The 72,089-nt window shown below is 33.1% G+C and overlaps 1 protein-coding gene and 2 pseudogenes across 1 annotated transcript; 2 read left to right on the top strand and 1 right to left on the bottom strand.

Annotated features, from left to right (window-relative positions):
• The first annotated feature begins 16,118 nt into the window (after nt 1-16,118).
• On the top strand, nt 16,119-23,229 carry LOC134719251 (myb-related transcription factor, partner of profilin-like). The gene is made up of 5 exons (XM_063582255.1): nt 16,119-16,357; nt 17,666-17,733; nt 19,130-19,276; nt 20,552-20,668; nt 21,527-23,229. The coding sequence occupies exons 1-5, from the start codon at nt 16,119-16,121 to the stop codon at nt 21,733-21,735; spliced, it is 780 nt and encodes a 259-aa protein (XP_063438325.1). The 3' UTR covers nt 21,736-23,229.
• A 94-nt stretch (nt 23,230-23,323) lies between these two features.
• On the bottom strand, nt 23,324-33,762 carry LOC134719250 (putative nuclease HARBI1; annotated as a pseudogene).
• A 12,245-nt stretch (nt 33,763-46,007) lies between these two features.
• LOC134718831 (uncharacterized) lies at nt 46,008-51,573 on the top strand (annotated as a pseudogene).
• Nucleotides 51,574-72,089: the final 20,516 nt, after the last annotated feature.

Raw genomic sequence — 72,089 nt, 5'->3', positions numbered from 1 at the left:
AAACATTACATACAATTTCATCTGCTGAAAGGTTAGTCAATCTTATAGGTGCTGCTTTTAGAGCATGCGACGGTGAAATGATTAGTCGAATAGAGCAAGATAATTTGCTCAATAATGCAGTGTATCACGCAGCATGTCTGACCACAAACTTGGCATATAGACCAAAATTTATTCTTATTCTTGACAAAAAGTCTCTTGTTTTACCATTACTTTTGACAAGGTATCAGTATTTTTTACCTGATAAAATAAGTAAGACATACTGTAATTGCTCTAAACATAAGGCTAAACTTGAGAGGTACTACGGGGATGCCATTGCCTTTTTTGCTAAACAAGTACAATATAAATCTAGCATTGTATTTGCTAGCGATATGTCCATTGGAGACGCTGTTAAGACAGCGAATAACATCTAAGCATGATAAATAAAAATGATTGGGATAAAAGCCGACTTAAGTACATGTAGCTCCACTAAAACCAACGATAATCGGTATGCATGTACTTTATGAAGCAGCCTCCATTTTATGACAAAAAATGATTTTTTTTATATATATCTAGGGTATATTATCGTGCAAATAACCAAGTACAAATGCATATCGTTGGAAATATCAGAAGCAGTGTTGTCAACCTGTTTGATAAGTATTGTTACTTGTCTCTTGACAAAGTCTTTGAAACATTTTCTTCAGTATCAATGAATATTTCGCATGACATTCGGAGAAAATGTGCTACTCTCGCAGAGTGTCGGTGTCAAATTGTAATAACATAATTACTCCATTTAATTTAATCTTATTATGCCGGTCGTCCATGCTCTGGGTGGGCAAGTTTTTTTTGGAATCCGTTTAAAGTCTGTATTCAACCTCTTTTTTTTATAGGACAAAACCAATCCGTTTCGATAATCTTGTAGCCTTAGGTCACCTTACGGCCTTCAACAATGAGCAAAGCCCAAAATGACCATACCGCAGTCAGCTATAAAAGGCCCCGATAAGACAGTGTAAAACAATTCAAACGAAAAGCTTTCGGCATGTGAATTCGTATGTAAGCATAACGTACTACGTACAATATGGCAAAGCAAAGTTTGGTTGTCGGCAAATCTAGCCATCCGAAGTAATGGCTCCCCATGCGCCTTTGTTGGAAAACTGCACAACATGACAAGTTAGAGCCAGTTTTCTTTGAAGGACAAATGGCATCGGACTTTCTTCAATATCTAATTAGTTTATGTAAGGGGGGACACATGTTAGGCAGCACGTGTTTGCAAGCTGGGAGCAGAGTCTTCCTTGCACTAATTTATGTTTTTTGTCAAAATGTAGGTAGTTGTAATGAAATACCATGAAAATAGTTCTTGTAATATTTGGTAACTTTATTTTAATTTGCTATAATGGTTTCGTCGTTTCATTTGGTATGAAAATAAACTCATCATAGATACCATAACGGTCATGTCTCAATTTTAGGAATTTGTTCTACAACACGCTTGCACTAATTGAGTAATATATCAAACTCCATTAACTACATTAAAAAATGTGTAAGGGTTCCGCGGAACCCAGTGTCTCGCCTACTTTTGCTGTAAATCGCAGGCTCAACACAAATGAGGAAAACAATCACAGAGTAAATGTAATGTTTCCCCACAGAAAAACTATGTTTCCCCACAGAAAAACTTTGTTTCCCCACAGAAAAACTAAGTCCATTTAAAAGTAAAATACGGAAAAAATGGATTTATTTTTTAATTTACTTCTGGATACTATTTTATGATCATAAACAAGCTTCTGTCCAAGTTTGGTACAAACCAAGGATAGTTTAAGAAAGTTATTAAAATTCTAAAAACTTTCACCACAGAGTGAATGTAATGTTTCCCCGCAGAAAAATCTAAGTCCATTTAAAAGTAAAATACGGAAAAAATGGAATTTTATTTTTACAAAATTTACTTCTGGATACTTTCTTATGATCATAAACAAGCTTCTGTCCACGTTTGGTAGAAATCCAGTATATTTTAAGAAAGTTATTAAAATTACAAAAACTTTAAACCACAGAGTGAATATTCGTGAACGCCGCCGACGACACCGACGACGACGGAAAGTAGGATCGCTTAGTCTCGCTTTTTCGACTAAAGTCGAAGGCTCGACAATAAAAAGGTATCTTGTATTGAGATAGTTTGAATTCATTTAAAGGCGAAGTGTACGTAATTAAACTACACAATGGATTTTTTTAAATTTCACATACGAATTCTGCTTGTAAAATTACACCAGAAAAAATTGATATACGATTTAAAAATGAAAGACGAATCCATCGGTGCAAAGAAAGTCCTTAGCAACCGTATTAGTTTTTACGCTACTCTCTGTTGAAGTTTAGTTTTTTGGCGAGAACATTAATATTATCTGGCGACGTCATTGTCTGCAGTAACGTCGCCACAAGTTCTACGTCGAAACTCTATTATACCTTACAATGTCGTAGCAATGGCGTGCGTGTGTATTACCCATCTTCCTATGTATCACAAATGATCTAAGGCTATAAATTGATAAGGAAATAAAGTAACTAATTTTAAAGAATATTTCTGTCGCAAAATAAAATGCAAGTTTGTAAATTAATTGAGCGCAAATGAAAGAAATTTACCGTAGACTTTAATTTCATCTTTTCTATATTAGAGTGATTTCCGAACCTTTTTCAATGCTGGCATGGATTGTTTAATTCTTTTATGAATCAAATATCGAGTTTGAATTTGTCTCGGTTAACACAGTGTCAATACGTGACACTTTAATAAAATAATTTATTATTATTATAAAATTTATTATAGTTGTCAGAATGAATTGATCGGCTTTAATACTAAGATCGGGTATACACCTCGTTTTCAATCTTACTTCTGCATGCTTGTATTTAAAAAAGTAGACCTTTTTCTGCATATTTTCATGTCCGTCATTTCTGTATGTTGTTAATCTGAGGATTTGCACACAATATAGTCTACATCATAAACCTATTTCATTAGTCATGTTTACACACATGCTCAAGACGCATCTCTGACAACACAAATTTTATTTTACCAAATTTCCAATCTCGATCACATTCCCTTTTCTTTAACTAAATCTTTCGTGTGTCCTTTCTTGGAGTAAGGGAGATAACTTGCGTAACTAACGTCGAACGTTATTGATCCCGTATTCCGCTAGACGCGTGCAATTACGTACACTTCGCCTTAAGAAAACTCAGTGACACGTCGAATCCTTGAAAACTGAAACGAATTTTTTCATGGCTGCATATTTGGTTTGATTTATTAGCTATGCATGCAATTCAGATACTCTTTGAAAACTTTTTAACTATTAAAGTATTCAAGAAATGCTATTTGTCGATGTCAATTATCAATGTTAATATGTTCCTGTTTTCCATTAGGCATTAAAATCTAACGTTTTTCTACATTATACTACTCGTATAATTTATTGAATAGATGATTAATTTTGAAAAATATCAATGATATTGTTTCTCTAGATGAAAGTAGATTTTTTTAGTGATGACCTTTGACCTTGATTTTCGATATTATTGTACCAGATTTGATATTGACGACACATATTTTCAAAAAGTACAGAATTTCAGCTTTCAAATGAGCTATTAAAATCCCATGAGGTACTTAGGTAATTTAAATTTCTAAAATTGTCCTCTCCGCCGCTCCACTATTGGTACTGGTGTTTGTACCAACTAGTGACATACCTCATTACTTGCTTGAGCAATGTTTGCTCTTCAATCGCTCGATCAATCAGGCATTTCAGTTGAATGATTTCCTGTTTAATCGTGTTTGGTATCTCTGATACAACCTCTAAATCTACCATGCAGTTATAGATGTCACTTTCCACGTCCTTGACAGTATCAAAATTAATCGCCTCTGGCAAACCATCAGATGAATCCCCAATCAGGTTGTAAGCTGCAATGGATTTGTGAATTTTCTTTGAAATACACTTTAACTGTTTGGAAAGTTTGATGAAAACAGCCTGTCCTTCTGAAATATGAATAAAATGTACAATATTACTGGTGTTTTATATATGAGATAAGTATATAGTGCTAACACGTCTTTTATAGAGGAATTTGATGTCAACAAGAAATAATGTTAAAATTTTAAAAAATGCCATTGTCAGTATATGCATTAATTTTAGATGGAAGTTGAAGACCAATGGATTTTAAAAGAATCAATCACACAATAAATACCTGGTAACATTATTGTTGATACTAAATTCAAGGACGTTATGATGTGTTTTAATTCTTTGTATTGAGAAAAATGTTATATCAATTTTCATAAATTGTCGTTTTCCAAAAAAAAAATGTTAGCTCAAAGGCAAGTATGAAATAAAAAGTGCTATAATACAGGAAAAGTCTGCAAAATAAAAATTTCTGGTAGATCTGATCTGTAGATTTACAGAAAAATAAAACTTAAATTCCATACATGGACATTATTTGTAAAACAAAGCATAGTAATTCAGTAAACATGAAGTTGTTAGAGATAAATGAAAAAGCATCACAGGGTTGAGCATGCTCACATAAAAGAAGTTTTGAATTCCCTTCCCTTCGTTCTAAGGCTGATCAAATTTTGCTTACATGAATATTTGCGCAATAACACAATTGACAAAGAATCAAACGATCAACAGCCAACAGAAGGCAACATGTTAAAAATTTTAATACGCCAGAAGTGCATTTTGTCCACACCAGACCTACTAGTGACGCCCAGATACAAAAGTTTGAAAGCCGAAACAAGTACAACGTTGAACAGCATCGAGGACCAAAAGATCAATAAAAATATGCTAAAAACGGCAAGGGTTAAATGTGCAATTAAATATTTGCCGCTGGACGTTAAGCAGCTACCATTACTCATAATTAGCTATTGCAGGTCGTTTTCTTCCAAATTGTGTTATTGGTAAAATGTTTTTGACCATGTTACAGTTTTAGGTAACGAATAGAAAGATGGACCCCAATACCTTGCAATTTTTCTTTTTCTACGTTGAGCAGATTCCGCTGGGCTGTGCAGTTTTTGGAAGTTACTTAGTGCCAGACTGAATAACCTCCACAATTCTTCTGTCTTTCCATGTTATACTGTCAGTACTCTCTGTTGTGTCTATCACCATTTTTTACAATTTCGTCATGCAAAATTGTATTTGATTTATTTTTGTACATATCAAGTATTTCCTTTAATCTCATTGCTTTTCGAGGGATTTTTTAGAAACGACATGGTCAATTTTTTAGCAGGTACTTTTTTTTAAATTAGCGCAACCGAAATTAATGACGTCAGTGAATATTCCGCGAAATAAAACTTCTTTTTAAAGCAACGTCGCGGAATGTTAAAGTTCTTATTAGAAACATCGCGAAATTAGGACGTTTTGGTTACCAACGTCGCGACAACAACACGAACAGTATAGAAAAAGTTATTATCTGCCCCTGCTACTGTATCGTATTGCCTTAAATGATCTTTTGTACAATCAACAAGATGTTTCATTTTCTTAACTCCTAGATCTAGTAAATTCTAAATTCTTGTAAGATAGTCCACAATAGCTATGTTTTGCATCCACCTCTAAAGAACATCTGCCATCTAGAAATGAGAAAAATACAAATTTACAAATATTTTAAAGCTAAATTTTATTAAAACTTAACACACTGAACTGTCAATGATATAAACTTATCCTTATTTTTTAATGACAAAAAAAACCTCATTTTTTTAGAGACTTTGGTGAAAAGGTTTGCAAAGTTATTTCTTATTTCATTTCAACTGGAACTAGGAAGGTCCGTCGGCCGTATCATATAAGTAGCTAGAAGACAATTACGATTGCAAAACCAGATGGTCGCTTCCGAGTTTCAGGTTGGCAGAACAGGATCAACACTGCAGCAAAGCACGCAGGTGGTCCCTTCTGTGTCCTTATTCCAGACCTTCTGACTGCAGTGTCCGTGCCGACGACCTTGAGCGTGACATTCATAGGAAGTAAACAATTCTTGAAGAGAAGATCCAGACGGCATGGGACCAATACATGGAAAATTATTTTTTTTTCACATGATTTATATACAGCTGAAAGGAATTTCAAAAGTTACAAGTACAATAACAGAAATACTTTTCCTGGGAAGCTCAAATTCATGAAATGAAAGTATAATTGGTATCATTTACAGTTTTATTATTTTGAAAGTTTGAAAAATATTAAATCAAATTTTATGATAATATAAATCGACGCAAGGAAAGATGAAATATATAATAAAAGATCCACCAGGTGTCGTGCCAGGTCTATCCGACGCGTCTTGTATATTGCTGGATGGTGTGTAACAAAAATGTAGGTTTCACCATATGTGTCATGTGAAAACCAGTCTTTACAAGAAAGATAAACTCCAGTATTGCGAAGTTTTTTTGTCCTGGTATCTATGGTGAGTTTATTTGAAGGTAACAAACATGGATCATATGACTAAAAGAAATACTGATGGGGAAATTAGTTTTTAATACAAGTACACGTTATCAGACCAAAAGAAAACATAATTTTTCTCAAGGGTGAAAAAATATATATGACTCTATGTTTGAATTCATCTAAAAAGGGGGGGGGAAAGGAAATTTGTTCACCATGATAAGGTTTTCATTGATTGATTGATTGTTGGTTGCTTAACGTCCAGTGGCAAATATTTCATGCATATTCAGGACGAGAACAAGTTAACAATAAATACAATAGGTAGGTTGTTGTAATTGAGGCCATCTAGGATGATGGTCGGGGAAATTTGGACTGCCACTGGAAAATGAGGGTATATTGGATAGGGACAGAAATTTTGCCTTGCAACAGGCCACCTAAGGACCCCTCAAAGAGTTGTCGCAAGGGTTCTTAACGTGCAAAGACCGTGGCACTCTCCTTACACGAGGCATCGGATTTAACGTCCCCCTTCTGACCGGACGTGACTGCGAACTTGATACATCCCGCACAGCCAAACGGACGCCCCACTTCGGCAAGCGTTTTACTGCCGGTCGGGAGAAGACCAAGTGACCATATTTCTATTCCCCACTCACCCTTGGGGGGTTTTCATTCGCTTGGTTCAATATTTTTTCCTTTAAATTTTTTTTTATTAATATAAGCATACTCCCCATGGGCGACTAAATGTCTAACAAAACGACAGGTTACTAACACACTAATATCGTGAACTTGTGGGCAAACTTTGACGTTCTTCTATGATGTATTCTTCATCAATTTAATTTCTAGTGGATCTGTCCAAAATATCTGCAAAAGGACATTCTATATTTATAAACTTAAACAATAAAAAAAAGTAATTTCAAGCAAGTCAATAACAGATAAGCATTAACACCTACTGTAAACAAATGTTTTATAATTATACAAAAAAATAATAAAGTAACTCCTACAAATGGACTGTTTTTAACTTTTTTCATAGTGTGTTGTTTGTCAGGACAAGGAAGCAAACTGTGTGCTTCTTGATTGCCTCCATTTAGGTGTGTGCAGCTTATTCTAAAAAAGACTCTCAAACTGTCCAGTATGAAGAGGGATTATCAAAAAAAAATATGTTAAAAGATTTATCTTTTTTAACAAAAATGTATTATTATATTTGCCTTTTTAGACAATGGTATAAATTGTGTTTAAGAAAAGAGTTTTTTTTTAATTTTGCACTTGGAAAGGTCTATTTTGGTATTGTAAATTTGTACTTGGTACCGCTAAATATGCTTCTAACTTTGCTAGAATGCTATCTTACCACTAAATTTTTATACATATTTGTTACATTATTGTTATTTTACCGTCAATTTTTTTTTATGTTTACCCCTCATTTAGGGGCATTAATTTTCTTAGTTAAATAAGATTTTCTCTACAGTCATATCTGTTTATACTTTTTTAGCTCACCTGGCCGGAAGTTTCAAGTGAGCTTTTCTCATCACTTGGCGTCCGTCGTCTGCCGTCGTTTACTTTTACAAAAATCTTCTCCTCTGAAACAACTGGGCCAAATTTAACCAAACTTGGCCACAATCATCATTGGGGTATCTAGTTTGGAAAATGTGTCTGACGACCCGGCCAACCATCAATGATGGCCGCCATGACTAAAAATAGAACATAGGGGTAAAATGCAGTTTTTGGCTTATAACTCAAAAACCAAAGCATTAAGAGCAAATCTGACATGTTGTAAAATTGTTATTCAAGTCAAGATCTATCTGCCCTGAAATTTTCAGATGAATCGGACAACCCGTTGTTAGGTTGTTGCCCCTGAATTGGTAATTTTAAGGAAATTTGGCTGTTTTTGGATAATATTTTGAATATTATTATAGAAAGAGATAAACTGTAAACAGCAATAATGTTCAGCAAAGAAAAATTTACAAATAAGTCAACATGACCGAAATGGTCAGTTGACCCCTTTAGGAGTTATTGCCCTTTATAGTCAATTTTTTAACCATTTTTCGTAGATCTTAGTAATCTTTCTGAAACTACTGGACTAAATTTAACCAAACTTGGCCACAATCATCATTGGGGTATCTAGTTTGAAAAATATGTCCGATGACCTGGCCAACCATCAAAGATGGCAGCCATGGCTAAAAATAAAACATAGGGGTAAAGTGCATTTTTGGCTTATAACTCAAAAACCAAAGCATGTAGAGCAAATCTGACAAGGGGTTAATTGTTATTCAGGTCAAGATCTATTTGCTGTAAATATTTCAGATGAATCAGACAACCCGTTGTTAGGTTGCTGCCCATGAATTGGTAATTTTAAGGAAATTTTGCTGTTTTCTGGTTAATATCTTGAATATTATTATAGATAGAGATAAACTGTTAACAGCCATATTGTTCAGCGGAGTAAGATTTACACATAAGTCTATATGACCGAAATTGTCAATTGACCTCCTAAGGAGTTATTGCCCTTTATAGTCAAATTTTAACAATTTTCATAAAATTTGTAAATTTTCACCATCATTTTCCACTGAAACTAACTGGACCAAGTTCATTACAGATACAGATAATTGTAAGCAGAAATAATGTTTAGTAAAGTAAGATCAACAAACACATCACTATCACCAAAACACAATTTTTTCATGAATCCATCTGTGTCCTTTGTTTAATATTCACATAGACCAAGGTGAGCGACACAGGCTCTTTAGAGCCTGTAGTTATAGATAGATATAAACTGTAAACAGCAATAATGTTCAGCAAAGTAAGATTTACAAATAGGCCAACATGACCGAAATGGTCAGTTGACCCATTTAGGAGTAATTGCCCTTTATAGTCAATTTTTACAGTAGTCAGCACTTCGGTGTTGATATGAATATCAATTATATGGTCATTTTTATAAATTTTCTGTTTACAAAACTTTGAATTTTTGGAAAAACTAAGGATTTTCTTACCCCAGGAGTAGATTACCTTAGCCGTATTTGGCACAACTTTTTGGAATTTTGGATCCTCAATGCTCTTCAACTTTGTATTTATTTGGCTTTTTAACTATTTCGATCTGAGCGTCACTGATGAGTCTTATGTAGACGAAACGCGCGTCTGGCGTATAAAATTATAATCCTGGTACTTTTGATAACTATTTAACCATTTTTCCTAAATCTTAGTAATCTTTTTTACAAAAAAAATCTGCTATGAAACTACAAGGCTAAAATAATCCAAACTTGGCCACTATTATCTTTTGGGTATGTAGTTTAAAAAATGTGTCCGGTGACCCAGCCATTCAACCAAAATGGCTGCCATTGCTAAATATACATAAGGGGTAAAATGCAGTTGTGGCTTAAAACATGAAAATCAAAGCATTGAGAGAAAATCTGACATGAGGTTAAAATTGTTAATCTGGTCAAGATTTATCTGCTCTGAAATTTTCAGATAAATCGGACAACCTGTTGTTGGGTTGCTGACCCTAAATTGTTAGTTTTAAGGAAATTTTGCTGTTTTTGGTTATTATCTTGAATATTATTATAGATAGAGATAAACTGTAAACAGCAATAATGTTCAGCAAAGTAAGATTTACAAATAGTAATCTTGAAACACTAACTGCTTTATTTAAATATTGCAACAATTCAAATAAATTTTACCACTAATGGAATATTCAGTTGCTACCTTTATTGATAATTTGTCCATTTTCTATTGAAAATTTATCTTTTTGGATAATTTTATATGATGTTACCTTAAATCGGTCATTTGATCGTGATAATTTTCGCAGATGTATTGACAATTGTATTAGAAGTAATCTTTAACCAACCTCTGCTTTACTTAAATATTGCAACAATTCAAATAAATTTTACCACTTTTGGAATATTCAGTTGCTACCTTTATTGATAATTTGTCCACATTCTATAATTGAACATTTATCTTTTTGGATAATTTTATATGATGTACCTTAAATCGGTCATTTGATCATGATAATTTTCTCATATGTATTGACAATTGTATTAGAAGTAATCTTAAATCACTAACTGCTTTATTTAAATATTGCAACAATTCGAATAAATTTTACCACTTTTGGAATATTCAGTTGCTACCTTAATTGATAATTTGTCCACATTCTATTGAAAATTTATCTTTTTGGATAATTTTATATGATGTTACCTTAAACCGGTCATTTGATTGTGATAATTTTCTCAGATGTATTGACAATTGTATTAGAAATAAACTTAAACAACCACTGCTATACTTAAAAATTGAAACATTTTCAGTAAATTTGACCTCTTTTTGGATATTCACTCAGATGTTACCTATATTACTAATTTTCCCAAATTTACCAAAAAGTTTTTGATACTTTTTGGATAATTTTATATGATGTTACCTTAAATCGGTCATTTGACCATGATAATGTTCCAATTGTATTAGAAATAATCTTTAACCAACCTCTGCTTTATTTAAATATTGTAACAATTTGAATAAATTTTACCACTTTTGAAATATTTAGTTGTTACCTTTATTGTCTTCATTCTATTATATGATGTTACCTTAAATCGGGCATTTGATCATGATAATTTTCTCATATGTATTGACAATTGTATTAGAAGTTAAAACAACCAACCACTGCTATTTTTAAAAATTGAAACATTTTCAGTTAATTTGTCCTCTCTTTGGAGATTCATTTAGATGTTACCTATATAAATAGTTTTCCCGAATTTACTGAAAATTTTGACTACTTTTTGGATAATTTTATAAGCTGTTACCTAAAATCGGTCATTTGATCATGATAATTTTTTCGTATGTTTTGACAATTGAATTAGAAGTAAACTTGAACCAACCACTGCTTTTTTTAAAAATTGAAACATTTTCTGTCAATTTGACCTCTATTTGGATATTCATTCAGATGTTACCTATATTAATAATTTTCCGATATTTACTGACAATTTTGACTATTTTTTGGATAATTTTATATGATGTTACCTTAAGGTAAAGGAACAGTAAATGGACTATGTCGCAGATTTTGCTACAAAAATTGCATACAACCTTGGCTGAAAATCGAAAAAATAATTCATTTATCTCTTTTATTTGCTGACAAGTTGCAGATTGATTTTTCTTAATATGGGTGAACATTTGTAACGAAAGCACATAAAATCGGCGAAAAACCTTCTAAAATTTGTCTTTAAATCGCCAAATCTCTAATTCTACTCCATAGATTTTTCCTAAGAAACTATATATTGTTGACACATACATTTCTGTTTTAATGATACAAAATAATCATAGGGTCACCGACTTCGTTTGTTATCTCATAATCAATTTGTTACCTTATTGGTCGTAAAAAACGTCACAAATCAACGTTTTACCGCCTGCAACGCGATAACGTTACGATTATTTCGACGTTTTGTTTGATTTTTTAATCAAAAATGCAACTTTGAATGATGTATACTGTAAAAACAAAGTCGGTGACCCTATCTCTATTTTGCATCATTATAACGGAAATTAATGTATCAACAACACATAGTTTTTTAAGAAAAATCTATGGAGTAGACTTTGAGATTTGTCGATTTTAAGACAAATTTTAGAAGGGTTTTCGCGTATTTTATGTGCTTTCTATACAAATGTTCACCCATTTTGTAAGAATTCAATCAGTAATATTTCAAATGATAATTGAGATAAATGCATTATTATTTCGATTTTCAGTTGAAGTTCATTGAGCCAGAGCTGTATGCCAAATTTTACTGAAATCGAAGACATAGCCCATTTACTGTAACTTGACCTTAAATCGGTCATTTGATCATGATAAATTTGACCTCTTTTTGAATATTCATTCAGAATAATTTTCCACGATATACTGACAATTTTGACTACTTTTTGGATAATTTTACATGATGTACCCTTAAATCGGTCATTTGATATTGATAATTTTCTCATGTTTTGACAATTGTATTAGAAGTAAACTTGAACCTACCACTGCTATATTTGAAAAAATTGAAACATTTTCAGTAAATTTGACCTTTTTTAGCTCACCTGGCCCAAAGGGCCAAGTGAGCTTTTCTCATCACTTGGCGTCCGGCGTCCGTCGTCGTCCGTCGTCGTTAACTTTTACAAAAATCTTCTCCTCTGAAACTGCTGGCCCAAATTAATCCAAACTTGGCCATAATCATCATTGGGTTATCTAGTTTAAAAATTGTGTCCGGTGACCCCGCCAACCAACCAAGATGGCCGCCACGGCTAAAAATAGAACATAGGGGTAAAATGCAGTTTTTGGCTTATAACTCAAAAACCAAAGCATTTAGAGCAAATCTGACGTGGGGTAAAAATGTTCATCAGGTCAAGATCTAACTGCCCTGAAATTTTCAGATGAATCGGACAACCTGTTGTTGGGTTGCTGCCCCTGAATTGGTAATTTTAGGGAAATTTTGCTGTTTTTTGTTATTATCTTGAATATTATTATAGATAGAGATAAACTGTAAACAGCAATAATGTTCAGCAAAGTAAAATCTACAAATAAGTCAACATAACAAAAATGGTCAGTTGACCACTTTAGGAGTTATTGTCCTTTATAGTCAATTTTTAACCATTTTTCGTAAATCTTGGTTATCTTTTACAAAAAACTTCTCCTCTGAAACTACCAGGCCAAATTTAAACAAACTTGGCCGCAATCATCATTGGGGTATCTAGTTTAAAAATTGTGTGGCGTGACCCGGCCAACCAACAACGATGGCCGCCATGGCTAAAAATAGAACATAGGGGTTAAATGCAGTTTTTTGCTTATAACTCAAAAACCAAAGCATTTAGAGCAAATCTAACAGGGAGTAAAATTGTTAATCAGGTCAAGATCTATTTGCCATGAAATTTTCAGATGGATTGGACAAACTGCTGTTAGGTTGCTGCCCCTGAATTAGTCATTTTAAGGAAATTTTGCCGTTTTTTGTTATTATCTTGAATATTATTATAGATAGAGATAACCTGTAAAGGGAAACAATGTACAGCAAAGTAACACCTAAAAATAAGTCAACATGACCTAAATGGTCAATTGACCCCATAAGGAGTTATTGCCCTTTATAATCAATTTTTAACAATTTTCATAAAATTTGTAAATTTTAACTAACATTTTCCACTGAAGCTCTTAGGCCAAGTTCAATATAGATAGAATGATTGTAAGCAGCAATAATGTTCAGTAAAGTAAGATATACAAACACATCACCATCACCAAAACACAATTTTGTCATGAATTCAAATGCGTCCTTTGTTTAATATTCACATAGACCAAGGTGAGCGACACAGGCTCTTTGGAGCCTCTGGTTTGGATATTCATTTAGATGTTACCTATATTACTAATTTTCCTAAATTTACTGAAAGTTTTGACTACTTTTTGGTTAATTTTATATGATGTGACACCTTAAATCGGTCATTTGATCATGATAATATTCTCATATGTTTTGATAATTATATTAGAAGTAAACTTGAACCTACCACTGCTACATTTAAAAATTGAAACATTTTCAGTAAATTTCACCTCTTTTTGGATATTCATTTAGATGTTACCTATATTACTTAATTCCCCAAATTTACTGAAAGTTTTGACTATTTTTTGGTTAATTTTATATGATGTTACCTTAACTCGGTCATTTTATCATGATAATTTTCTCATATGTTTTGACAATTGTATTAGAAGTAAAAACAACCAACCTACCACTGCTATATTTAAAAATTGAAAATTTTTCAGTAAATAATTTTCTCATATGTATTGACAATTGTATAAGAAGTAAAAACAACCAACCACTGCTATTTATAAAAATTGAAACATATCTGGAAATTAGTATGGCGTTCATTATCACTGAACTAGTATATATTTGTTTAGGGGCCAGCTGAAGGACGCCTCCGGGTGCGGGAATTTCTCGCTACATTGAAGACCTGTATGTGACCTTCTGCTGTCGTTTTATTATTTGGTCGGGTTGTTGTCTCTTTGACACCTTCCCCATTTCCATTCTCAATTTTATTAGTATTAAAAAAAACATATCTTGTAAATAGTAAATTTATAAATATAACCATTTAAATGACAATTCATGTCGGCACATAAAGTGGGGACTACTGGGCTAGTGATACCCTCGGGGAAATAAATCTCCAACAGCAGTGGCATCGACCCAGTGGTTGTAAATAAACTCATCATAGATACCAGGACTAAAATTTGTATATACGCCGGACGCGCGTTTCGTCTACAAAAACTCATCAGTGACGCTCAAATCCAAAAAAGTTAAAAAGGCCAAATAAAGTACGAAGTTGAAGAGCATTGAGGACCAAAATTTCTAAAAGTTATGCCGAATACAGCTAAGGCAATATATGGTGTTGTAACGTTCTGGTGTTTTCTTGTCAGGATATACACCCGTAATTACTTTTGTGGGCTTCTGGTGAAGGAATTTTTAATAAAACTCATTAATGGAAATTGTATTATTTCTATTTAAACAATACAATAAATACAGTGGTTCATGATACAAAATACGTTAATAATATAATAAGCAGTACGACAAGGTGCATTACTTGCACCAAGTTTAATACAAACAATTGCTCGATGCAAGAAGATATACTTGGTGTACGGCATTAAAACACTCAGAGTACTCGGTGCAGCAAATCTACTTAGTGCACTGCATTCAACTTGAATTATCAGCATACTCGGTGCATGCAAATCTACTTGGTGCACTGCATCTAAAAACTATCACCATACAACTTTTCTTGGTGCAGGAAATCTACTTGGTGCACTGCATTTGAAAGAGACTGCTAACTGCATGGAGGTTGTTGGAGAGAAGATCAACGTAGGAACATGCGTTCCGTATTTTATACTACGTGTGACGTAATACTCAAGCAGTGATTTTCCTGGTGTTTAGGGGAAGGGTCCTGGGGCCCATGCAATTGGGAAAAAAATTATGGTTTGGGGAAAATATGATTGGTCTTTACGACGGCGGGCACAGGGGGTTTGGGGGTATGCCCCCCCACCCCCAAGAACATTTTGAAAAATTAGGTGCATGAATTGCCTACAAAATAAGCTATCTTTTTAAGGAAAAGGATTAAAAATAAAAGTTGAATGTGTCTGAGGACACATTTGCATGCACTCAAGCTTTGTAACTTTACTCTTGAAAGGTAAAATTAAACCTATCCCTTCTGATTGTATTTATAGTGATGAGAATCTATAGAAATTCTAAAAAGACACGTTTGAAATCTGAAGCACAATTCATTCATAAACAAGAACACGTAATGTTATATTTGGCGCATTATACTGAAACTAAGTAAAACACATACAAAATGAACAATTACACATAAATTTAAATAAGTCGGTATATAATTTTAGGTCATAGTAAGCTATTGCTAATGTAAAATACGAATCAAAACACATTAGCGGACATCTGCGTGTATCAAGTGTTGAACGGAGAACACGGCTATGGTTTTTTTCTGGACTTTTTTTTCCGCTACATGTCGAAAACATTTTGTTTCTTTCAATTTTAGCATTACATAGAGTGGCAGCTGAGGGTGAAACAAACATTTTTTCCCCTCAGAATCAAAAACATGTTATTTTTTCTCCAAAACCTGGCCTTACGGTCATAAAACTGTACTCGACTCCAAAATAGTTCTCATACTCAGTGCTCGAATATATTCTCCATTGAGATCGTTCTCGAGAATCGCGGTCATAACTTTTTCGAGTACGTTCTCAGCCCGAGAAAGTTTTTCTTAATCACAAGGGGCCTTAATCCGATCTTCTTACTTCCGGTGACTTTGTTTACAATGGAGACCACTGCAGACGACCAGGGGACGGCAGCAGTGGTTGACGGTGTGCCTATTGATCAGGCGGAAATAAATAAGCAAAGGACGCTGTGGGGAACAGAGGAACAGGCCCTTCTCATCTCCCTCGTCCTGGAGGATGAGAAAACTTTGTTTGGTGCAGCAAAGGGGGACGGGGGAGATGGCAATATTAATGCTATCAAAAGAAGGGCCTGGCAAGCAATTGCTGATCAATTGAATGCGTAAGTGATAATTTTTAAAGTTTTTTAACTCCTGAAAAAACATTGACGTAAGGCAGCAACTATTTGATTTTCTGGGAAGGGTATGGGAATTTTTTTCTGGACAAACATTTATTTTTGCCTTCGGCGAAAAACGATCTATTTTTTTCAAGACAAGTAGAAAACATTTTTTGCTTTCAATTTTAGAACAAAATATAGAGGCAGCTGACGGTGAAACAAACAGTATTTTTTCTCAAGTTAAAAAACAAATTATTTTTTTATCCAAAAAATGGAAACAAACTTTAAAAAAAAACATAGCCCCCCCCCCCCCAGAAAATCAAATGGTTGCTGTCTTAAATATTAGCATAAAAGCATTATTGGGACAAATTCCATAATGAATTTAGATCAGATAACCAAATATGAATAAAATTATTTCAGAGAACTTAAAAAAATATTTACAAGGACCTCATTTTTCTATTTTACTTTACAAATGTGCATGTTTTAACTGTATCAGGACAGTATTTGTAAATATTGGAAATCTTGAGACAAATGAAGCCTTGTTTTTTTTCTAGAACTCAAAGCAAACAAAAATTTCAGCTTTTGCAAAGGAATCAAGTGATTAAGCTGCACAGCAGCATGCTCAATAAGTATGCTCACATTTTTATTGAACATTTCTATTAATTTGAATTAAATGCTCAACTGATTAACTCATGTTATTGTCAAACTAGCCTTGATTCCCCTCATTGTCAGATCGTATTACCTTGGAGATTATTTTACCCTTTTTCTCAGATATCATGGATATAGTTTGAAATTTTGCTTTGTTGACACATGTTACATGTATTAGTTTGTGTTAAGGTTTCTTTAAAAAGGTAATTTCTTATTTATGACTATTCAATGATATTTCATATGTGGTTGTATTTAATTAACATTTGCATTTCTCATTTCCATGGAGAATGTTTAGCCATGTACCTGCTACACACTGCTGCTACATGGCACATTGAACTTCAAAATTTGCCAAACTTACATGTTTAAGTATTGATATTTTATGTCAACACCACTGATGATCATGAACAGCCTTTATATTGAAATTACCAAAAAAAAAAGACATATCTCTTTGATAACAGTTTATTATTTACTTTTTCAAAAGTGCATGCTTATTTCATATATATGAATACAGAAACCAGTGTGGTATCAAAATCATGACAACTTGTATTTTTACTGTGAATGTATATCTTAAAAATATGAATAGATCAATAGTTTATACATTTTATCTGTATGTTGTAATGGAAACACTGCCATGTTAAAAAATGTGTTCGAAAAACAATAGAATAGCTACCATGGTACATGGAAAAGAACTTGGCAGGAATGTAAAAAAAAGTGGAACAACTCCAAACAGAGAGGTAGATATCTTATATTTATAATATTAAGGTTTTTAATATATATAGTTCTGTAACCACATGCAAAATAAAGAGAAATAGTTATACACAATGAATTCAATAATTTGAAACTGTAAGATAATTCTAAAATAATTACCCTTGTCAAAGAAAAGTAAGAAAATGTATAGTCTTTACCACTGTGACCAGTGAGTACAACCCATATTATAACACATCTTTTAAGCTATAAAATACACAAAAAGGGCAAATGGAAAACAATTAAAAATTATGAAACACAATAAAGTATGTCTACAAAATAAACAACACAGCCATCAAGACTAAGTGCATGTTGTAAATAAAAAAAATGTTATTGAAGGATTTGTATAGTGAGAATATACCATCAATATACAATACAATACATGTACAATACAATACATGTACAATACAATACAATACAATACAATACAATACAATACAATACAATTAAAACAATACAATACAATACAATATCTTATTAAAGTGTCACCTCTCTTAATGAAGCCAGTCATCAAGACTTTTATTTAAAGTGAATGTTACATTAGACAAACAAACAAACAAATATTTGATTTGCCCATCACGGCACCCAAAATGAGCAGAATAATTACAATATTATTTTCAAACATAATGTAAAGTAAATTAAAAATAGGTTAAACAAAGTACATAATATGATTGATTTTGATTTAATTAATTGATTTAAATATTAAAGCAAATGAGGAATGCAATTTGTAATAATCAAATTATATATAATATAATGTGACCAATTTTCTGTTACTCTTGTCCCTTTATTGCCAATTATTGGACAGCACACCTCATAGTATACTAATAATTTAGCTTTAGATATCATATTTCAGAAAGAGTTCGCAGTTTTTCCAATATTTAATCATGTTTGTTAAAATATCTGTCATTAGAGGATAACGACCTAATTCGCCAAATATGGCTAAATTTGTTGCATGCTTATTCACTCCTTTTAGATGCACTTTTTTCATTTTTTAGATCTTGTACAATCTATAGAAATAAATCAGTTATGTGTCATTATTTAACTTTTTTGAATAAAAACCCCCATATTCCTGAACCATATAATAATACAGGTCTCACTGTGGGATCAAAAATGTGAAACAATTAAACAAACAAATTGAATAGGAAAATTCATTACATCTCAAAACAATTAGATTCATACCAGCAAAATATGCATTAAAGTGGGTATATTTTAGAATTGGAGATAACTTTACATTTGAGTCAACTACATGTATACATGCATGTACCTGAATTATAAGTATAAATATAACCAAGTTGGACAATATCAAACATATCTATTGTTTTTAATGTTCAAAATATTGTTCATTCATCTACTTAAAGCACCTGAAAAGATTTGTATATATTTCAGCTAAACAGAAAATAGACAACTTAAGACATCCTAGAACTGGAGGTGGTCCAGCCCAGCCCCAAATCACACCCACAGAGGAGTTGATTCTCCAGGGAATAGGAGGGAGACCATCCATGACTGGAGTTGGCAGTTTCTTAGATACAGATGGTAAATCTAGATTCTGTTATTCTATTATTTATTCTCAGTTTCATTATGATAAAGATAACAGTATTGTATTTTAAGTTCCAACTGCATCAACTGGTGATTTCAAGGTTACATTTACCTGCAAACGCATCACAAACCATCAAACCGTGAATTGATGCTGTCGGAGCTTAGAATACAAAACTATAACACTTATCTCCTAAATGTCAATTCAATATATTTCTAGGATAAACAATTATTGGCATTATTAGATATGTATCTCCACTTCATGATTTTTTTAAAAGACTGCATGAATGAAACCAATGGCTACACGTGCAAGGTGCTTGCAAAGCAAAGAAATAAAAAAAAAATGTATGAACAAAAATGGGGAAATTACTATTTCTAAGAGAAAAAAGGACTGCTTACATATATATATAACTGAAAATAATGGGTTGCTTACATATAAATGTAATGTTTTTAAATAATTACACAAAGGATAAATATGAGAGAGAAAAAAAATACATGAAAAATTAAATTTATTTTAAAATTTATACCACAGAACTTAAATCTTGGCTGTATGTCTGTTAATATATGATTAAACACCTTCTTAAAATTTGTAAATTGTACATTTATATCATTTAATATGGTGCATGAATATTTTTGTTGGCTTATGCTCAATGTATACCCAACGAAATTTGCTAATCTGATAAAAGTAAACTGCAAAAATTATTATTATCATTCACACAAATGTTTTTGTGTATTATAATATATTATTTTACTGTTAATGTGTAGTGAAAAAAAATTTGCTTAACCTCAGTGTTATCATTGCCACCATCTGGTTAACATTGGTTACCCCTTTCCTCCTTGGACCTTTTTTTTACACAATTGATTCACATAGGATTTTTTCATTAACAAAAAATCATCAAGTTTAAGGTATCAATGCCTTGGGAAAATGAATATTTCATCAATGAAATTCCAGTGAAGATATTCTCATGAATATCCTTTTCATATCGGATACAAATTTTATTAAGTTTGATGCAGACATGTCGAGGTCATAGCATTTCAACTGAGGTACTACTCAGGCGTCAAAAAGTGTCATTATGGAGTAAAGGGGGTGGCGTCAAAAGGCGTCATTATGAAGAAAAGGGTCAACTTAAAAAAGAAGTTCAGTCAACATCATCTATTGAAAAAATAACCAAGATTAAGATCAACTACTGAAAGTCCTCTCTAATCATATCAATTTATTATTTCCTAATATGCAAATCACATAAGATTAACAAAAGAAAATATTATTTTTTTTAGCAGCAACACCAGAAATATCAGTGGAACAAGAATTGGAGGAGGCCAATACATCTCGTGAGTTCTCCAGGTCAACTCCAGTCCCATCAGGATCAAATACCACATGCACAAACCCTTCAGGTATAAAGTATGCTTTTATTTACATTGTTGGGAGAAATGGTCTTTTATTGCATAAGAAGCAGCAGTATGATACCATTTATGTTTTGGTTAAAATTATTGGACTTCCTTGTTTTTAACATGATGAATAAACTCTGCGTACATTTCAGCTCAGATAGATTTTGCTTTGTTTACTGGCCCACCATGGGAGTGGAAATCCAATTTTTGTTTGTTTATTCTAAAGACTTGCAAGTACAAACACTTGAAAAAGTCAGCTAGGCATTTGTAATCAATATCTATACAAAAAAAAGAGATTATAGCAAGAGTGGGCACGATTCGGCCGGTGGAAAAAGCAAAATCCAAACAGGTTGTTGTGTAGATACCCTGATTGAAATTTTGTATATACGTCAGAAAGTCATAATTACGACTACAAACTGGATGAAAACATAAATATTTGTTGCCTTAATACTTGAAAATCGAGACTGATATACTTATAAGTTGTTTAAGAGTTTCTGTTTTCAGATTCTAAAAAAGTTTTTAAAAACAAAACTACTTTACAAACAAAAAATTAATAAAATAATTTTAAAACATTAATGTGACTCAGGGCAGTCCCAACTTTTAGAGGGGAATACAATGTATGATATTTATATCATTATATTATAAGGGAATATGAAGTTTTGTTTAACGTCACATGGAATAGGTTCAAATAATCAACTGTTCATTGCACTATCAAAATCAACATACGGTGGAATAATACAAATTGTTACTAATTAAGACTTGTCTGCAATATACTTGTTCAACCGATCAAAACCTTGTAGTAATGGCCACTGTATTTTAAATTATGTACAATTTATTAATGTTGCCTGTTTTCTTCAATTACAGTTGAAAAGAGAAAAGCATTGAAAAGAAAGAGTACACAAGACATAGAAGAACTTACACAAAAAAATTTACTTTTGGACAATGAGATGCTTATCGAACAAAAAAAAATGTACGTCAAAAAACAAGAAAAGTATGATATTGAAATTAAAAAAATGAAACTGGAAATTGAATATTGGGCATTAAAAAAAGAATTAGTTGTGTTGCAAATATGATAAAAAAAAAATATTTTGTCAAAAATTAAGTTTCATACATCCCACTCCTGTTTATCAAGTATTACATTTTGACTTCTCTGGTAAATTTATAAAATGCAATTTGTATTCTAAGGGTGAAAACATTATTTCAAACAAAAGAAGGAAATTGTTTGTTTATATATATATATATATATATATTTATTTGGAGCCCACCTGATCATTCATACAATTAGTTTCTTTATTAAAAACTGTTTAAATAGGAAATTGAAAATGCTTTCTGTCTACAAGATTAACTTAAGGAAGTCTGCTGCTCATAATAAATAACTTTCCATAAAACTAGTATATATTGATAGGGGATCAATTGGAAAATCAAAAAAACAAAAAAAAAATAGGGGTAAATGTGCTTGTTTTTGAGATAATATCCGTTGAAATTCTGGTGGGAAAATATTCTCTCTTGACTTTTCATAGCTTTATCATTGACCAGTTACAGTTCTCAAAAACTATCAAAAAATAAATAAAAATTTATAAAACTTTTACAAATTGCTTATAATTATACCTGGAAAATATTTATCAACAGAAATATGGGGGTTCATGGGCACATTTTTTTAAGGCAGTTAATTGGATAAAACCACAGGATTTTGATAATCTGAGAGAAAACTCCAAAACATGACAAGCAAACATCCTTAAGTAAGATTTTTATAGAATTAAACTGACTATAAATGTAGTCAAACATTACCAACTAAATATTAAAGTTGGTCGTTTTAACAATATTCTAAGATATCATACAATTGTATATGTATAAGCAGTCACATGATTTGTATTGAAAATGAGTACCATCTTTTTTTAGTATGTCCTGCATTCAGATCATTGAGGCAACAGTTTTTACAAAAATATATGTTATTCTTCATGGCCAAATAACAGAAAGCTAGTCATGCTAGTATTTATTTTACGGGATAGCCCAAAGAATTTAACTTAAAATTGTTTAAATATCTAAATACATGATGGAATTATTGATCCCAAATCATTTTTGAATAATAGTTGTAGTTATGTACTCTTTATTAACCTTATTGTCTTATTCTCTTCATGTTTACTGTCATCATTGTCTATATTTATTATCTTATTGTTCTGTATCATTATGTTTCCTTCAGCAATCAGAAATGATAAAATCTCATGTAGTAACAACAATGGAATGTGTCATTTAAGCACATATAAAAGCCGAATCATTTTTAATACAAAAGTTTCTTAACGATTATTATATGTTTATATTCTTGTATTATTGAATTAACCAGATGTAGTGCATCTTATGTGATATATTTAATATTTATGTACGGTTTGTTAATTTATTGATTAATGTTTGAATTTTTATGCTGTTATTGAATTGAAGCAAGCAAGAACTGTATAGTTATTGGTTTTATTAATTTCTGGAACATATTTATTTGTTATCACAGCGTGTAAATGACAACAAATACAACTGATAAAACTCAAATTAAAACAGAAGTATTACTTAAAATTTATCAAAAGTACTAGTTTAAGATTGTTTAATTCAAATTTCTGTTTGTGAAATTATCTAAAATAATCTTATTTGGAAACAATATGTTGTTGTTGGATTTGTAAACTTGAAAATGTTTTGGTAGTTTAAAATAAACTATGTTTATTGTAATTGCAATAACTCAATAAAACAGTTATGTATATGTTTATATGTTTTATATATACGTGCCCATATATTTAGTGGGATTGCATTTCTATTTCAGAAAAAAGTTTCATCATATAATTGCATAAAATTTGAACGATACCAAAAGGAAAAACACATTTCACTGTAGTATAAATTCTCTAGTACATGTAGTTCAGTAAAACCTGAAATAGACAATTTGGTCTATGAAAAAAAGTTTTCAACAATTAACTGTCTGGTTGCTGTCCCATCTCTTTGAGGTGGCATTGTATTTTGTAAATTAAGTTCATGAATATGTTGATGATTTTCAAAAATATAATCAAAGTCAACAATGTCATGTCTATCTATCCCAATGTTATGTAGAACAGCACATGTTCCGGTTATCTCAACAACATCGGCAGGGCAAGCTCTTATGCCCTTCTGGAGACACGTAAATCTTTGTTTCCATATCCCAAATGTCTGCTCAATTGTCACTCTGGTACGACAAAGGCTTTTGTTGAATCTCTGCTGTCCTGGTGTAGATGGGTTAAGGAAAGGGGTCATCAGATATCTTTGACAAGGGTATCCAGAGTCTCCTATCAAAAAACCATCATGCATTCCTATAAAAAATTGAAAAAGAGGTTTATACTTAACTTTTAGTTTTATTTTTTTTGTACTTAGAAACATAAATAATGCACCACTTGTGCCGATTTTTGAGTACTTTGATAATTCATTGTGTGTTGCTAAAAAAATTTCAACACTAGCTAGACATTTTCACTCATTTTTAGATTTGTTCATTCATTTGCTTTAAATTTAGATATTGCTTGAGTTTGCAAAACAACATTTTTTACCTGCATCAAATTGTTGTCGAAGAGCACTCAGTTTCCATATTCTGCCGCATGAACACTTCCTGGCATATTTCCTTTCATGCTGATGAATCTGTATTTGCCATCACAAATAGCCTATGATTGAAAAGAAAAACATCTTAATGACTTTTGAAAATAAAATGCTCTGCAGTGTGCAGCTTGATACAACCAATAGATGACCCCATGAACAGTTGGGACAGGTATGGACACAACATTCAGGCTGGATAAAATTCTGAATATGAACTATAAGATATTTGACACAGCATAGGTTTCTTACACAGAAAATTGTGGTCTAAGAACTCAAAAAAAAAATTGGACATTTACTGATTATGGCCTTATATCCAAAATCTGAATACATGGTTAGTTTCAGCATATCAAAGAACCACAATAATAACATTTTGAAAAAAATCAAAAAAGTTTAATTATAGAGCATTTTGATCTCAATGTGGACCAATTTGATAACTGACCAAAAAAGACTAATTTTTGCGGAGTTGTGTGCTCTCCCAATGTTAATTTCTATGGGAAATTGAAAATGCTAATGTTGAGTTTTCCCCAAGTTAGACAATACGTGACTTTGTTTTGTGTATAGTTGGGACTTGATGCTATAGATTATAGCTGAAACATTTTCTGTCGCAATAACTTTGGGGTTAAACCTTAGTTTGACTGCACTAATTTTAGGCCCTTAGTTCCTAATCGTCTGTGAGCATACTACCCAACCTTCAATTTGTGGTTTAAAACCTTGGGTCAAAATATCATAATATCCATTTACTAAAACTAAAGTTATTGTCCGGAAGATAAGTCAAGAAGACGTGATACCGCCATAAAAAAAAGATTGTGATTGTATAGATTTGTATTTATTATATGGGAATATCTGTTTTACAGGGTTTGTGTGACCTTGACCTAATTTGTATGATTCATTAGTTAATTCGAGTGTCTTGTATAACCTGACGCACCTGCACATTGAGCGAATGATATCCTTTACGATTTACAAATTCTTCTTCGTGTTCCTGTGGTTTCTTTAGTTTGACGTACGTCCCATCAATGCATCCTAACACTTTAGGAAATCCTACAAAATATATACGCAAACATATGTATAGCATGTATAGCTATATGTAACTCAGAGATTTAAGCGTGTGTGTTAAGCAATGATCTCAATACACACACCTGTTTTGTTAGTCTTGTAATATTTTTAATTTATGTTTCTTGGGTATAATTTGTGGTCTAGTATGATGACCATTATCACTGAACTAGTATCATATATTTTTTTCGGGGCCAGCTGAAACACGTCTTCGAGTGCTGGAATTTCTCGCTGCATTGAAGACCTGTTAATGACCTTCTGCTGTTGTATGTTCTATGCTCGGGTTCTTGTCTCTTTGACACCTTCCCCTTAATGGGGTCTCCGGGATCGGGTGTATTCATGCTCTGGATTCTGGATTGATCCTCTTTCTCGATCAGGGATATTTTTTTCATTCGAGACCTCGGGATTTCGGGACCAGGACACCACCACCGAGCCCCCCTCCCCCCTGTTTTCTATGTTTCATAAATGTGAACTGTTGGTTGTGTTTTCGATCTAAGTCATTACATTTGTCGGTGATTGTTGTCGAGCCTCCGACTTTCGTCGCAGAAAGCTCTACATATAGGGTCTGTATGCAATAGGTCTATTTTATTTGGTGTATGGGGTGATTGTACGGTGTACATGTCTAGCTGGCAGGTGTATTCTGACCTTGACCTCATTTTCATGGTAACTCAGTGGTCAAAGTTAAGTATTTTGAGTCTTTTGTTATGTCTGTTATCATGTATATACATGTACTTGTTACATGGAAATATTTTATGATTTATATGTCAGTTGTGCTGTTTTTATTTGACCTTGACCTTATTTTCACGGTTCAATGCTCAGCGTTTTGTTTTTGTATTTTGGTCTCTTTTTCTTAAAACATAAGCAATAGCTAGGTCAACTTTAAATATTGTATGGAATTCGAAGAATTGTTAGCTGTACATGTATGCCTGGCATGGTTCATGAGGGTTTGGATGGGGTTAAATGATTAAAGAATAATGCCCTTAAAGAATGAAAATTAGAGAATAATGTGCAAAAAAAATAAAAAAAATAGAGAATGTGTGGTCTAAAAATATTATGAAATTTGAATGATTAATAAAAGAAAACGCTAATAATTAACTGTTAACAGAATTTTCCCTTCAAAAGAAAATTATCAAAATTGTCATTGTAAAAATATGATAAAAGTGAGAAAAAAAACTTGGCAATTTTTTTGTTTCGTGATAACAGACTATAGGTTTCAGACAATGTGAACTGGTTTCCGATACTTCTACTCGGAATGTTAATTCAGTGTTTGATCCAGAGGGGGGCGTAGAGGAAATGATTAATCAGACTAGACTTCGTGAACATGGTGAACTTTACCATTTCCCGTGTACTACAGTAACTATTTAATTTTTATACGACAGTTCTTGACTTATAAAGATCTTTTAAGATGGAATTTACTGATTATTAAAGTCATGTGATTCGATATGGTGGAGTTGACCAGCAGTGCGTCCAATAAAACGTCTCTCAGTCATTTTGAAATTCAAATTACAGTAACACATTGCGTAGGCTGAGGATGACAATCATGACATCTTCAAAGCCACACAGGATTTAGCAAGAACATATTGACTTCTATTTCACAATTCCACCAAACAGAAAGTAATGCTCTATAGACTATTACACTCTCATGAAAAAAAAAGTTCCACAGCAATAGTATCTAAATACAGAAACCTGTTTAACCCCAAACTGATATATTTGGAATACTTTTTTCAAGACCAGACTGCAACCTGGCCTTTGTGTCTTCATTTGTTGGCTGACATTCATAAATTCGTTGTCATTTCAGACTCATTCTTAGCCTTTGATTGATTTGGAACCCTTTACTTCCCGTAATGTTGTTGGGTGAAACATATCAACCAAAAATTTGAATAAAAATTGTTTGTTTGTCTTTTTTAACTCGTGTCGGTCGTATTTCAAATTCAATCGAATAGCTCAGCGTATATCTTGTTAATAACAAGAACTCTGTGAGGTTATTCTAACTTAACTTACAAGAAACGTGCAAGAATTTTCCATGCCTATATGTTTTATTGACAAATCAAACATTAAATGTATCAATACATAGCTCTTGGATCCAAACTATCATTTAATGAAAGAAATTAATAGCATCTAAAATGTCCAACCCTTACACCTTACCAACAACTCCAAAATATGCATGCCCCACGCCAGGAACCGTTTAAAAAGTGCATATTTCACTTATTTTATGTTTTTAGTCCTAAAAATGTGCCAAAACATTTGTTCGCCTCTTTGCGCTCGCCTATCTTTACAAACTACAACCCCTCTTTCATTTGGTCTCTTTGAAGAGTGATCAAGAGTTGTCTCATTGGCAATTACACATGCCACATCTTCTTATATGTAGTCAAAATTAATGGAAAGAACTGATGAGAACTTGTGACTTCAAGGAACTTGCACTTTAATCATGCAGAACAATACACATCAACACGTCATTGTTGATAAACAAACGAAAGCCTTGCTGTTGCTTGGAAATCACAATTCATTTAAAAGAATGTTTTTACTCTTCTTTTTTTTAAAGTTTAAAGAAAACTAATGAAAAAAATAGAGAATAATGCGTAAAAATCACTTTTAAAGAATAGACTTATTTTTTGAAGATTAGAGAAAAAAGGGGTGAAAATTTAAATGTTTACAGAATATCAGAAACCCCCCCATTCAGACCCTCGTTCATCTGACCTGTACCTTATTTTCAATTTTCAGTTTTCTTGATTACTGTTAAGTTTATTTGGCAGTTGTAATATAGCTTCATGTTTAGGACTTAAAACATAATATTAAGAATAATTAAAGAGGCGAGATATTTCAGCGTGCGATTTCTTGTTTGAATTAGGTGATATAAGTTAAACTATCCCTTTTGGTATATTTCATCTCTCTTGCATGTTAAGGGCCCTATTACAATCATTATCATTTTGGGGGAGATTGTGATCTCGCCAACTTGTTATCCCTCCCTTTTACCTACAGACCCACACACACTGTATATTTATGACTAATTCCCTGGTTTTACAATAATTTGTCGATAGTTTTGTCGTTTAAATGCAAATTTGGGTCTTTTGTTGTTTACTATGCGGTATGTGCTTTTTTCATGGTTCGTAGTACAATGACCTGTAGTTGTTAAGGGTTTTTTGTTTTGTGGGGGGGGGGGGGGGGGGGTTCAACTTGCTGAAAATCCCAGTATCCCTGCAAGAATGTGTATCGCGCATGAATAGATTACAAAAGTAGTTTCGGAAACATGATTTATCGAAGTGTAAAAAAAAAAAAAAATTCTACTTGACCAATCCAATTCAAGTATTTATAGATATGCAAATGATATAAGAATTATCAGAGAATAAATAAGGTCAAAAGATTTCCATGCATCGTCTTTACAACATCGGTATTTCTTCATTAATTTCACAGTCACCAGTTTGTCTAGACATACATGAAATTCAAACCATTTCAGGACTGCCATAGGTTCTACGTGGTCATGTGTCCACCTTCATTACAGGACCGTGTCATAATCGGCTGACTTATAATTAAATAAACATAGTCTGCAGCGGAAGCACGAAATTAGACCGCAAAATAACATGTACTCTATGGAACTCGGTAAAAAAGCAATAAATTGATTTGTGTCTCGCCTTTGTGAAAAACATTGTGAAAAACGAGACAAAGATGGTTGAGGCGTCATCATTTGTTAAGGTTTCTTCCTTTAGTTAGTCAGTTAACAGAGACTGCTTGTGATAATCAATGATACTCATGTAAATGTTAACAGAGACTGCTTGTGATAATCAATGATACTCATGTAAATGTTAACAGAGACTGCTTGTGATAATCAATGATACTCATATAATTATTGTTAACTTGCTTTAGTCCTGAGCATGCATGGCATATTTGCCAATGGACGTTAAGCAACCTACAATCAATGATTAAGTCAACCAAGGAACATTACATCTATGTTCAATTTATAGATATAATTTATAAGAATAGAGAGCATATAAATCAATTATATATGATCAAATTTAAATGAATTAGTATTCTTTTATCCATCGATTTGTTTGAGTTTATCAATGCTTACTCAGTTCAGTTTTCTGTGCAAGATTATCACATAAAATAATTATTTAACATAATGACGTATGCATGGTACTGTCATCACTGATAATGATTTCAGATGTTCTTTCGAGTGAAAAATAGTAAAACGAGTAAATAAAGTCGAATAGACACGAAAAGAAACGTAAAAGAGGCGAACAAGTATATAAGGACGAATAGACATAAGGGCGAACGGACCTATTTCTTCGCAAACCCCTTATAAGTTTTATCTCCCCTTGTTGACAGATCGTTTATATCCGGCAACCTGAAAGATACATACATGTCAATAAACCTTGCTGTTTTTTTTGTTTTTTGAAATAAGATGCATACCTGCTATATTGGAAAACACAGCTTTTGTGTGCATAGCAGTAAGACCAGTTGGAAATTTTATGAATTGTTTGTTCAAAGCAAAAATAGACCGGCACACCAGCCTCACTGATCTTTTGACGCTGCGAACGCTCACACCCATTAAATCTCCAACTTCCCTAAAGAAGCAGCCTGTTGCAAGATATCTCAGGCAAGTTAACACTTGTAACATTGGGGTCAATGCTTGGTTTCTTCTTGATTTCAAAAGAGAATTGTAAACCAGTCCGGTAATGAAAATGATGGAGTCTGGCCGAAATCTATAACGTGAAAAGACCTCCTCTGCTGACATTGATTCTAATGGGTTTGATCTGTCGGCAAAAAATCGCGGACGAGCAACCCGACGTCTCCTCTGGCGTCTCCTTATCGCTCTATGTCCTGCAGCCGGCATTATTATCTTGAGCACGAGATTCGAGACAGGTGCTTGCCATTCTCAATTTTTTTGAGTATACTCCAACAGTCTGGAGCACGAATCTCGTACTCCAAATTTTTATGACCGCATGAAATTTGGAGTACAAAATTTTCGAGCACGAATTTGAATTTGGAGAACATATTTTGTACTCCGAGTACTGAGCAAAGTTTTATGACCGCAAGGCCTGGAAACAAACATAGATTCACCCTCAGAAAATCAAATAGTTGTTGCCTAAATGAAAGTAGGATCATGATGTTAAGTTTTGAAGACATGCTAGTCTAAATACCACACATGAAGATAGTCAGTTAAATCATTTTTTTGCATGGTGTGCTAGTGACCTGAATACGATATATATGGGGTCAGTATAATATATGGATCCTACTGGTAATTGAGGACAGAAGCCGACAAGTGCTTTACCAATATACGTCAACAAAAATGTGTAGCCATATAAAAAATGTGGACGATATATATGTAAACTTATCATAAATGGTGGTAGTGGTGGTGACCATATCTCATTGCCTTGTAATATCATGATGCTGGTATTTGGATCTATGAAATGAAAGCTATCTGAATCCACTTCCATATCATCATCATATTGGACGACCTTTATATTATCTTCTTCATAGTCATGATGATTGAACTTTCCCCTGTTAGAAATCAGAGAATTGCTTTACAGAAGAGCATATTATGAGGGTTTACTGCTCACAAGGAAGCTATTAAACCATGAGTTTCAAAAGGTGAAGTTGAAATCATCCTTTCGGAAATTTTATGGACGTCATCACGAATTGGTTGACCGTTATGGAATAACCGTTTCACAAATGATATCGGATATGTTCCTTACGTCGTAGCTACACTTTCAAGAATGTGACCTACCGAATTAGACTATTTACCGGATTTCTAATCACATAAGCAACACGGCGGGTACCGCATGTGGAGCAGGATCTGCTTACCCTTCCGGGGCACCTGAGATCACCCATAGTTTTGGTGGGGTTCGTGTTGTTCATTCTTTAGTTTTCTATGTTGTGTCATGTGTACTATTGCTTTTCTGTTTGTCTTTTTTTCATTTTTAGCCATGGCGTTGTCAGTTTGTTTTAGATTTATGAGTTTGACTGTCCCTTTGGTATCTTTCGTCCCTCTTTTATGTAAATGAGATTTCAATTAGCTTTATACGACCGCAGTGGTCGAACCTTATACAGTTTGGGCAAGTATGGACACAACATTCAAGCTTGATACATCTCTGAATTTGAATTGTGATTAAGTAGTTGACACAAAATGAACGCATATGTGGTCTAATGAACTTAAATTATTCATTTTTTGCTACTGGGCTAAACACTATGCTGTTGAATATTAATCCCCTAAAACATTATTGGTTAAACAAATCTTTTTAATTTCTAAAATCTGAAACGAGAAAAATTTTACTCCCTACCCCATCCCACATTTGTTTTTACTCCCCCATTTTTCTATTAACAAAGTAATCTATTTAAATTTCTAATGGAGATGGCTACGATAACTCTTTTAAATACATTTAAAATAATTAAATATAAAATGACATACATTCTAAAAAAAGGCAACAGTAGTATACCGCTGTTGAAAACTCATTAATCCATGGACATAAACACAAAATCTGGGTAACAAACTAAAACCGAGGGAAACGCATTAAATATTAGAGGAGAACAACGACACAACACTAAAATGAAACACACATAGAAACGGACCGAGCATCTGACTAAATTCTTCGAAAATAACAAATATAACATCAAAACCAAATACATGAATTTGTACTTGGGATTAAGTACAGAGACACGTGTTATCGCAATGTGAATTTACACTAAAAAGTAAGAGAAAACAAACGACACAACATTAAAATGTAATACAAACAGAAACGAACTATAATATAACAATGGCCATATTCCTGACTTGGTACAGGACATATTTAAAGGGAAAGCAATGGTGGATTGAACCTGGTTTTGTGGCATGCCAAACCTCGCACTTTCATGTGAAATATAACATCAACATAGAAGCAGAATAACGAAAAGCGTTTGAAGGCTGCACTTTTTTCCTGGGATCCTCTTTTTCATTTTGGTAATTTGTAGAAGTAGGATTTTTCTCTGCTAAATGATGCTCCTTCTTTTTAAAGAATCTTGCAATTTCAAGCTCTTTCGTTCTAATGTTTTTTAAATGATCCCATGTGCAATCAACAAGTTTAATTTTCTTAACTCGTAAATCTAGTAAATTCTAAATGTTTGTAAGATAGTCCACAGTAGCTTTGTTTTCGAACCACCCCAAAAGAGCATCTGCCATCTAGAAATGAGAAAAATATTAGAAGTATTTTAAAGCTAAATTTTAATTAAACTTAATACATTTAACTTTCAAAGATATAAATTTATCCTTAATTTATATTAACAAAAAGAAATATATTTTTTTTGGAGACTTTGATGAAATGTTTGCAATGTTATTTCTTATTTCATTTTAAGAGGAACTTGGAATGTCCGTCGGGCGTATACTATAGCTAGTAAACAAGTCGAAATACCGATTGCAAACCTGGAAGGCCGCGGACTCTGGATAACCGATAATTTGAGCCCTGCCTCAAAATTCAGTTTCAGGTTGGCAAAACAGATTCAACACTGTACCAAAGCACGCAGGTGGTCCCTTCAGTGTTCTTATTTCAGACCTTATGAAAGAAGCCGAAGTCGTTGTGTATTGGCGACACTTTCACAAAACCAAGAAGTAAGGGACGACATCAAAAGTTCAATGAAACTGTTTAGAAAAAGGAAAAACAATACCTTTGCAAATCAAGCAAGTAAAACCATTTTTTACTGCCTTTGACTGCAGACCTAATAACCTTACGGTCGTCTCGAAAGACACATGCATAGCAATGGTATACTCCCTCAGATATAGATTTCAGCTTTTTTCCAGCATTATATATATCATTTAATTTTTCGTCAATATCTTCTGATCTTCTTTTCTTATCCTCGGGATCTGTTGTCCTGTATTTTCAAATTATTGAACCCGATTGTCTTCAACATTTGATTAGGAAATAACCATATTTCAATTTCAAAGTTTTCTAACTCTTTCATGTTAATTTTATAAGTAAAATTGTTATAACAAACAATTAATTGTGTTGCACTCCTTAGATGAATATAAAAATTGAAAAAAAATTTTGTAAATGGTAAAACTGAACATATGTTAAAAATACAAAAGAAATTTTAAATATTTCTGAGTGTAATAACTCGATAGAAAAAAAACCAACATAACTTTATCACTAACAGAAGTGCCACTGAAACAGATTATTTAAAGCTGAAAATAGTGCTAATTTCTGTCTCTATCCAATATACCCTCATTTCCAGTGGCAGTCCACATTTCTCAGATCATTATCCCGGATGGCCTCTATTATGACAAGACCTACCTATTGCACTTATTGTTGACTTGTTTCAGTTCTGAACATTAATGAAATATTTGCATCTTAACGTTAAGAAACCAACACTCCATCGATTTTACATTTGTTATCAACAAATATAAATATTCTTAATATAACATAATACCTTGTCTTTTCTGGTTTCTTCTTTAGTCCAATTCCTGGAGTATTTTCCACTTTCAGGATCATTTACCAGTTGTACCTCACCATAGTAAGACGACACTTTTTCAGATCCTGCAAGAAAGAAAGAGCTGTACCAGACGTGGATGATTAACCTTAACATGCCACCAACCAGCGTCACTCACAACAAGTTCAAGAAAGTATGTGCAGACCATTTTAAAGCATCTTGTTTCGATGTTTCGATGGAAATTTGATAGTAATTATGATTTGTTTTCTCACGATTGTCTTGTTGCTATTTCGTTCCAAGCCTGGTTAAAAGGAAATTGTCGGGATTAATATAGTTCAGTTTTTCTGCATTCATGCATCAGTAACAGATTTTGTGGTTAGAAGTAGAAGTTAAGTAAACGGTTAAAAAGTCACAAAAAAATTGTTGATAATTTTTGATTATATACAGAAAAAAAATCTTCAAATATTGTATTACTTATTACATTTATTTTTTATCCATTGTGCCATATTAAAGGTTGAAGTGGAAGCGTATGTTTTTTCCCAAAACTTAATAGATCTTTCCGCCCCTTGTTATGCTTTATAGCTGTCTATTAGGTCAACCAAGTTGCATATTCCTACAAATTAGGGCTAATCAGTTTCTGGATATAAAATGTCTACAGCTAGGCTATCGAAATTTGTAATGATTAATGGTCAATCGTAGGAGATTTTTTTCTTCCTAAATTTATAATAACAATATAAATAGATGGATATACATCTAGTGGGGCGGACACTTATGTGGAAATTATAAAAGCATAAATATATTTTCAATGATATTTGTAAAAGGTATCTGTGGCAGGTTTCTACTTTTCGAAATGCTATGCCATTTTTTTTTTTTTTTTTATATGTAATAGATTTAATTTATTTCGGGTACTTCTAATATGAAAACCGACGATATTTTTAATTATGGCCAGAAGTCATGTATTAGTGTTACATTCAGGTATTCTAGTGACTTTCTGCAGGCTAAAAACTGGTGACATCACACAATTTAGGTACATGTATCGCTTTCCAGCTGTTTAAGTCGGATGTGCACAGGTAAAAGTTGCCATCGAAAATATTGGCAGATGTATTATACATCCTGATAACAATTTATATTCCTAACCTGATTAAAATACACAAAGCCCTCCAAACATGAAATTAAGAGTTTAAAATTTATATCTAGACTGACGGGTACTAATGAAAAGAGAAACGGAATCGAAACGAAATATAACGAAACGAAACGAAATGAAAAAATGAAGAAACGAAACGAAATGGAAAATGGAAGAAACGAAATAAACGAAATAGGCCTATATATAATATATCTTTTACATTGTTATAGGAGGTTAGGATTTTGATTTTAAAAAGGTGGTGTAATTAATTGTTTTTTTTTATTCCAAGTTCCGAGTCTTAAGTTTGAATTGGCCAAGTTGTATTTGAAGAAATTAAAAATGTGAAATGCTAATCTACTAGAAAAATTGCTTAAAGTATCTCTTGAGTCGGTGTTGACATGAATATCAATTATATGGTCATTTTTATAAATTTTCTGTTTTCAAAATTTTGAATTTTTCGAAAAACTAAGGATTATCTTACCCCAGGAGTAGATTACCTTAGCCGTATTTGGCACATTTTTTTGGAATTTTGGATCCTCAATGCTCTTCAACTTCGTATTTATTTGGCTTTTTAACTATTTTGATCTGAGCGTCACTGATGAGTCTTATGTAGACGAAACGCGCGTCTGGCGTATTAAATTATAATCCTGGTACTTTTGATAACTATTTACACCACTGGGTCGATGTCACTGCTGGTGGACGTTTCGTCCCCGAGGGTATCACCAGCCCAGTAGTCAGCACTTCGGTGTTGACATGAATATCAATTATATGGTCATTTTATAAATTTTCTGTTTTCAAAACTTTGAATTTTTTGAAAAACTAAGGATTTACTTACCCCAGGAGTAGATTACCTTAGCCGTATTTGGCACAATTTTTTGGAATTTTGGATCCTCAATGCTCTTCAACTTCGTATTTATTTGGCTTTTTAACTATTTTGATCTGAGCGTCACTGATGAGTCTTATGTAGACGAAACGCGCGTCTGGCGTATTAAATTATAATCCTGGTACTTTTGATAACTATCTGAAACAAAACTCAGTGACATGACAAAAATTGGACTTTGACTAATGAACCATAACAATTAGGTCAAGGTGAGATGACATTTTTTAAACGGCAATTTTCATCTTATTAGAATCATATAAACCAAATTATTGATAAAGTACACCCCTTATAATGAACTATAAACATGGGGTCCAAGTCAGATGATACCTGTAAGTTGAATATATCAAATAGTGCACTTACTGCTGAAAATATAGGCGATATGGATTTGACCACGAAAACTTAACACTGTCCGACGTGCATGCAGATTTTACATGATACTTAATTGTGTATATTTTGTATGCACCTGTCCTGGTTGACGCACCATTGCCTTTGCATCTGTAGAACAAAGAATATACAATGAATATTTGGATCTATAATAATCTTAACCTACAAAGGGATCCACATGATGGTTATCTCTGATAGTGTGTGGGTTGAACAGAAAGAACCCTCTTCAAAAGCATCAACTATATTGCCCCTCCCCAGCCCTTTAAGTGTAAAAGAAATTTTCCTCAATCATAATACAAATACTTTAAAATAAAAATATTATGTAGAAAAGATATTTTCAAATTCAATTCTACAAATGTCATGTATAAAGTCTTTTCAACGACCCTGTAATTGGGCAGGTCCATGATTTCAATACGGGTGGTGTAAAAGGGATTGAATTTGCCGTGCAGAAAGAGTCACGAACACAAATATTTAAATGGTGACGCCCCTCACAAGAAAAATGATCTCCCCTTTCTCAAGTTTCTCGGATTTACCGAGTTTAATAAGACCGGTCGGTTAAAATGCTATGTAAGTACTTATATTCGAAAAAAAATATTAGGACAGGTACTTGTTTTTTTCCATATAGTACCGACCGTGCAAGGGCTTTATAGCCAGTCAAGGTCGTTAAAAACTCCCGTAGTACCCAATAGTTCTCCGTTTCTGATATAAAGGCCAAAAGATTTTTTCAACGGCTTTTTATAGTTCGTTCCTATATTGGACGGTCTTCAACAATGAGCAAAGCCCGTACCGCATATTCAGCTATAAAATGTCCCGAAATGACAAATGTAAAATCATTTAAACGAGAAAACTAACGGCCTAATTAATGTTAAAAAAATTAGCGAAAAAAACCCAACAAATATGTAACACAGCAACAAACGTCAACCACTGATTTACAGGCTCCTGACTTGGGACAGACACATACATGCATACTGTGGCGAGGTAAACATGTTAGCGGGATCTCAACCCTCCCATAACGTGGGACAGTGGTGTAACAGTAAAATAAAGGAACGAACTATAAACATCAATTGAAAAGGGCGTAACTCATCAGATGAATACAAATAGAAATACATAGACAAACACCAGAGTGGAATCGTTTTTAAAAACGAAATTCTTGCATAAAGCAGGGTACAACATTCATATCTTATTATATTATTAATGTTCTCGTCCTGAATATTTATTTAACTTGCCACTGGACGTTAAAAACCATTTATATACATTAACCCTCAAACCCCTAAAATGCTCTTTAAATAAATCATTTTTTTATTCACAATTTATAATGACCTGGGCTATTGAAATATTTTGCCATTATGGTCTATAAAGATATCAGCTGGTTAGCTACTAAAAATTGCAATGACTCAACATCAAAATGTTTTTAAGTTCTGTTTCCTTAACTTCTAACACTGTCGAAATAGATTTTAAAATGTACATGTATAAGGGTACTTACATTTTCTTTTCCTTCTCATTGGGCTCCATTTTGCGTAATAACGGTTGAGTAAAATCTTCCTTTTATATATACCCGGCTCGAGCCCTTGCAACATCTGGTGCAGAATGCGTTTTAGAAAACTTCAAATTCTTTTGATTTTCTTTCTCACGCTCACAACTTACCCAATTATAAACATGATAAAGGGAGCCGACAGGATGAAAGAAATTTTGCCTTGCACTTCTTCTGAAAACCTTGAAAAGAAGTTATGAATACGAGTAACAGATGGTTGAAATTTTTTTGGAAAGATCCTGCTGTCACACCTATTGTTACAGCAAGTAGCACAAGTTCTGGTAATAAAAGAAAAATAGATGATAGTGCTGATCAAAGTCTTCAAAAATTTGAAACAAAACGTCAGACACCAACATCTGATGTGGTCAGTCTTTTAAAACAATATACCGAAAATCAAGAATATAGATACAATACCGATCTTAATAGAAGAGAGCAACAATTTAAGGAAAGGATGGCAACCATGAAGGATCTGGTAAATTTCCTTAAGACATGTTGAGAGAAGTGAACAACAGCCTCTATTATTATTCTTATAATTTATAAAGTGTTCTTTTTTTCAAAGATAAAGATGTACCTTGTGTTAGTTTAAAATATTTAGGTTAAAAAAATCAGACAAATAAATGTTTTGGCTTACAGTCAACAACAGATAATCATCAACAAATATTTTTTTTTTAAATTATACAAAAGTTAATAAAGTAACTCTTACAATGGACTGTTTTAAACTTACTTCAGAATGTGTTTGTTTGTATTGACAGGGAAGCAAACTGTGTGTTTCTTGATTGTCGCCATTTAGGTGTGTGCAGCATATGCTCAAAAAGACTGTCAAACTGTCCAGTGTGAAGAGAGATTATAACGAACCGCATTGAAATTTACAATGTTAAAAGATTTATTTTTTCAACAAAATGTTGTATTATTATATTTGCCTGTTTAGACAACGATATAAATTGTGTTTTAGAAAACTTTTTTTTTTTTTAAATTTTGCACTTCAAAAGGTCCATATCGGTATTGCAAATTTTTACTTGGTACCTCTAAATATGCTTCGAACCTTGCCAGAATTCTACTTTACTACTTCATTTCTATACATATTTTTTATTATTGTTAATTTACAGGTCCTTAAATAATGTCCAAGTACATGTTTTTTTTTTATATTGTATACCCCTCAATTACTGACAAACAGACGACTCACAAATAGAAATATTGTAAATTCCACAAAACTGAAATTGGTGTTGGATATTTACAAATCAAAAACAAACAGTACTTGCTTCACCATACTCTAAAGATTAGAAACTTAATCTCTCAGAATGTTATGTCAATTAATATAAGACCGTGGTATTCATAAAGAAACGGACAACTATCTAAATGTCATCGAGCAACTCAATATAGAAGATAGTAACGATTGCACGCAGCTTTTGACTGCGGAAACTATTAGTTCGTCGTTACCATTCACCAGCTTTTTTCAAGTTGAAATAAATGAAGACAGAACTAGACAGAAAAATGAACATTGTAGTCCATCCGCAATGACTGTAGTCATCAGTCATATTCCAACATTCTTACATTCTTTTATAACGTAGGGACATTATACACAACAGTTTGATTGTTTATTGAAAATGTGTTACGAATCAAGACCTAATTATGACTAGTTGAATGCAGTGACTTACCTCTTAATCACATTCTTTCTGTTGTCCTTTTGCTGAGCTTACCGCCCCTATACGAATAATGGATACGGAGATGAACTGAGGTGAATAATTCTGGGGAAAAGTGCTTTTAGCAATTAAACCACAAATGATCCCAGGTGTGTTCCACAGATGAAATACTTGCTTAAGTCATCTGCTGTTAGACGCATGTGCTGGGGAAAGTCGTTAAACAGATGCATAGGCAAGTTTAGTCGTTGCATAAGTGGATGAGGTTGATGCGAGTCCGGTAACGATGATACAGGTGTTAATGGTAAATCTGGTAGAGGTTGAGGAAATCTCGGAGTTGCGGGTGTAGCTGGAGTATTGGGTAGTCTGTTTGTAATAAACGGCGTACGTTGGGCAGTTTTGAAGCTAGCTCTTTAATAACATTACCTTGTTCTTTAATTGTATTAGTTTATCAGTAGGCGTTTCATTTCTGCTATTCTGGTGTTGCTGAGTTGCAGCTGTTTTTCACTAGCTTGAAGACACTGTTGTAGTGAAAGAGCCGGTGGGTCCTTGTTTGTTGGTGTTGTTTGCGTCGTATCTGCTTTACACACTGGTGGCGGAGTTGCTGGAATAGTTGTTGGTGAAGGTTGTGTTGGAACAGAAAGATGAGAGATGAATGTATTCATTATATTATATCCGAGATGTATACACAGATGGCATTAGAGGTGGTATGCTTCTAATTCTAGAAAGGCAAGCTAAAGACCATTTGCCTGGTGGGAAATTCGTTGAACAATCTTTTAGGGATCCAATCCATGGTATGTCTGTACCTACAACAAATGCATGCTCAGAGAGAATTTTTGTTCAACTTGACAAGTTGGTAAGGCTAAACCTGCTACAACTGTAGCAAATGAATCAATAATTATGTTGTCTAACAATAAAACATCAAATTGGCTTTCAAACACTGATAGAAATAAGATTAAAGATGCTGCTAGGGTTAGTGCCCTACATATGATTCAGTCATTTAAAACACGACAACAAATTATATTCAATAAAAAAAAATGAAAATTCTAAGAGCAAAGAAAGAAAAAAAGGCAAACACACAAAAAGTGATATTAACTGGTCAATTAAATGAGCTTGGTGGTATGTGGGTAACCCAACAACAAATTGAGTGCTACAATGTTCAAATAGAAGATAAACCCACATATAATGTATTGTTTAAAGAAGCTTTATTAGCACAACTTCAATTTAGAAAACATGTCATTAAAAGCAAGGGCCTAAGGCTGATGTGGCGGAATCCTAAGAAGTACTTCCAGACCGGTATTGTCCCTAATGAATTTTCCAGATACACCGAAACTTATAGTTGGTGGTTGTTGCCAAGCAGTCATCTCCTCATTATTCCCGTCAAAACAGTGGTGATAGAATTTCCTGTCAGCTAGATCATGGTAAAGTATTATTTCTATAGTACGTTTGGCGGCTGAACCGTCACCGCAATCTCTGCAATGAATTATGATTGGAAAATATTTCCTCCTGGCTAAGAGCAGCATTTGTACAAAGGCCTCCTCCTGATTACGACGTGCCTCTTCTTTACACTTGCTGGGATAACGACAGGGACGACAAATACAAATTGTAGTGTAATCAAATCCTACCTGACCTATGGCTACATATACATAAAGGCAACTGTAGTATACCGCTGTTCAGAACTCATAAATCCACGTACAAAAAATAAAATCGGGGTAACAAACTAAAACCGAGGGAAACGCATTAAATATAAGAGAACAACGACACAACACCAATACGCAACACACACAGAATCGGACCAAGCAACAGACTAAATACCACGAGAATAACAATTATAACATCAAAACCAAATACATGAATTTGGGATAATTTGGGATAGACAAGTACCGTGCCACGTCTTATCTCAATATCTCAAAAATAAAACACAAACGACTCAACGTTAAAATGCAACACACACAGAAACGAACAATATTATAACAATGGCCATCTTCCTGACTTGGTTCAGGACACTTTTAAAGGAGGATAAAAGTGGTGGGTTGAACCTAGTTTTATGGCATGTCAAACCTCGCACTTTAATGGCAAAGTTAAATATAACATTGAAATGACAACATAATATTACAGGACTACAATACAAATGAAAAGGAGAACATATTAGACAAAGAAAATCATGATTAATAGATAACAAAAAGCATCATGTTTAAAATTCAATACGCCAAAAACGCGTCTTGTCCACACAGGACACACCAGTGACGCCCAGATATAAAAAATCGAAAGTGAAAAAAGTGCAAAGTTGTACAGCACTGAAGATCAAAAGTTGAAAACGTTTTGCCAAATATAGCATTGTTTGTATGCCCGGGATAAGAACATTCTTATTATAAAGAACAATTCATGCTTTTGCAAACAGTAAATTTTATACATAATGTTTTTACATATAAATGGCTATGTCAGTGAGTCCATCTGTCTCTTTGATATGCCTTCTGTAGTAATGTGTGGATGTATTCCAAACGATTTTTAAGAATAAATTTTACTTTGCCGATGTTGTAGGCTTATCTCAGTAGTATACCTTCTTCTTCAACTCACAACTCATTAAAATCATTTATTTATTATTAACGTATGTGCCATCAGTTTGTGTTATGAGGTGTAGTTGGTACATTCAGAGACTTGACATCGAGCAACACCTGTGAAAAGAAATAATAATGAGGGGAATTATTAACCGATTCAAAGGTCATGTTTTCAACTTAAAGTCCAAACAGCCTTTTCATTTCTACCAGTGATTTTTCGTTAAAATTTTGTGTGAAGGTATTTCATGATTCGAGGAACAAAATATGATGAAATAATTGAGGGTCACCGACTTAGTTTTGTCACTGTAGCAACCTCAGTTTCCTGTTTCCCGAATATTGACATACTACTTGCTTGTTATCTAAACTCGAAAAAATTACTTTAAATTAAACCTATAAGCATAATTCTTGTTTCACGTTAAACAGTAGATTTGTATATTTCAAATACAGGTTCAGGAGTTAAAGGCTCATTTTGATTTGATCTTTAAAAATATGATTTATTTCATTCCTGCAAAAAATTATATGTAAAACTGGAAAACGTTTCCAGTATTAACAAATATCTACCAGTGATTTCTTCATAAAAAGAAGGAAAGTGCAATATATACTTTTAAAAATAAAGCAAAAAAACAACCGACCTTTTAAAAAAGTTGTGAGTAATTTCCATGATTTTTTCTCGTTCGTTTTGAAGAAGAGTTATCTTTCTTCAGAACATTGCATCTTCATAGTACAAACTTTCCTTGCTGGCGCACTATTTGAAATCGCAAATTGGACGTTTGGCGTATATATTAAAGTTAGTCCTGTCATATATAATGAGTTTATTTACTTATCTGGCACTATTGATAAAGCTTTTTCAAAGTAAAATTGTACAACTTACCGGTTTTTGTTCTCTTTTGCACAATTGTCCATTTCAAGGTATAAAATGACAGGAATTGAATCCCATAAAAGAAAAAAATACACGAACCAGGATTGTTAAGGTTTAATTCGTAGAATAAGGCCATTGAAATGAGTAAAAACAGCCATAAACCCTAACGCCATGAACAACTGTAACGACCAAGTGCATTCTCAAGCGCCACATTCCTGACATAAATTTGCTCATATGCATAAAATTTAGTATAAATGTCTTCTGCTGGTCCATTACATCAATTTTTATGGACATATATTTATTTGGCTCCTTTCTGCTCTTAGCACAATAAGGTTAACACATAAGGTTTCTGGCAGATATTTGTCACAACTGCAAACAATTTTAACAATGTACTTTGTATGAAATATTCTACTAAAACTCGACAAATTGATTAGATATCTTAACGTGCTTTTACGTTATGTTAATGTTGTTACCAATAGTGATAAGGGAAACTGACAGAACTACACGACACACAACAAATTCCAGAGTTTAACAAAGTTACATTTGTATTATCAAGTGCTTGGATTAAAAAAAAACATGTGTTAACAAAGCGGAAAATTGAAAAAAATGAAAAAAATACCAAATCTAGTCTTCCACGTCTTACGTTACAATAGATATAGGAAGATGTGGTGTGAGTGCCAATGAGACAACTCTCCATCCAAATAACAATTAAAAAATTAAACCATTAGTTTAAACAAACAAAATAAGTATTGAGATTAAAAAAAAGTTGTTTTTTTATATACATGTGATGATATATGGAATGTGAACCCTTCTTTTAATTTAGATTATAACAGCAATAAACAAATGGTTAAATTAAATGTCATTCTTCTACATATGAATCAATACTTTCTACGTCAGACGTGTCAGACTCTTCAGGAACATTTGTAGCAATAAATATAGAACTCAAAAACATTCCGGAAGCAGTGCAGATTGAGCAGCCTTAATATTCCACTTCTGATATCCAAGATGCCAAACAACGCTGGCGATGTGTGCACAACACCCGACCATACGTGACCCAACTTTACAAGTACAGTACCACCCACAGACATCATTCTCATTGTACTATTGTACTTCAACCACACATGATAGCATCTAGAAGATGAATGGCGAGACTGCATTTTTAATCGCAACAGATCTGGCATATCCTTGCGAATGCACAGTGCATAGTTGTCGTCCTCCTGATGGGCATCCTTGTACCTTTTATCTAAATTAATTTGATAAATACCCATTTATATTTGTCTTAGATGGTAAAGAGATATTCTGGGAAACATAATAAGCTCAGTTCCACCATCAACTTTCTTGTTTTTCTTCTCAAAAGGTTGTGCTCCTCTTCATATATTTTGACATGGTTGTCTAGTTGTGCCTTTTCAATAATTTCTTTTCCTATATCATCATTGCCAAAACATTTGTTATTGGAATTTAAACATATTTTAGAAAAAAATGGAAAAGGCATTTGGGAGTTAGCTCAATTTATATCTAATTTGTTTCCTGTTTTTGCATTGACTAATCCAAAATCTATTCAGTCAAACATTCGTCGTTTATATGAACTAAAGAAGAAATTGAATAGTAAGAAAAAAGTTTCATAGAATAATATTGTAACAGGTTTTTTTGACTTAACTGTTTCATCATCAGAATCAAACGTTTGTAGACCAGTGTTACATGTAAGTTCAGGTTAAAACGTAGAAGAATTTGCTGGCGATTCTTCCTGTTCATGCTCATGTCCATTTACAGTGATGGAAAAAGTTGGAACTTGCTGCACAGGTGGTTCAAAGGATTTTGATAAAAGATCAGAAATGTTCTTATAACCTGGAACTTTTTTCTAACTATTCAACTTCTTCTTTAGTTCATATAATCGACGAATGTTTGACTGAATAAATTTTGGAAAAGTCAATGCAAAAACAGGAAGCAAATTAGATATAAATTGAGCTTTATATCTAACTCCCAAATGCCTTTTCCATTTTTTTACTAAAAAACAGGAAAAAAATTAAAAAAACCACAACAGGACAAAATAGGATACTTTTCCATCAGGAATATAAATAAAAGAGAAGAAAAGGCAAGACAAACTGCAAAATTGATACGGGCATCAAACTAGAGGCTCTGACGAGCCTGTGTCGCTCACCTTGGTCTATGTGAATATTAAACAAAGGACGCAGATGGATTCATGTCAAAATTGTGTTTTGGTGATGGTAATGTGTTTGTCTATTCACAATGGTTAGCGCCTTTTTATGAAGTCCTTGAACATTTTCAACAGGTCATTGTTTTTTAAAATCATTGTCTCCCTGTATAGATCTGTTTTTGAGAGTCTTATCCCGTCTCTCGTTTCTGGAGTATGGGGTTCTCCTTTCGTCCTTTTCTCTGGTCGGCCAACTAGGACTATCATTGTTGGAGCGAGATTTCTCGTGTCCGTAACAAGTTTTCTTAACTTACAGTGTTCAACCATGAAAACTTGTTTTTCTCTGTCGAACTTCATTCTGTGGATTAGTGTCAGTAACGAAAATCTGGTATCATTCAATTTCCTGGCTTCTGCAATAGTGTCTTGAACAATTTCCAAGTCACTTCTGGCCGTCTGACCATATATATCATCATTCATCAGCTCTAAACTAGGTATGAAGTTGCATGCTCTTCGTGATTTGTTCATTGCGTGATATGAACTGACGAAACACAAAAAGGATAGGCTGATTCAGACATAAGATAAGTACATATGTTTAGATAGTTATTGCAGTTGAATTTTCCGAATGATTTTATTTATCTTATTTGTAAAGAATAATTTTATTTTATTTGAAAGTTGTTCTTGCAATAGGTTGATTCTTAATTTAATGTATCGCGTACTTGGATAGCATTTATACTGTGTAGACTATAATTTAATAGTTACATTTGTTTACACATATATTAATCATTGAACTGCATTAAAATTAAAATGCTTTAATACAGGCAGTCAGGTGATAAATTTGTTTTGATTGTAATGTATGAGCGATATTCTTTAAACAGGTAATTACATGTTTGTAGTGTAAGCCGTGTTAATATTAGAGGTCGGTCATTTACAAACGTATCAACCGTATCGTATACGTTGACGTATCCACATCTGCAGATATATCAAAAAATAATATGTGATCCCGAGCTTATTAATAAGACCATGCTTCATTTAAAAAAAATTAATTGGAATATCTTTGAAGCAATCAAACATACACTTTAAATATTTGTCATAGTGGTGTTTTGTACAAAAAAATAAGGGGTTCTATAAACAACTTTTACATGCCCTTAAAAGGGAGCCAATACTCCATTCTTAATGAGATCTAATGAATATACATATAAAATCGAAAACGAGGTTAAGGTCGTATCGATTGTAAACAACATGGCCGATAAGGAAGTGAAAGGAGACGACAGCAGTCGAGATTTGACTATATTGCCGGATTTGACGTTTGGTTTTGTGGAATCTTCCATTAAAAGCAGTTCAAAGAGTCTAGGGGTTAAAGAAATGTCAAAAGGATATAAATATTTTGCTGAGAAATACGTAACAAACATTACTAGTAAGTGTTTGACATGTGTGTACGTGACCTGGTCTGTCAAAAATTCATGAAAAAGTTGTAGCGTTTCTACCCCAGCACCAATTCACATGAAGTCGGTTCGTTTCATAAAATAATTCACATATTTTTGACATACACTGTCATTTCATTTTTAACCAACATGACCGAAGTTTGTTGTACTGAAACCATGCATGCATTCTTACAGTTACACTGTTGCATGTAACATGATAACATGACATGGTGGCTATTATTACTGAAGATATTATCATCATATTATCCATATTATACGTGTACTCTCTTACTTACATAGAAGTTTTTAAATGTGACTCACTGAAGTTAAGAACCTAGATTAAAATTTATTTTAAAGAGACCTTCAGATACATTATCCTTTGAGTCTTAATAAAACACTCCTTTTCAGTTCACAAAGTAGATAAAGGTGGTTTAGTGAGAGGAAAATGCCAAAGATCTCAAAGAAAAAATGAGTCTGCACATGATGTTGAGGTAATATCACCTGTAAAAACTAGTTTATTAAGCTAAGTATAAAATGTTGACAAACAATGCAACAGCTGTATGATTTAATATTGTGGTTCAAAACAGCAGTTGTATGTACATAAATGTACAAAATGTAGTTATAGCTTGTTGTTCGGTGTGAGCCAAGGCTCTATGTTGAAAGCCGTACATTGACCTATAATGGTTTACTTTTTTAAATTGTTATTTGGATGGAGAGTTGTCCCATTGGCACTCACACCACATCTTCCTATATCTAGTTAAATCTTGATGATTTCATTCCTTTTTGCTCATATAACAGCCTCTATTGTTCATCTCTTGGTAATTTTCTCACCGCAAGTTTTAGAAATCCTTCATTCCATCCCTACTTGATTAAATTAAACCAAAGACTTTAAATTGGTATAAGCTGGTTCTTCACGTTTTTAAACAGATGGTAGATGGAACCTAGACTGGTTGAGTATTAGAACATACATGTACAATTTAAACAGTTTTATTAAATCTATTTCATACTTATGAGAAATCCAAATTGTGAACAAATAATGTGAAAATATCTGGATGAATTCAAAAAATATTACAGTTGTCAATTGGCATACCACTCTGACACTTGAATACTTTTTTTACAGGTTGTTATTGTAGAAGGTCCTATCCTTGAAAGCAGTACATGCTCTTGTGCCATAGGGAAGTTAGGGACTTGTGGACATGTCACAGGCCTGCTTTACAGCCTAGCTCACATGAAATCATGTAACATGAAAACAATTCCATGTGATATTCTAAAAACATCTCTGCCCCAGACTTGGCATATGCCCCGTGGTGAAAAAATTGGTGGAAATAAGGCTGATGAGTTAGTTGTATTTGGTTATAACACCCAATCACCTCAACAGCAACCACGTGGTCTACGTTCAACAATGTATAATCCCATCAACTCACCACTACCAAATGTTTCTGACCTTTGCCAAAGTCTGTCACAGATTGACAAGACATGTTTGCTATTGTCTGTAATAGATTTAGAGAGTGCACCTGTTATTGTTAATACCAAGTTTGGTAAATTTCAAAAAGGATCACCAGTGGCAGTGCAACAAAAACTTTATAACCATTATGTTCTCAACATATTGGATGCACCTGAATATCCAAGTTTGCCTGTTGTCAATTTCATGAAAAATACTGTGTGCACAGTTCTTGATGAAAAGAAAAGTTTGGCATTGAATTCTGTCATAGTTACTAGCGAAGATAGCATTCACATAGAAGAAATGACAAGACTTCAGACAAATGAACCAAAATGGCACAAGATTAGAAAGGATAGACTCACTGCATCTGTTGCTGGAGACATTGTTAAGAGAAAAGCAGGTAAACTTGCAAAATGCTTAAAACTATCAAATAAACTTCTCTTATTTGTTTAATTAGTTCAGATGGAGACTGTATTGTCTGGCTGAGTGTTGAAACATTATAAGTTGTGTATTAAAATTGTAAATATGCTAACATTTGAGTTATTAAAATATAAAAATAATATTTAATGTGTTCTGATTTCCAATGAAACCACTCTTCACCAGAAATGAAATGACTGACTTTCTTCTTGTCATCACATATACATGTATATGTGTAATACCATGAATAATACAATGATCTGTAAGGGAATTTAAAATATAATAAATATTCCTGTCGGTTTAGTTCTTAAATCTGGGTATTTTTTTTAATTTTTATATATTAAAGTTGTGTATCAATTTCAGATAATGAACCATTGGTTGCTAGATTGAAGACTACCAGAAAAGTAGTAACTGAGAGCATGCGTCATGGTTTGTCATTTGAAAGTGTAGCTGCTGCTGCTTTCGTTAAGGTTTGTAAACATGCTGTATGAAACATATTCCGAATTTTTTCACATTAATTAGAAAATTTAGAGACAAAAAAGAAAAAAAATTATTAGGCTAAATGTTTGACTGTAACTCTGCCAGGTGGAAATCTGTCGGTCCCAAGCCCGAATAAAAGAGGAGGGCAGTCAATAAACTTGATTTTGGCTACAATATGTATGACATACATTTGAATTAAAAAAATATATTTTCATACTAATCTGACTGTAACTCTGCCAGGTGTAAACCTGTCTGTTCCAAGCCAGAATAGATATGTCATGGGATCATGTTTATGTATAAATTGATAAAAAAAAATTTAAAAAAACATTTTATCATGATCCCATGCCATATATAAAGAGGAGGACAGTCGTTTAAAATAGATCTCAGTTGAAATGTCTTTTAATGAAATTTTAAATGTTCTGTTTTTGATAATATTTAACCATTTCATGTTACATTCTTTTATTAATTCATCATTAGAAATTTGACATTTGCAGTAAAAATATATTTAATTAGCTAATTATCATAAAAACAGTTGAAAAATACACATAGAACTAAATGATAACAAAGAATAGACTAATATGCTGTATGGCAAGTTATAATTTAAAGTTCTCATAAATTATAGTAGATATTATTTTGTTCAATCACTGCAGCATACAAATCACACATAATTTTTTAATATTTAAAAGGGTATGCACATTTCATACTTTTTTTACATGAAATTATATAATGAGGTTCAAAAGTAGGCAAACTAGATGCTATTTTTTTCAGCTACACGATGAGAATGTAAATGTATACCCATGTGGCATCATAGTAAGTTCATACTCTCCATGGTTAGCTGCAAGTCCAGACCGTAAAGTGTATCATCCCTCTAGGATACCACAGTTTGGCCTGTTGGAAATTAAATGCCCAGTGAAAGCATTATCAGAATGCATGTATCTCACAGGCAGCGTTGAAGATAGAAAACTTAAACAGAATCACAATTATTTTTACCAAGTGATGATGCAGTTGGCAGTTACAGGATTAAAATGGTGCTATTTCTACGTATGGCGTTTAGAGGAATACCATGAAGAAATTATTGAGTTTGATGAAGATGTATGGGACAAGATGAAACATAAACTAGATTTGTTTTATTTCAATCATTTTATTGAGTAATTTTTATTTATACATGTACTCCTCAGATCAGAAATTGAGTTTCCACACCGATGTTGGCCCAAATTTATAATGCAATTCAAATAAAAAATTTGGTGTGAATAGTAAACTCGTGTCACCAAGAGCCGAATTTTGTTTAAGTTTAAAAATATTTATATGAAATTTAAAAGAACATGATAAAAGAAATCATTTCAGCAAAGCTTTAATTTAAGCATTCAATTGATATTGAAATCTTTGCGCAAAAAGGTGGGTTTTTTTAAAATTCTCCTAAAATGTGTTTTTTTCGAAAAATAAAATTTCCCTACAAATAGTATCAACTTTTGTCATTTGATGTTTGTAATTTTTGGATAAAAACGACTTTTAAAAAATCAAGTCTGACACAAAAGAAAATGGAACCTATATATCTATATTTAAATTTTGATTTTTTTTATCCATGCCATTCTTTAACTAATGGACCTCTAAACAAAGTAAGCATGTTAGCAACAGTCCATAGTTGATTGATTGTGCCCACCATGCTGAGGGGAATTATTTTGTCAAATAAGTGGTACTCCTTTACTCGACGGATATGTCTTTCAATATGTATTCTAAGCTTTGCTATGGTTTGTGTTTCTTCAACTTCCTGCTTGGTAAATTGGCCATGACTCATTAGAAAAGGAGGGGTATTAACAGTTATACCAGTTCCTTCCAAAACCTTGTTAAGGACAAACCCCTTGTCAGCCATAATGGAATCTCCCATCTCAAGTAAATCAACCAATCCACATAATTTTGTTATTTCCACATCTGACATACAGCCTGTATATAAGCTGGAAATGAAAGTTACAGCTCCATGAGGGGCAATTCCTACCAGCCCTTTCCATGTGTGACTGCTTTTGTAATTAGAATAACATTTAGATCCAAGAGCAAGTGATGATGGTCTTTCAGTTTTTATTTCTGTGCAGTCTATTACCACCCGTGTTGATGGATACAACAACTTGAAAGAAGCAGGCATTTTATCATCTATGTGTTGTTTACTAGGCCAAATGTTGAAGCTTCCTAAAACAAAATATAAAAAGTTTGCCCAAGTTATCATCTTGCGACTAACAGTTGAAACATGGCAGTTAAACCTTACAGCTAAATCCTGTTCCATTAAGCCACATTTGAGTCTACACAAAAACATAAATAGCTCATCTATTAATAGCATGTTTCTCTGTCTACCTACTAATATATTTTGTTTGACATTATCGCTTGATTTGTAGTAATAGCTGGTCATTGAGTTTGCGACTGGTTTTATAAAATTGAAAAACACAGAAAACATTGACATAGACACAAAGCCTGTGTAGAACAAAATCATGGCATTATCAGTTGAAAATCTGTTGATCCCAAATCTTTCTATTTCAATTTTTTTCTGCAATCTCTGTATTTCTTGATCTCTGCTTTTAACCAATGCCTCTAGTTCTTGTATTTTGTCTTTCTGTGGTGAACTGAAATTGTAAAAAAATACCCACAAATGAAGGTATGATTTATAATAGTAGCTTGTCATGGAATTACCAGCAGGTTAAATGAAATTAAAAAATGTAGTGAACATTGACATGGATACAAATTGAGTATAAAACAAAATCATTGAGTCCTCTTTGGGAAATCTGAAAATGCCAAATCTTTCAATTTGTAATTTCTCCTGTAGCTGCTTATTTTTTCCTTTTTTTCCCTGTTATTTCTTTTCCAGTTTAATAACTCTTGATGTAGAAATTTCATCAAATGCACTGCAGAACAATTGACATCAATGAACATAAAAGTATCACATATATAAATATATATATATATAAGTATATTATGTACTTTAATGGCTAAGCAACAGTGTTATTCTCATAAATATTGTAATTAATTGGTGATGAAATTTGATTAAAATGAATATTTTTGGTTATGTCTTTTTATTTAGATGATCACGTGTACTGTATTAGGTTTATTGATATGTTATTTGAAACAATATATGTAACAACATGGTTTTACACAACAACCAATGAATTTGCATAAGAATGCTGAGTGTCTGCAAAAATTTCTGAAGGTGACACATCAAGTGTATCATACTTTAAATTTATAATTGAAGACTGCATATAAATTTAAAGAATCATCCAAAAACATGTTTGAGAACTTTCATGAGATGGTATTGGAAAGTACTATATATATATATCCATAATATACCTTGATTCTATTGAAGACTCCAACTGACCAGCAGATGTGTAACAACAGATTTTTATTTTCCCAAACTGTAGTACTATGATGATCCAGCATCTCTCTGTCCAGCAGCAGTACATGATGTAAATTAACTCATTCAAAATAATTAATTACAATTGCAAACTGATTATAAAGAAGCAGTTTGACAACTGAATAACCATCTTGAGAATGATTTATGGTCGTGTTTACTTTCAGCTCATCAAACTATAAATCATAATTTATCACAGAAATCTGATAAAAAAAAGACTGAATGATTCAATTATTCTATGCGTCATTAATGAAAATCACATTTTATATTGTTATTCATAATTTTTAGTAAATACAAAATGTATTTGAGAAAAAAATTAAATCTAAATGAAATAAATATAGACAATACATCAAAAATCTGACCAGCAGAAATGAATTTTTCTTTATCATCATGATTATACAATAATATACATACATTGTACCATACATTATATGTACAATGTTATAATTACCATAAGCTTAGATCCCCATCTTGGATCTGTGGAATCGGTTCACAACCTATATTTGCAGTGTCATCTCCAGTTTCATATTCATGTCTTGGCCTTTTCTGTGGCACTGGGTGCTTAAAAAGTTCCCTCCGCGGTTTTCCTTGGTTGGACCAGTCAAAGATGGACGGAACACTGTCTGGTTTCAGTGTCTTCCTAACAGGTGTCCATTTAAAATCATTCAGTTTAAAATGCCTTGAACAAATAACTGTTTGATCACTGATCTGAAATTGAATAGTTTTATGATTTATATTCATTATTTCTATATAATTAAGTTACATTCAATATATATGTTATTAGATATAAATAAATGACAAAAACATTGTTTGACCAAAATCATGGAATATATCCTTTGCAATTCGTATTTAAATGTCATAGGCAGATCCAGGGTGGGGTGGGGGTGGGCACACCCCCCCCTTTTTCGCGAAAGTATATTGGGCGCGAACGGACCTGATACCCCCTTTCAGACAAGTAGCACCCTTCTGCGCCTCATATGCCTTCTGCCCTGAGATTCAAGCTGGAACACTGTATAGGGTACAGGTTGGTTGAGAACCAGCTAGCAAGTGAATAGGTACAAGTTCCAGTCAAGTATATTGAGGCCTTGTTTTCAGCATGAGTGTGTGTACATTGTATGTGTTATTTATCTGTTTATTGTGTATTCTGATAATTCACTACATTATCATTATGACTCAGTGACTTGTCATAACAATAATGCTTTCCCGTTTAATATTCAAAACTGAATTAAAATGTACAGTATCAGTGATGAAGGCAGTAGAAACAATCATTTTCATTCAACTGAACCTTGACTTATAACTTATGTACAACAACAAAAACAACATGCGATGTTATGACACCGATAATTTGGTAATTATTACGTTGAACATGGGCCCTGGATCCCTTCTTATTGCTTGGATCCACATATTTCTTATGTTGTCTGTTTTGGGGAACCTGTGGAACGACAATTCCAAGTGCCTCCGCCCGTTGCCATTACAAAACGGCACACAACAGTGCTTATCGTTCCCTTTAGATTTGCATGTGTTTTCGGCGTCCATCTTTGTTCGATTTACCGACCTTAGCCTCGTTTTGAATTTTTAGGCGGAACTTATGAATATTCGTTGAGAATGGAGTATGTAGTGCAGGTACACGAATATTGTACACAATCCTATAAAAATCTAGTTAAAAAAATATTTCAAGATCTTACATGAATAAACACAAAAAAAAAAAATCAAATGTGTACTACTTATATTCATGTAAGGAACTTTAAATATTGTTCATTTGCGATTTTATCTTGAAGGTAATATAAAAGTACTGAGTATCACTCTATTTGTTAAATAACAATTTCGTTCTACATGAGCACAAGTTCACACACAAACAAAGTTTCCCGTATTCACTCCTTTCATGCCTGTAAACTGTTCCAACTGTCCGGAATATCTGTAAAAGTCGGGTTACATATTCCACAAAAAACTCGATATTTCCTAATTGTTTTGTAAATTTCTGCATTAGAAATTAATCAGTCATATACGTTGACGTATCCGTATCTGTAGATGTACCAAAAAACAGTATGTGATCCCGAGCTTTAATTTTGTGTATTTTCAATAATGCATGTTTAATTTGATACACGTACATATTTTATAAGTTTTTAATTTGCGGATTATTAAATAAGCTTGGTAATTTAACTTGCCGTTTATAACGACGTTTTATTTGGTTAAAAAGAACATTGCACATGTTTAATTGTTTGTTTAAGACAACGTAGTGGGTTATGTGTAGTATTTAATTTATCTGAATTAAATAATTGAATAAGAAGCTTAATTTATATTTTGAAATATGAATAGGACTTTTAATACTTGATGCATGTATCTCATCTGTTTTTATACTTATATTAGTTTATAACAATGCCATGAGGTAGAGGCGGGCATCGTCGGCAGGACCCGGTTTGAGGAGGTCGAGAACTTCGTCTTAGAAGGGCTCATAGGGAACAACAACATAACACTGAACATAGGAAATGAAAATGGGAGTTTCAGGTTAAAAGTTTTTGGTCAAGGTAGTTTTTGATGAAGCTGAAGTCAAATCAAATTGAAACTTAGTACACTTGCTGCCAATGATATGATCTTTCTAATTTTGACCCAACTTTACGGTCCATGGAACATGGAAAATGATAGTGCCAGTGGGGCATCCGTGTACTTTGGTCAAATTCTTGTTTGAGTTGTGGTAAACTAAAGGCTTATGGTGTTTCTAGATGACAAGTCAAAAAGGATGTATGATTAGTTTTCTGTTATTTGTGAAATTTGGTTTTCCCAAAGAGTAACAATTATCCTGTCTGTATCATCGACAACGATTGCCTCCCTTTTCAACTTTTTTAATCTGATAAAAATAAAAAATAAAATGACTGTAATATGTTTTAAAATGAGTGAAATTCCATACCCGTAGCCAGGGTACTACGCCAGGTTCGTATAACCAAACCCCCCTCCTTAGAAAACAAATAAGGACAATAAGCAGTCGATGCTCTTTTTGAATTGTAGTTGAAAAAAAGGCAACAGTAGTAAACCGCTGTTCAAAACTCATAATTACATGGCCAAAAAACAAAATCGGGGTAACAAATTAAAACGGAGGGAAACGCATTAAATATAAGAGGAGAACAACGTGACACACACTAAAATTTAACACACACAGAAGCGGACCGAGTATCAGACAAAATCCATCGAGAATAACAGTTGATTATCTGCTTGAACTATGACTAAGGAACCCCCTTTTTTCTTGAAAATTACAGTATACGGGTCTGAATACAATCAGTATTTAAATGTGTAATTGTTAATAGCTCACCCATACTCCTTCGTGAAGCAATATCCATCGGCTCTGCAGGTGGAGTTTCATTAACAAAGTTGTTTACAGCATCTCGGAATGCAGTTCCCTTCCTATTTGTTGATATACCAAGCTCTTTCAGATCATTATCTGAAAGCAGCTTGCACGTATCTAAAGAATCAATACGCTGATGTTTGAACAATTCAACAAAGACGGTCTTCCCTATTCTTTCCAAAATTTGAACGCCATGCTGACTTTTTCTTTGTCTTTATTTTTTATAAACGACATGCGTAATAACGTCCAAGAGGTCCCGTGTTCTTATAACGATGTGTTGACATAAGGAAGTGTTCACATAACGTCATATGTGTTTCTTACCTCGTAATATCCATTTGACATTACGATGTTTATGTTTTGGCTCAATGTAAAAGATTTACGACATAATGTTTTTAATATAACGTAATTAAGAATTCACATCATGTAAAGAAGAATTCATATCATGTAAAGAAGAAATTCACATCTTGTAAAGAAGAATTCACATCATGTAAAGAAGTAGCAACATTTACATCGCATCATGTCATAGTATTTTCTTATTATAAGGCAGTGATGGCGTTCCATACATCATAATGGATTATTATTCATTATGAAAATTGCAATTATGTCCCTATGAAGCACCTTCTACATAAGGTGTAGTTATATGAAGTTGATATAGTTATCTTCCTTTTGATGTGTTGAAATATAAAAGTATAATATATTGTATATATCAGTCAAAGTATACCGCAACGGAGGGTAAAATTTGAGGAACAGGAAAGGGGGGAGGGGTGTAGAAATAACATCTGAAGAAGAAATAAACAATACCAATGCTGATGATACAGACGCTTTGGCAATATATTATTCCCAGTCTTTGAAAGTGAGAACCGAAAAAAACCCAGAAGAAAGCAAAGAGAGCGGCAGAGAGTTTGTTAACCCTTAAGGTCCCCACTGAGAGCAGCTACTGCTGATATCTCAGTCTATCTCTGCTCATCCTTCAATTTTCGGATAAATACTCGAAGCGAAGGGTGCGTTCTTTCAACCGAAGAGTTCCACGCTATTCGTTAAACCAAAACGATCGTTACGTCGATTAGACATTTTCGATCATTTTGGACGGCACATTTCATATATTATACCCACACTATTTTCAACATCGATTAGGTTAATTTGTAATTCCTACGGGAGTTATTTAAAAATCTATTTACTATTTCATGGTTGTAAAGTGCAAATTCAATTTGCAATATCATGGCATTTAATACCGTTAATTTCTGATTAACGATGTTGACGAAACAATCTGATCGCTTACGACATGACTTCATCAATATGGGGCTATCAAGTGATTACACACTCGGGAGGCTCTTCTTCCACCTAAAATTTATTACATAATCGTATAAATTACTATTTAACTGTACATACATTAAATATTTTCATCTGTTAATTTTACGGAAGGTACAAAAGTGATCCCTGTATGTGGCTTCTGCGTGAACGCAGGCAACATAAACAAATTGGCTTAATTAACATGACAAACATTCCTTTTCTTTAATTTCTCCTTAATATAACAGTGTTTGAATGATGTAGGTCGGATACTTTTAGCGTGACATATTAAAGAAAGTATGTACCCCTAGTTTGATGGATGTAGGAAAGAACCAAACAGGCAACCCGTTGTTGGGTTGCTACCCCCGAGTTGTTATTTCAAGAAAATACAATACTTATGTACAGTAAAGAAAGATCTATAAATAAATCAACAAGATCAAAATGGTCAATTGACCCCGTAAGGAGATTTTGTCCTTTATGGTCAAATTTTAACAATTTTCATAAACTATGTAAATTTTACAAAATGTTAATTTAAAGCAACAAACTGACAAGTCAGTAACCGTATATACGAGATGCAGCATAAGTTTGTCTGTTACTCCCTCTGGCAGATCTAACAAGGTGCTGTGCTAGCCTTAATGGTATCATGTAAAAGACCTACTGGCATTATCTCTGAAAATACAGTTCATAAATTTCTACAGATAAGGATTTGAGAGATAACTGTATTTGAAGCTTTGCAGACATCCAATGTAGTTCAATGTTTTACTGTGTTATGCCAATGCAAAGCAGAGATGGGTAAACGAGTATTTGCGACAGTGAAACTACCGATGGACAGCTGCAAAGATTAAAGATTATCTCAATTCTAATGCAATTAAGTACATGATTCACCTTAAAACATTATTTGAGTGTAAAGTTCTCATTAAAGAAATTTCTGTGAAAAGATGTTATCTTCTTTGGTCCTTTAATAAAGTAATGTCATTTGTATGTTTCAAGCGTCAAACACTTTAAAATGTAATGTGTAAGGATTGATAAAAAGAAGATTTTTAGGTACAACATTTGAGTTTTTCTGCTAATAATTGTAAAAATTACATGTCAATACATGCTGCCATTCAAAATGTAAGCTTTCCTAGTTACAGAGAAGGAGATTGAGAATTTTACACTTACTGTCATTCAATCAGACAATGATACACAATAATGGCATAACAATATTTTTTATATATGTTAATTTGCTTGCCAGAAAATGCTGTTGGTTGCGGCTCTTTATTTTCCTATTGCATTATAGAAAGTACTAACTTTTAATGAATTAGAAAAAGCTCAAAACTAATCATCATTTTCTGTTTTCTATTGATTCAAACTTTTCATAATACTACTTACTAAAGAGGATCTAATAAATCTCATAGCTCATTTGAATGTTCTTTAACACCTTTCTTTCTTCTCAGTTCTTTTCCCCAAGGGTGACTGGGGTATAGAAATATGGTCACTTGGTCTTCTCCCGACCGGCAGTAAAACGCTTGCCGAAGTGGGGCGTCCGTTTGGCTGTGCGGGATGCATCAAGTTTGCAGTCACGTCCGGTCAGAAGGGGGACGTTAAATCCGATGCCTCGTGTAAAGAGAGTGCCACGCTCTTTGCACGTTAAGAAGCCTTGCAACAACTCTTTGAGGGGTCCGTAGGTGGCCTGTTGCAAGGCAAAATTTCTGTCCCTATCCAATATACCCTCCTTTTCCGGTTGAAGTCCAAATTTCTCCGACCATCATCCCTGATGGCCTCTATTGTATCAACCTACCGATTGTATTTATTGAGCCCTTGTTCTCGTCCTGAATATGCATGACATATTTGCCACTGGACGTTAAGCAGCCAACAATCTATCAATCAATCTCAGTTTTTACTTGTCCTTCTCTGAGGAACGCATATTTAATCTTGCCAGATGTTGCTTAGTCTTGGCAGGAGTTCTCATTTGAGCTAAACATATTAATTTAATAAATACAATGTATTAATTTCCTGTTTACCAAACTTTGAATTTTTCGAAAAACTAAGGATTTTCTTATTCCAGGCATAGATTACCTTAGCCGTATTTGGCACAACTTTTTGGAATTTTGCTCAATGCTCTTCAACTTTGTACTTGTTTGGCTTTATAAATATTTTGATATGAGCGTCACTGTTGAATCTACTGTAGACGAAACGCGCGCCTGGCGTACTAAATTATAATCCCGGTACCTTTGATAACTATTTGGGACTACTTCATTTGATGTTACCTCAAATTGATCACTTTAATGTAGAAAATTGTTTTAATTTCCATCTGTTCACCTATATTAGAAATGTATATCAAATTTATCATAAAAGTGGGATCTTCAGAGCATGCATTTTGCCTTGGCTCACACCAAACAACAAGCTATTAAAAACCCCAAAATGACTACTGTAAAACCATCCAAACAGGAAAACCAACGGTCTAGTAAACAGGTAGCCACTTTACCTATTTTTATTAACTGAAAGTCTGACCGGTGATTTAAGAGAAAATGAATTAGTTTAAGGGTGTGTTAACTTCTGTCATATTTGCAAAGTGACAAAAGGGAAGTAATTCAATTCTTTAAAGTCAAAAGCCAATATATAAGGGAGATAACAATGATACAACTTACTATCTATAGTCTATTTTCTTTATAAAAAAAAACCTGTTCTTCTTTATATGCAACCTTATCTGAAAGTGAAAAGATACATTTTGCAGAGGTATTATTAGATGTTGTACACATAATTGTAATGTTGATGCAATATTAAAAAAAAAATACACCTTGTTTCTTTAAAATGTTCTTATTACAGTTAATGTCATACTTTTTGATTTTTTTAATAAATATTATTAAAGAATTGCCTTTACTGGATAATCATGATTTAAGAAATAAAAAACTAACCCGTGAACTGCAGACTACCATTCTTATAATCTGTCACTATTTCTTCTATCTGCATATCATAGCGCTCTTGACTACTACATCTGTACATAGAATAGTAAGATATCGAACATACTCTAAAGGAAGAAAAAAATGTATTGAAAAAGAAAAATTGAATATAATATAACTGACGTATTATGTCTTTACAATACAAGAAGAGAATGAACTAACGCGTTATTTGCAGTCCTATCATGCATTATATTTTTCTTATTGAATCCATTGACAATGAAACAGTGAAGTTATCTAGCGAGTTTTCAAATTTCAATACATCAATCGCTTCTAAGTCTCCAGTATGTGGAGATATTCATCCCTTTTAGGAGGCATCGGATTTAATGTCCCCATTCTGACTGGACGTGACTGCGAACTCGATACATTCCGCATAGCCAAACGGACGCTCCAAGTGACCATATTTCGTTTCCCCTGTCACTCTTTAGGGTATTTTAGGGACTGAAGATTTCATCATTTCCAAAAGTTTATAAAACGTGAAGAATAACAACATAGGAGACGTGAGTTGTGAGGATAATTCGATCACACGGGCAACTTCTATCACGTCGTTTAACCCTTTTTAGTACATTTGTCCCCATCTCTATTGTAAAGCCAAAACACTACGTCGCATTTCGGCATTTCTTTCGACAAGGTGCATGGAGTGTTGCATAGCAATTTGTTTCGCGACATTTGATTTGACAAAGAGTACCGTTATCCGCCACACGCACAATTCTGCGGGAGTTTGGAAAACTTCATTGGATTTTAGTTTACGGATTAATAATAATACAAATGTAAGTAAACATACATTTTAGTGTTAAAACCTTCTTCAAAGCATTCAAAAAACCATTTTCCATGTGACAAGTCTTTTTCTACAGAGTTGTTTTAATCACGAAAGTGACAATTGATATGTTGAATATGCTTTTTTTTTTAATTCAAACTCATTAATTAGTTATATCAAAAATACCTCCTTACTTCAAAGATCAGTCTGTACCAATCATTTCTTATACCTATACCAAACATATTGCAACTAAAATTTGCAATTATAAACAAATTTCACAGGATCTCAATATTGACGACTTCAAGTCTAAACAACCTGATTGCATTTGTGCTAGTTCCCAATTCCCACATGTACTCCGACTGGCCACATTATCACCGGTGACCTCAACATAGTAAATTGACCTTCCCTGCGATGTTTTATCGAAGGTCCGAAATATCGTGAGCATCCATCGATTGGAAATATAACTTAAATATTTTGATGGATTTAGTCGAGGATTATGCAAAGAAATGGGAAGGAAGACGTACACTTTTTCCGAATGGATAAAGGAAGTGAGGTCGTCGATACAAATCAGAATAAAAATACTGAATGGGTCTATCAATGTCCATGCTACATCAATCTTTCAAGACCCCATGCTACATCAATCTTTCAAGACCCAAATGGTGCAAAACACTTATCCTACCTTCATGACAAATATGTTGTTGTCCACGCAGAAAAGCCCAAAACAACAACGTTGTAAAAGTTAATGACGACGGACGCCAAGTGATGGGAAAAGCTCACTTGGCCTTTTAGGCCAGTCGAGCTAAAAAGACACTCCACATGTTCTTTATCATGTGTTTGTAACTTTCCACCAGAATTCTGGCGGCCTCTTTTATCAGTCTAGTCTCCTAGAGAAAACCATGTTTCACTAAAGACTTGAACGTTGACCAAACAGATATAGTTGCAAACCAAGTAAAAAGTACCAATCAAACCTCTGCTTTTATTCAAATAGACGATGTTCTACTCTTCAACAACACTACAAGTATACGAAATACTACCACAGTGTCAATAAGACAGATGCAGTCTCTTACAGGAAAGTCAGCACCACTTCCTACAACTCTACTGCCACTTGTTGAAACGCATCCAATTTCCATTTCCAACTTGTCTAACACGTCTAACGGTAGACCTAGCAAAGAAGTATCATGGCGTTAAACAAAAACAATTACCAAATGCTTTAGTGGTGCACTGTTAAAAATTGTAAGTCCAGCTGATTGGCTACCTACTCTTGCAGACACAGAGGTTCGAATTAAACCCGACAAAGTGCGCACAACAATGACTGACTCTGTTTCAGCAAGGAACTTTGGTTGGAAAGAGGGACGAAAGATACCAAAGGGACAGTCAAACTCATAAATCTAAAACAAACTGACAACGCCATGGCTAAAAATGGAAAAGACAAACAGAAAAACAATAGTACACATGACACAACATAGAAAACTAAAGAATAAACAACACAAAACCCACCAAAAACTAGGGGTGATCTCGGGTGCTCCGGAAGGGTAAGCAGATCCTGCTCCACATGCGACACCCGCCGTGTTGCTTATGTGATTACAAATCCGGTAAATAGTCTGATTCGGTAGGTCAAATTCATGAAAGGGAAGGTGATTGTAGTTACGACGTAAGGAACATATCCGATATCATTTGTGAAATGGTTATTCCATAACGGAACCTTGTAAAGATGTTTTTTTCTCAACAAGAAATTATTTGCAGAAACTTCTGGGGATTAACAAAGGAAAAAATACATTGCCACCAAGACGTCGCCATGCTATAGAACTGGAATCCGTAACTTCTGTTCAGAACGATAGTGTTACATGTTAAATTGTGAGTTTGAAGATGTTGAAGTGACTGTGATTTACAATTGAAAGTAACGAATACATATATATATATATATATAAAGGTAACACATGCCCACCGGAAGCTCTTTTTTTGAGAGCCCAGGTGGTCGTGTGGTCTAGCGGGACGGCTGCAGTGCAGGCGATTTGGTGTCACGATATCACAGTAGCATGGGTTCGAATCCCGGCGAGGGAAGAACCAAAAATTTGCGAAAGCAAATTTACAGGTCTAACGTTGTTGGGTTGATGTTTATACGAGTTGTGTATACATTATGTACACAGCCATGTATCACCATCATTGATGGCGATCCGATGGATACATCTGTTGTAGGGTTGTCACTGACTCAGACGTACTTATGTATAAACATCAACCCAACAATGTTAGATCTGTAAATTTTTGGTTCTTCCCTCGCCGGGATTCGATTGGTTGATTGATTGTTGGTTGCTTAACGTCCAGTGGCAAATATTTCATGCATATTCAGGACGCGAACAAGTTCACAATAAATACAATAGGTAGGTTGATACAATAGAGGCCATATGGGAGGATGGTCGGAGAAATTTGGACTGCCACCGGAAAAGGAGGATAAATCGGATAGGGACAGAAATTTTGACTTGCCACAGGCCACCTACGGACCCCTCAAAGAGTTGTTTGCAAGGGTTCTAAACATGCAAAGAGCGTTGCACTCTCTTAACACGAGACATCGGATGTAACGTCCCCCTTCTGACCGGACGTGACTGCGAACTTGATACATACCGCACAGCCAAACGGACGCCCCTAAAGATTGTTAAGAATATATATACTCCTCCTACAATAGTGACATCAAACATTGGAAGAAATATCATAGAGCAGAAATTCAAATTTTACAATGTACTTATTGTATCAAAGAGTTCAATAATAACTGTAAATTATTGAAACACTTAAAGAAAATCCCATAAGTTAAATTATAAAATAGCTAAAAAGGCATTGCCTGAGGCTAATATTCAAACAAAATTAAACACAAAATACATACATCCTGGAAGTGTTTTACACAGATTTAAAAATTTGTAAAATTATATGAATGTATTTTTATTTATATTGAACATTTAATAAAAAGTAAATTTTATTTCACAGAATGTCTAAAGATATGGTATCTTCCTTTAAAGACGACTTGAGGGATATTTGGCCGTCAGAGGGCATGTGTTGCGAGGTAGTGGGTTGCACAGGCCCTATCCTCAAAACACATGCCAAATACACTGCTCATTGGAAGCTAACGCATGTGACGCAAATACATATCTTCTCTTGTCCACATAGTAAATGTAAGCGGAAATATGCAGAGAAGTGGAAAAATGAACAGACATCTTAAGTCAACACATAAATATAGTTCAGAGATGGTTTCAGCCATTCAAATATCTGTTTCAAAGGAAGAAAACATGCACTATGTTTGTCCTGGAAATGTGCTCTATCGTAAAGTTTCTAAAGTAAACACAGAAGCAAGGGACGCCACTAGGAAGGCTAGAATGGATTTTATTAGAGAACAAAATTTACCGGTTCGTGATCAACCGTCCGTAGATTTACAAGTTTGTAGGCCACTATGTGGATTTTGATAATAACTTAACAGAAGCTAAGGTTGTTAAACGTTGGTGAAATTTAGTTTGATCATTAATAAACTGTTCAGGACAGTGAAAAGAGGTGGTGCATTTATGCAAGTTTCTACTATTTTGTTATATATATTTATTTTGTTTTACATACATTGCAATATTTTGATACTGTTTAATTTACATATATTACATCGTTATACTTTGATACTATTTGTCTACATGCATTACTATATTTTTGACAAGTGTTACTAATGCTTTTATATTTCTAAATTAATGCATTTAGAACAAATTATAATCAAAAATCTAATTTGTTCTTAGGGGGAAGGAATGTGGCAGATGTGGTTATTGCACACATTTTGATTTTTAATTTCATACATTATTGTGCTTAATTTTTCCTATGCTCGCTAGTAATTCTAGAGATCTTTTTGATATAAAATTCCCATGCTTTGTTAACATTTTCCTTTCACTTTAGCAGTTAAATATACGAAGTTTTTCATTGGTTATTTGTTAGGGTAGATTTTCAATTATTATGAATGACACCAAGTATTACTTCCCCTTATTTTGACGGATTTACAAAGTGATGAATTATTTTGTGTGTTGTGTATAAATTTCTAAATAAAGCTTGTCATTTAGTTAAATAAGTTGTTTATGTAAGAAATTTTAAGTAGTATTTGTATCTTTAGAATAGAATTTGATGATATTTTGGAGAGTAAAATACGGTTTTAGACCGCATATGGGAAATATTATGTTTTCCTTCTTGTAGTAAATGTGTCTCTTTGGTTAATTGTCGAATACTTAACTGTTTTAAAATGGAGTAGCGAAAAAAACTTGTGTTATTAAGGTTTTGCTTGGATATCCCAGCAGGGAAAATGGAATATATTTTCGAATCTTGTTGACAGTAAGTGATTTTGAACCAGTTAGGAAAATAAACATTTGTAAAGTCGAGTTATAAATGAAATTTATCGTGTACCTTTCAAGGCTGGAGGCGCCATAAGGTTATTTTATCATTAATAAAATTTTGACAATTAGTTTGAGATGAATATGGATAAGTTACCGAAATTTTTATTGAGTGCCATAAGAAGTGCGTGTGAAGAATTTGGTACAATTACATATAGTGTACATGGTGACAATGAAAAAGCCAGAATATCTATTATGTTTGCTAAATCTGACAATAAACAAGTGAAGCGTAAATCAGGGGCAGCACAAAGAAGAGACAATAAACGTTTACGGGAATACAATGATAGCAACAGTAATGTAGAAGTTACCCGTTTAGATACATTAGACGATATTACTATAGAAAACGAAAATGAAATTACGAATATTAACAATAATGAACCCAGTATGGAATGTGAAAATGAACCCGTTTGTGCCTCTGAAAATACATCGACACAGTGTGGTGACAATATAGAGCGATCGTCTGTAAATATAGATAGTGACTTGACTAACCGGTTTATCGACTTACCTACACACCAGTTAGATCCAATTATAGATGTAGAGAAAACAATATTTCCAAAAATAAAACCCAATCGCACAGTTAAAAATAAAGATAACGGAACGATTATTGATAAAGAAAAGTGTGATTTAGATACTGTTAGTTCGCCACAACTATTACACGAACGTTTTGGGAAAATAGTTTTTAAAAAAAGTCGAGCTGGCCGAGATTTATTGATCGGAAAGGTTCAAAATAGGAAATTATTAATTGTGTATGAAACGGATAGAATGCAGATTAGAACAATGTACGAAGATGATTACAACTATGAACATTATGAACAATTGGTATTAAAAGAATTTGAGGATGTGACCGAAACCATTTTTTGGAATGATACGGCCAATTACGGAATTGAAAAAATGATTAACTATGTAAAAAATCATAATTTATAATGTATGTTTTTAATTTTTTATTTGATAAGTCTAATGTGAGATAGGGATGAGTGTACCTTGTATGATAGTAGTTTTATGGTTATGCTTTAATTGATTTAATTGATTTTTTATAGACAATTCAATGTATTTCCACAGATCGTGTCATATTTACAAAATAACATCGAGTTCATTGTTTTGCGTTACTGGAATGGATACAACCAGCCGTATATGCGTTATGTGAATCTTTGACTTTTGATAAAGACACTTTTACTATTATGGAAAATATTGACTTTAGATATTAGATTTAATATGTTTGATAACTATTTAATTGTCTGACAATACTTTGAGATAATATTTTAACCGTGTGTGAGATAAAAAAATAAAAAAATAAAAAAGTTAAAAAAAAAAAATGAATAAAATAAAATGAATGATAGGGTAAGAATGAGGAAGCCAAAGAGTATAGGGACTTGATGTGTTCTATTACATATGTAAATATTGTAAAAATGAGATGATGAGATGAAGTTGAATAAATATATACAAGAAAAAATGATCAATTAGAATCATTACCAATCCGTCTTTCGTTTATTAAACTTGGATGTATAAATACGTCTCTAAAATGTAGACTTCTCACATTCAAAAATACCTACCGTTATCTGGATGATATTTTTTCGTTGAATAATCCAGAGTTTTCTAAATATACTTCAGAAATTTACCCAAACGAACTTACTTTAACTAAATCTAACATAAACAGCAGCAGTTGTCCTTTTCTAGATTTAGACATTTCAATTTCAAACGGGAAACTTCACACTAAAATTTACGACAAAAGAGACGATTTTTCATTTCCTATTGTTAATTTTCCTTTTTTAGACGGCGATGTGCCTTTGGCTCCATCATACGGTGTTTATATATCGCAACTCGTTCGGTTTGCCCGTGTGTGTTCTGATGTCATAGATTTTAACGAACGTAATCAATGCATCACTGGTAAATTGTTGTGTCAGGGATTTCGATACCATAAATTACTTAAAACTTTTACTAAATTCTTTCTTTGATACAAAGATTTGATAAGTAAATTTGGCTAAACCTGTAGAAAGCTTATTAAAAATGGTATTTCTCATCCTAAATTTTATGGTAATATTGTACTTAAAGCGAGGAAATCACTATGTGCTCCTTGTAAACTCGTCGAACCTTTAAACAAACTTATAAGTAAGGGTTATCGTACCAATATTGTAATTAGATCTCTGAATATAGTTCACATTGGCACTGATATTGATTTTGTCATTAGCAAATTAAAACATAACTAAATTACATTATCTTTTGAGGAGAGATGTATAGGGGACACAGCCAGGTTAACTTTTATTTCTATAGAAGTCGCTCGTCACTATACTACTACCTGTCGATACATTTATTTTTGGCATTGCACAAGTCATGTCTTCTTTGACTATTAATGACGTTAAAATACTAAATCCCTGTGATGTGTTTTAGTCGATTTTAGTCTCTGATGCATGATTTTTTAATATAAATTGGTTTTGGCTTTTAACTAGCTGTCAGTAACTGCGAGTACTCTCAAATCGTATTTTCTTGTTAATTCGACCTGTTGATACTGTTTATAATGCTTTTTTGTCATTTTTTATTTATATGGATCTTGTCTGTATACCAGCTTTGATTATTTGTAATATCTTCAATTTTTCACTTATTCTTACAACATTTGTATAAACTTCAAGATTATAAAAAACCGGTTTTTTCTTAAGTGAAATTAAATATTTCTCATTGTGTTTGAATTTGTTTGTTAGCCTTTTGGTTATGAATGTTTGTCTCTAATATTTAATTAACTGTGCATTTGTATTCAGATATCGCAGACCAAATTTATTCGTTCATTGTGTAATCATACGTTTTTTGATTGAGTTAAGTCTGCCAATTGATATTTTATCGTATGTTTTTCTATGTTGTGATGTTATGCTATTGTTTCAGAAAAAGGGAGAAGGTTTGGGCCCATTAAAACGTTTAATCCCGCTGCAAATGTTTGCACCTGTCCTAAGTCAGGAATCTGATGTACAGTAGTTGTCGTTTGTTTATGTAATATATACGTGTTTCTCGTTTCTCGTTTTGTTTATATAGATTAGACCGTTGGTTTTCCCGTTTGAATGGTTTTACACTAGTAATTTTGGGGCCCTTTATAGCTTGTTGTTCGGTGTGAGCAAAGGCTCCGTGTTGAAGGCCGTACTTTAACCTATAATGGTTTAATTTTTAAATTGTTATTTGGATGGAGAGTTGTCTCATTGACACTCACACCACATCTTCCTATATCTATCTAGCAATTTAATATTTATTTACTTCACTTTAAAACTTTAGGAAAAACATTTAAAATGTAGCTTAATATTTAACTTTCGCTAACTACCACAGTGTGTTCTCGCGGTTGATTATCCGTTAGGGTCGTGCGTGTTGTAGTCCTTGCCAGTACTACCTATGTTTACTACTACATTTTGAGACTACTGTTGGATATTTATTCAGATCTATTTTAATTAGTTAATATGTCTCCTCAGAAGGAATAGCAATTAGTGAATATGTCTCCACAAAACGAACAGCAATTAGTTAATATGTCTCCACAAAACGAACAGCAATTAGTTAATATGTCTCCTCAGAACGAACAGTAATTAGTTAATATGTCTCCTCAGAAGGAACAGCAATTAGTTAATATGTCTCCTCAGAAGGAACAGAAATTAGTTAAGATGTCTCCCCAGAAGGAACAGCAATTAGTTAATTATGCCTCCTCAGAACGAACAACAATTAGTTAATATGTCTCCTCAGAAGGAACAGCAATTAGTTATTATGTCTCCACAAAACGAACAGCAATTAGTTAATATGTCTCCACAAAACGAACAGCAATTAGTTTATATGTCTCCTCAGAACGAACAGCAATAAGTTAATATGTCTCTTCAGAAGGAACAGCAATTAGTTAATATATTTGTATCACCATAGCAAGTCCTATGTCTGGAAGATTTGTCTACATTAAACTTTTGTAAAGAATCTAGGTGACATTCTGATTGTTCATGCTTCCTACAACATCTGTGTGCATCATTCCAGTTGCTGAAACCCGTTGAAATGAATGCCTGACTGGCTTTTGAAGATTTTATAAGTCGCCTTCTTGATGCAATTTGGCATAGGTGACAATAAGCTCTATCTTCATTTTCATTAAAGTGTATCTATCCATTGAAACTTTTCAAACAAATGGACGTTAAGCAACCAAAAATCAATCAATCAATCAAAAAATGATCTATATTATTTTCTGTATGAGTATGTATGTAGATAAGTTCTTTTCTTTTAAATAAAGAGATGAGTCACTTAACTTTGAAATTAATTTCTTAGAAGAGTTGTTCAATCCTTATACCCCAGTTAAAGTGAAAGTCCTAACCATGGTACAACATTGTTTTGATGACCATGGTTGACTCATCAATAACCATAGTAAGAAACATTGGTTTGGTTATCGATGGGTCAACCATGGTTAACCATGGTCGGCAAATTAACAATTTCGTACGGCTATGGTCCGAACCATCTCCATTAAACCATGGTTGGCTGACTTAACATTTTGTCAAACCATCATGTCAGCCATCTCCATTTAATCATGGTAGGCCATTTAACAATTTTGTTAACCATGTTTTCTTCCTGATTGTCCTAGATGGATGCTTAATATCCATTAACAAAATTAATAGGCATAATAAAAATCAGGACAAGGTTAATATAATATGAGTATTGACTCTGTTTTGTCACCTTACTTGGGCATATTATGTATACTCTGAGCCCTCTAGTCTTTGCTCATACTCAGAAGTGGGAAATATTGGTTTAACCAGGCCATCGTCACTCAAGGGGAGCTGGCTAGTCTGCCACAATCTCAATTGGTTATAGCATTGATAAATCTAAAACATCATGTTTCTAACAGTCAAAATTCATTTGTCTCAGAGACTTTAAAGAAAAGAAGAAAAAAGTATAAACAATTATTTTTTTATTTCTCTAACTTTTGCTCTTTTAGCAAGTACTTTTTTTTAAACAGCTTGCACTCTCTTTGTTATTTCACATTTAGTTGCTTTTTGGTATATTTTTAGAACTATTGACACCAAGGTGTCATTAAGTCTGGCATCAAATTTGCTATTTGAAGCCTGGCCACTTACACTGTGGCTAAGTATGTAATCAATTGTAAACAGTTGTAGTAATAAATAATGTACACAAGCAAACAGGCTGTCAGAATGACACACTGAGTCCTCTAACTGATTGTAAGATTTCTCGTTAAATAAGTGATCAGTTGATGTTGTGTGTCGTGACAATGACTCTACGTCAGCTACGTGTTCAGCTGTAGGTTCTTGAGATTCTTTAAGTATGATGATGCGTTCCCTGAAACTTGTGTACTCTTAGGTTGCCTAGCTATCGTAAACAAATTGATACCAGTATTGCAAACTCAGCGTGTAATTTTTATTTCAACTTTTACGTTTGCATCAGGACGACGTTAAAAGCGAAAACTTTCACATTTTTCGAGTGACATTTGTTACTTTAAGCAGAAATCGCTTCTACATGTATCTTTTAAAAAAATATGGCAGTTAAAGACCGGTTTCTAAAAGACAAACTGTCATACAATCGAATGAGTATAAGCTTCGGGAAGATCAGGAAATATAACATGCTGCTCGTAATTTTGAGAAAAAAAATCGAAAATTTACGGTAGTTAATGGTTGAATTGAAGTTTTATACCTGCCTAGAAATCTTAATGAGGTAAAAGACTTTCATTTTAGTCATCTCGGATGTATTTCTGATGGTTATATTTAAAGTGATAACAAAAGAAATATGCTTAGTGCTGCGAAAAAACGGCCGTCTTTCCCGAACTTTGCCATCAATACGCTTTCGTAATCGTAAAAAAAGGATAAAAAAATATATATTTCGTGCACATATAATACAGTTTAAAACAAAATACAATCTTTTCTTAAGATATATATACTTTTATTTAACTTTTCTGCCTCCAAAACATTGTTTCGGCAGTTTTTAGAAAGTTCATTTTTCCATATTTTGTACAGTGGCAGATATAACGTCTTTGACGTCGCAATCCTAGAGAGTCCCTATTTGATGTTACCTTAACTCGGTCATTTGATAAAAAAATTTGTTAAATATCTATTGACATTTGTATAAGAAGTAAACCTTGAACCAACGACACCATAATATGAAATTGCAACATTTTCAGTAAATTATACCACATAATTGATAATTTATTCAGATGGAACCTTAAATCCACCATGTTCTTAAGATAATTGTATGGAATGTAACACCAAAACTGCCATCGGTATTGTACTATTTTTCTGCATTTCACTGGAAATTTGACCACATTTTTGATAAATGTATTTGATGAAACCTTAAATTGGTCAGATCAAGAAATTTGTTTAATTTGTATTGACAATTGTATTAGAAGTAAACTTTGCACTTAAGACACAATTATATGAAATTGCAACATTTCAAGTAAATTATACCACATATTTGATAATTCATTTAGATGGTACCTTAAATCGACCATATTCTTAAGATAATTGTATAGAATGAAACATTAACCACAATTTCTTCTTTATCGAATAAAAATCCAACTAAAAAAATAATTAAACCTAATTTAGACAAACCTTTTGATAATATTATGTGCAGAAAAGATCAGAGTGTTATTACTAGATGTCGTATTGGTCATACAAGAATAACACACGAGTATCTTTTAGAAAATAAAGATGAACCACAATGTGTTCCCTGCAACTGCAAGTATAATATTAAACATGTTTTAATTAATTGTATTGACTTTGCTGATATTCGTAAGAAGCATTTCAATGTCAATAATATGTATGATTTTTTCAATAATGTTCCATTTACAAATATTGTTGCTTTTTTAAAAGAAACTGGAATTTATTATAGAATATAAAAATGTTATTATATTTAAAACGATTTTATTTTTTATCACATTATTGATCAGGACTAATGACATAAACACGGCTGGTAATCTACACACGCAGAACATTTGGTTTTGCAATGAAAATCGTGAGAGGATTTTCCGGTTGTGCTTGAGTGGAGCAATTGTCACCGCTTCGAAAGGTATATACATTTCTAAATCGCAATTTTCTTATTCGACTGATTAAATATTGAAAATCGGAGAATTCTATGCTGTGGTGAATAATTGAATAAAAAGATAAATGTATCATTTACTGTTGTACGTGGAGTTGAACTCCTACAAAATCAGTTGCCGCACGAGAATTTGCCTAAAAAAGTGGCATTTAGATTTTGAAATGGTTCTATTTTCATCTGACGTCCTGTAGGTGTCTTGCGACTTCTTCAGCCATGTCTGCATGTCTTTCTTCAGATCTCTGGCTGAGGGTGAATAGAAAGGTGTTGGCCTAACTACCTGCCTATAGCATTCCGGATGTACAGCAAGGTAGTAGGCATTCCCTTGTGATAATACGTCAGGCCTCATGTCCTGCATTGCTGGTT

The sequence above is a fragment of the Mytilus trossulus genome, chromosome 5 (assembly GCF_036588685.1).
Source record: "Mytilus trossulus isolate FHL-02 chromosome 5, PNRI_Mtr1.1.1.hap1, whole genome shotgun sequence".
NCBI lineage: Eukaryota > Metazoa > Mollusca > Bivalvia > Mytilida > Mytilidae > Mytilus > Mytilus trossulus.
Note: the sequence above shows the minus strand (reverse complement) of the source record. Positions and strands in the feature narration are given on the sequence as shown.

Coding starts and splice junctions, on each gene's coding strand:
- LOC134719251 (XM_063582255.1), top strand. CDS start 16,119: ATGGAGACCACTGCAGACGACCAGGGGACGGCAGCAGTGGTTGACGGT. Junction 16,358..17,665: donor ATTGCTGATCAATTGAATGC/GTAAGTGATAAT, acceptor ACAATAGAATAG/CTACCATGGTACATGGAAAA. Junction 17,734..19,129: donor GAACAACTCCAAACAGAGAG/GTAGATATCTTA, acceptor TATATATTTCAG/CTAAACAGAAAATAGACAAC.